We start from the raw sequence: 66044 nt of genomic DNA, 5'->3' as shown, positions 1-66044 counted from the left end.
CCCCTGGGGGTAGGATGGGGCCACAAGGGGGGATCAAAGTTTTACATACAAATATATAGGAAAAATCTTCAAATATCTTCTTCTCGTGAACCATTGGGCCAAAGAAGTTCACATTTACAAGAAAAATTTCTGACATAGTGTAGATTCAAGTTTGCGAAAACTATGGCCTCCAGGGGTAGATTGGGGCCATGATAAGGACTACGGATTTACATGCAAATATATTTAGAAAGTTTTCTGATATGGACCAAGGTGACTCAGGTGAGCGATGTGGCCCATGGGCCTCTTGTTTGTCTTCTTCTGTTAGTCATCGTTTTCAAAGAATTCACACACATTTCTAAAAATTCTAAAACGCCGTGTATTGATTTAAAAAAAAAAGATAATTCCTTTTCCGTTCTAATTCTCCATTATTTCCGATCATTTATCAGTCTATTCTTGTATTACAGCAGAAACGGAACTCCAGATTCACTGATTCAAAAAGGTAATTCAAATTGATATTTTGCTTCAAATATTTTTGAAGTTAATGAAAATGATAGAATCAGGTTTCTAGAAATTTGCTTAACCTATTAACCAATACATGAAGGCGGTGTACAAGTCAGTGTGACACCATTGGATGGATTCCCTCAACTCACTCCATCTTCTAGTAATGCAGCTGACAACAGTTACCCAGAATCAACATTTCATGGCAAGAAATTTGAACCGTTAGACCCTGAGATGTGTTTGCAGCAAAATGACTTTACTGATAATTTAATAAATTCACAACATAATAGTCATGCTAAGCTGTCGACTCTAGACAGTGTTTACAGCCATCTCAACATGGAAGTCGGCCATTACGACAGAATAGATCTGTCATTCGACAGTAGACAGGAAACTGATGACGACTTATACTCGCCACACAGTTCAAACAGTTGTTCCAATAATACAGACTCGGGGTGTTCATCGAGAAACTGCGAGAAGAGATCTTTATCGTCCGTAAAGCAGTGCAGCGAGACTCTAAACAACAATTCACAAACAAGAGATCTACTTGGAACCCATGGCATCCGCGAAATAGGACTTTCTAAAACTGGTATGATGAAGAAAAATGGAATTTCATCAGTAAAGGTGAAGGTAGAGGCAATACTCTTGGACGAATTGTCAAGAAAACTGCATGGCTTTAAAACGAAACCTGAAGATATCGAATAATAATAATACTAAAGTACAAACGAACCTCATACAAATACTGAGATACAGAAGAACCTCATACAATCAAATACTGAGACACAGACCTACCTCATAAATTTGGGGTTATGAAAATCTACATATAATTCAACGTGTACATTCAAAATTTCTGAAAACTATTTTTAATTTGAAAAGATCAACTCCTAATCATATGATATATGGAAAATCTGGGCGTTTTCCGATCTATATCAAGGTTTTTGCAAGAATGGTTACATACTGGGCAAAGTTGTTATACTCAGAAAATAAAATTGTTGATATTTTTAGAGATATTTTCGTACCCAGTATGATAAAGTTGGATATAAAAGCCCTTGAATTGACTGTGTTCAAAATTTTTTAGTCATGTGTGGACTTTCAAATTTTTGGAATGAGCAAGGTTATTGTGTAAATGTTAAATGGTTATCTACAGCAGTTAATCTGATTTTGAAAGATCAATTTCTTCAGAAATGGTCTTCTGATGTTGATGACTCTTCTAAGGTTCAGGTTTATAAACTTTTCAAACATTGTTATGGTTTAGAGAAATATGTACTTACTTTGACTGTAAAATTAAGAAAATCATTTATGAAAGAGGGTGTTGCACCGAAACGGGAATGTTTCCTAATCGGAGTTCCGAGCCAGCACTCGTGACGTAGAACTGACCTTCATCCATATTTATTCTCTTATTGCGTATTTGCCATTTAAATACCTGTAGGATTCCCCAGTACTAAGGACAAGCCTAATACATTCTATGTGTCAATACATTATACATGTAGTCTAAACATAATTTTTGAAATCCTGAAAATTAAATTGTCTTTCTTTTCTAAGTACCAGATACAATGTATACGGTTACATGTTACGAGTGTATCAAATATTTAATATTTTGTACTTCTACAGTTTAAAATCACGTATACTCGTATGTATTATTTTCTACAACCAACAGTTGGCAACTGTAAATAACTCTGACCACAAAACAAAACATGGGAAGTTTAATAAGCATTAATAAAGTTCAACATAATTCAAAGTACATTGATTCACCATTTTAGAAATTCGCTACTGGAATACATATAATCTTTTCCACTCAAACTGTTTAACAGTTATTTACTTTGTTTGGCCTTAAAGTTTTTCTTTCAAAACTTTGCAAAGTGCACAACGGTTTTTCGTAAAAGGCACCATGCCTTTGTCAACAACTTTCAGTCAGAAAAACATACAAGTTCTCGTTAGGCACCTTGCTTATTAAAAAACAGGTATTGCATGCTGTATTCAGCTTGTTTGTTGCGAGTCCTATTCACAAACTAAACAGTGTCCTTAAAAAAGAAAACATCGTCACCCATTAAAGTTGATTACCTTTTTTATTTATGTAAAAGTTGATGACCTTAACCACTGGACCACGCAGTAGACCTTACATTACTATGGAAAATTAACATACAGGTGAAGTTGAAAATAATATCAGTGAAATTGTTTCGATTTTTTGAAATTTACAAAAAATGCCATTGTAAAACAGAATTTCAAAGCTAAGGTTTTCAGTGGAAAACTTGAAGATCATGTTCTTACTAAGTTTATTTTGTTTCACGGAGGCAGTTTTTTTTAAATTCGGGAATACCCCTCCATTTTAACGCTAAACATCATATAAATCACTTATTGCTTGATTTCTACTCGAATTATTTTGACTAATTTTTGTCAATGCACGTCTTTTAAACTTATTTTCAAAAATGTTTGAATCAAGACATAAATTCCGATTGGTTTTATCATATATTTGAATAACTTAATTTTATCGATCTTTCATGCAAAATTAACACCGTTTCTCCAGAGACATGAAGACGGTATAGTATTCCCCAGAATGAAAGACTATGTACATTTTGTAATAAAGGAGAAACAGGAGATGATTTCCATTTTATTTTACAGTGTCCAACTTTTTCAGAATTAAGGAAAATCACATAGACAAATTCGTTTATGAAAAACAAAATATTCTGAAGTTTTCTAATCTATTGTCAACTCGAGATATCAAGCTATTAAGAAATCTCTGTGTTTTTGTTTGTCATATTTTTTATATTGTCTGTTGTTCTTCGTAATTGGTCTTCTGCTACCTCTTAAACGTATTACTATTATGTTTATTTATACATATAGTGTATATTATGTTCCCCTCTGGTATCTAAGAAAGTTGCATTGTTTCATGTATGAACCTCTGAAGATTTTTTTGGCATGTATTATATTTCTTGTACCTCATGAACCGTTTAACATGGTTTGAGCAAATTAATTGAATTGAAATGTTATATAAACAACTACCTGCTTCATTTAATTACTAAAGACCATGTGTTATGCATTGGTGTAGAAGTAGGAAATTATTGTATTACTCTTTAATCAATTTTGAATATTTAGAAAGAATAACAAGCTTTTATTTTCATCCGAGATTGACACAGTACTTTCTTTTACCAGAATAAAGTTTAAAAAATGCGAAACTTTTAAATCCGGAAACTGATTAACACTTTCTTAAAATGGAGCTTAGTAGGAATAGAGTAGAATATTCGACAAATGCTGTATTTATTAAAATGAACTATTGGATGAGGAACAAAACGTTTAAATAAATCACAGTTGGGTGCATTTGCATTTGTGTTGTCTGGTAGGTATTCCTTGTAGAACGGCCACACCCGCCGTAAGCCCTATATTTTGATTGAGGTAACGAAAAAATCCGTACTCAAAGTTAGTATATATAGAACAACTCAACAATTGGTATGAATCACGTCAGAGAGAATTCGAGCTGATGACAGGTAATTTGTAACTTAGTTCATTATAACAATTTGATGCAAGGTGAAGATAACGAACAGTGATCAATCTCATAACTCCTACAAGCAATACAAAATAGATAGTTGGGCAAACACGGACCCCTGGACACACCAGAGGTGGGATCAGATGCCTAGGAGGAGTAAGCATCCCCTGTTGACTGGTCACACCCGTCGTGAGCCCCAAATCCTGATCAGGTAAACGGAGTTATCCGCAGTCAAATCAATGTGCCAAGAACGGCTTAACAATCGGTATGAAACACGTCAGACAGCATTTGACCAATGCGAGGTTGTATTGACGAACTAGATCGTTATAACGACCATAGAATTTGCGAAATGCTGACTTCAATCGAGACTGTTGAAATCCCTGTACCATCAACTTGTTTGTCAGTAGCTTACCTAGATTTAAAAACTGACTATACCCAGAACAAGCTCTTGCATATCGAATCAGTTGATATATCTAAACACCATATGCAGGTGATAATGTAATATTGCTACATAAATGTGGGAAGTTGACGATGGAGAAGCTGAAATCATCCCGTTTGTCATACAGTTGAGTTGTCAGTTTGCCGTTAATGTCTAATTTAAATAAAATATCTAAGTATGAAGCAGAAGTGGACGACTCTGTGGTGTCCTTTATTTTGAGCTCACAGGGATATAACAAATCGAGATATGAATGAAAGCTATCATTGTTAATATACAAAACGTCATCGATATATCTAAAAGTCGAATTGAAGGTCACAGCGAGAGATTTTTTCTTCTCACGTAGAAGTTTTTGAGTAAATTCTGCTTCATATGAATATAAAAACAGGTCAGCTAACAAAGGAGCACAATTCGTGCCCATGGGAATTCCAACAGACTGTTGGAAGACCTGATCACCAAAGACCACGAAGATATTGTCAATGAGGAACTCTAGCATATTTTTTCTTTCAACTTCAGAGTATGTGTTTGAATGCAAGGTTTCAATATTTCCAAATTCAATAAAAATTTATATTGTACTGTAAAGATTTCCATTGTATGGTAAAAGATGAATGTTTTATGGCAACATCATATTTTTCTAATTGAGAGATGATTGGTGAATGTTGGTGCGTTTGTTGTTTACGTCCCATTGAAAACACGGACATTTAAACCTTTCATACGAAACAGGTGGAGGAAACGAATAATAATCATTGCTATAATTCAATTCAAAAGAGTACAACATTGAGAGCAGGGCAAACACTAAACCCTGGACTCACCGTGGTGGGATTAGGCGCCTAGGAGGAGTCAGTATCCCCTATTTACCGGTCATACCCGCCGTAAGCTCTACATCTTGATCAGTATCAATGGTGTCAATTGTAGCACACTTTCGTACGATAAGTATGTTATATATTCTGTAGTATCTAATGATGTGTCACTTCAAATGATAGGGAAGTTCAACCAGAAATCTCATCTAAGCACTTTTACGAATTCAATTGTTTATTTGGGAAGGTAAATAAATACTGGTAGAACGTTGGGAAACATTTTGTTGTTCAGAAAGCCCATGATACTGCCTTAGTAATGTGGTCTTTTATATTGTGCATGATAATGCGTTCTACATTTCATTTGGTGTGGCTGTTGAATGGTTTAGTTGTGATATCAGATGCCCAGACAGTGAATCTTGGAGTCTGTTCAAAGTATGTAAACGTTTTATTGTTCGTTACGACTTTTATGATGTTTGATATGTTTTAATTTCAAGATCTCCATTCATTGTTGAATGAAAACTTTTCCTCCAAACAGTGAAGGCGAACCTCTACAATGCTGTCGTAATTACAAACTACGTGGTGATTCATGTGAAGGTAACTATCAGAAAAGTTTCTGAGAATTCTGAACTGTTTGAACTATTTTCTATTATGGTAATTGATGTATCATAAATGATGTCTTCGAGCAGAATGTTGGCCAGGCACCTTTGGCATAGACTGTAAGGAGGACTGTCCTGACGGGTTCTATGGACGTTTATGTGCAGAAGTCTGTAATTGTTCTTCATGTGACAAGGTCTCTGGGTGTCATTCTTCAACTGAGACTGGTAAGAAAAATATTTGTGTGTAATTTTCAGTGTTATTTCTCCGAAATCGCAAACTTTCTAAGATCACATTGATAATTTCATATTTCTGACCAATAGGTTTTACAAATCCACTTTGATCTTAATCCACAAAATTTTATTTCATTTTGATACATCCAGGATCTCCCATTGTTTGTAGTTTGATATGATTTATATTCAACAAGTTGTGCGTTTTCTATCGCTGAGCCTTTATGAGGGGATAGAAAACACACGAGTTGGATATAAATCCTGTCAAACCACAAACCAAGGAAGATAATCTTCAACACATGTTAACACTCCTCCCCCCAATTATTCATTTACGTTGCTCTTTTGTCTGGAATTTAGTTTCGAGACATTTTGTAAATAAACTATGTAAAGTTGACGTTTGTTTGTGACGTGACAAACGGTGTAGGAAAACATAGTGTAATAATTAAAAATTATGTAATAGGTGAAATCCATTGCAGAAAGGAGTAAACACGTGATAAATTTTCATGTTGAATCCATCTATTGGAAGATTAAAAGTGAACGTATGGAACATTATTTCTTCTCCTATCCTTTACGGAGGGGTGTCCGGGTAGCGCAGAGGTAGCACTCTCGCTTCTCACCGCTGCGACCTGAGTTCGATCCCCGTGATCAATGTTTGTATGTGAGAGGGTATGGTGGTCGCCCACTCGGACACGTGCGTTTCCTCCCACATCAATGACCCCCTAGCGCAAACATCCGTGCATCAAAGGACCCCACTGGAAATAAGCTTTCGAGCTTTCATGGGTTATCCTTAGTATTTATGTATGTATGTTTGTATGTATGTATATAACGAATAATATTTATTTATTTTATATTGACTGCAGAAAAGGAAAGTCTAAACATTAACGTGATGGTAGAATGTCCCTATACATGTGAAGTGGGGGAAAAGGCAAATATAACAAACAGTGATCAATCCTATAGGGAATATGATGTTGAAATTTGGGGAAACGCGGACACTTAATCACCAGAGATAGGATTATGTACCTAGGAAGAGTAAGCAGCCCCTTATGAATGGTCACACCCACCGTAAGCCCTCTCCATCTTTAACAAGCATTAAAATTGGTCACATAAACTACATAAATTAAATATGTGGTAGTATCAGTTGCATGATCTTCCAATTAAATCTGGCTAGTGAGTTACTCCTTTAGCTCGATCGGTAGATCACTGGACACTTGTGCCATAGGTCCAGGGTTTGATTCCCAACAGAGGCATATACCAGTCTCTGTTACAAATAGAGTTACCGATGTCAGATAAATTTCACCAGAAACTCATTTATCTTTTATTCTTACATTTCCAGATAAGGATATCAATTTTATTTCAGAGAATTCCAATAATGAAAGCGTTATCATTGGTTCATCATTGGCAGGAAGTCTTACTTTCATAATAGTTATCGTCATTTACTGCAAAAAGAGGTAAAATGGGAAAATTTCACTTGGCATTGGATGAGAGCTTGGAAAGTCTTCAGAATCATTTGATGATTTGATAATTTTATGGTTTCTATAAAAGAAATTTATCTGGTGTTTGCAGAAATATAAATGTGTCTGGAATTTTTGAATACATAATCTGGCGATTCAAATGCCATGTGAAATGGCTTGTATCGTTTTGGCTCTATATCTACGTAGCTCAGTAGATAAGTATCGGGGTACTGGCATGCAGATCCCGAGTTCAAATCCGCCCTAGTAGATAAGTATTGAGGTACTGGCACACATATCCCGAGTTCACATCCGCCAAACCGCCGCGGTGGCCGAGAGGTTAGAGCGTTCGTCCCGCATGCAGAAGGCCGGGATTCGAATCTCGGCCGCGACAGACCTAAGTCGTTAAAATAGGTAGTGACAGTTCCATCGCCAAACGCTCGGCATCAGGTGTGAATGTCACGGGTCCTCGGATATTACTTTAAAAACGGATGTGTCGTGTCACAGTAGGTGTGGCACGCTAAAGAACCCTAACTGCTCGATGGCTATAAGCGTCAGGAATAGGCCTAAATTTGAAGCCCTTCACCGGTCTTGGTGACGTCTCCATATGAGTGAAAAATTCTCGAGCGAAACGTTAAGCAAGATACAATCAATCATTCAATCAATTAATCAAATCCACCAGCCTCTTTGTTTTTGTTAAAATAATTTTTTGAAACTCGTGACTTTTTTCTCCAAATTGCATTTTTTTTTTACCCTTTTGATATATGTACTTATTGCCTATCATCAAATTTGTCAAGACTACGGCATTTCTTGCTGATTTGATAAACGTTTTCAGAGTGTAATGAGGCAACTTGATGTTTCTTCTTCCGTTCCAATTGTCGGTTTATTTCCAATGATTTTAGTAAGAATATACCTTTCTTGTATTACAGCAGAAACAGAACCTTAATGACTCCAGATTCATTGATTCAAAAAGGTGATTCTAACACATATTTCGTATCAAAGATGTTTAAAGTAAATGAATATAATTGAAGAAGTTTAAATTGTTCTAGAAATTTGCTAAACTATACACACAGGCGGATTACAAGTCAGTACGATACCATTGAATAGATTTCCTCAACTCTGTCCATCGTCCAGTAACGCAGCTGATAATGGTGATCCAGAATCAACATTTCACGGCGGGAAGTTTGAACCGTTAGAACCTCAAATGTGTTGTCAGCAAAATGATTTTACCGATAATTCGATAAATTCAAAAGAGACTAGTCATGTTAAGCTGTCGTCTTCAGACAGTGTATACAGTCATATGAAGATGGAAGTCGATCATTACCACAAATTAGATATGTCATTCGACAATAGTCAGGAAACTGATGAAGACCTCTACTCTCCACACAGTTCAAACAGTTGTTGCAATAATACAGACTCGGGGTGTTCATCGAAAAACAACGAAAATGGATCTTTATCATCCGTAAAGCAGTGCAGCGAGACTCTAAACAAAACTTCACAAACAGCAGATATATTTGAAACCCATGACATCCGAGAAACAGGAAATTTTAAAACTGGTATGACGAAGAAAAATGGAATTTCATCAGTAAAGATGAAGATAGAAGCAATGCACTTAGAAGAATTGTCAAGAAAACTGCGTAACTTTAAACAGTACCCTGAAGAAATCGAATTCAATGATTTGGTGTAGTTTAAAGTTGCATTCATTTGCAAAGAACCTCATACAAACAGAAAAATACTAAAAAAAAACCAGATGAACCTTATCCGGACAAATACTGAGCTGCTGATGAACATCATACAGAAAATACTGAAATATCGAGATATTGACGAACATTTTACAAAAAAATACTGAGATACCGTCTTTTGTCCTTCCACGGAGATTGCAGACATAAAAAAATTAAGATATTGAAAGATTCCAATTTAGAATTTTGAATTAGCAATGACAAAATTTCACATTTTAAAATGGTTTGATTTATATTGGATCATTGCATAAAGCGCTGTTTTCGTATGTATGCAGCTAGGGACACCTGGCGCGCTGGATTTATGGGTTATGCGTTCGTGAATATACTACATAGTTTTACATTTCTCCGTATATTTCCTATTTATCTACATCGCAAACATATTGTTTTTCTTTTATTTCACAATAACACTAATAATATTATATTCCCCGACACGTCACTGCGAATCAAAGATGAAGTAAAGCACAAACTTGCAAAGCAAAATTCCTATTTAACTGCCAGTCCTAAGGTGCCGGGTGCAATGATTATGTCAAGATAGCGGCTTCCACAGTTCAAAAGAACGGTGTTGTATCAGTTCAGAGTTTTACTTTTACCGATCGTTTTGGTTCAGTGGTCAAATCGTTCGCATCGTGAAGAAAATCAGTGATTAATCGCTTGTATTCACCAAAGGTGACTTTAGAAGTGAGAGTCATGGATCTTTAAATGAGACTTTACAAACCGAGGTACCATGTTTCGCTTGGCGTTGACAAAATAAAATCAACCAATGCTAGTGGTCTGAGCACCATGTGTAGGTCTAAATTTGTGACACTTCATTTGCAGCTGATGGCATCCCAATTCTAGGGGAAAATACAAAGAAACGAACATTTAAAAAGCATATTTCTTTTATTTGTAAACTAACAGGAAACAGATGTGCAGATATATCTTCACAACACGCTTGTGCTATTAGTATATATTTTCAAATTGCATTGCTTGACATTCTTACGTTTCCTGAAAATTGTTTATACTTTCCAGTTTTTATTCATAGCACAACAATACAAAAATTAGTCTGGAAATAAAGTTCACAGTTACAGAAATGATGAACTTTGTTATATTATGCTTGTAGGTTAAGGTACATAAATTACATAAAGCAGATGCTATGATTCTTCAAATCATTCAAACACTCGACATGACATCATGATTTCTGATAAACGCTTCAAATATCCACTCCACTAATTAATTGGAATCTCATAACTTGTGGTTGAACCTCCACCTGTCACAATCTAGCTCATGGTAACTATATACTCACATAGTATCCAATGAATAACCATCTAACATATTTGGGATGACAATGAACCGTTGCGTTGGATTACCGAGGTTGCAAGTGAACAGTTATCATTTAAACTTCTTCCCCCACTAGTAAACGGCTGTAGATTGACGTTATTCTAGATCACATTGGTTGTGTAGTAAATAGGCCTATACGGATCGTGGATTTCGGCCTGGGTAGCTCAGTGGTTAGAGCACTTAACTAGTAATGCAGGGGTCCCTGGTTGGATTCTCGATCAAGCCACAAATTTTCTACTCTTTCCTTTATATACTACAGTTGTCTCGCTTACTGGTTTTATGAAATGCGAAGATAACGAACAGTGATCAATCTCATGACTCCTATAAGCAATATAAAATAGAGAGTTAGGCTAACACGGACCCCTGGATATATCTGAAGTTCTCGTTTCATTTATGAGTGAAAATCTCTATCTTAATGTTATTGTCATGCTTGCCTGTCGATAGCTCTAGACTAAACGTTTCCCTCTTGCTAACGAACAGCTCAGATTAAACTTCTTATCCTGATTACTAGTGAACAGGTCAAGATTAACTTGTAATATTACTTCCTTGTGAACAACTCTAGATACATGTATATGTAATATGTGTTAGATGCTTTTAAATGAATACTGAATTTTAAATGAGAACTTATCTTTATTTGTAATTATGGGCCAGATGTTTGTGCAAAAAATTAACAACCAATTGTCACCAGACCTGTGCCATACATTTGTTACTTTTAACCATAAGTATCATATATTGTTATAGATTTTGATTACAACCGTATTATGGTTGAAACACATGTACTGCAGGTACGGCGTCCAGCCAAAATAACTCAAGGAATCGAACAGTTTTAAATAATTTAGTCATAAATTCATAATGGTGTACTCTTCCGTCCCTTTTTCTTGGACTAAATGTGAGCTTGTATTGCTAGTAAAGAATACCTAACCCAGTAGTGAATAGTGATTATGTACAATATATCTACAATATAAAGTGAAAGTGAAAACGGTTAAGATCTTGTTTTAATTCTTAATTCTGGAAGCCATCCCGGTCAACCTCTAACACACTGAACAAACAGAAATAGTCATTATTTTTTAACAGTGCACCAAAAATGACATGCGTTAAAGACTTGTCTTGTCTAAAAATTAAGCGCTACCACACCATTGCCTGTACTTTTAGCAGTGACGTAGTCTGAGTTAATTAATGGGTACGCCTATTGTAAGGCGAGGGGTCTAATAGAGAAAAACATGCCGTAACGACAACGGCTTAGACCCGGAAAGGTGTAACACTAACAAGATATCCAAGATATCAGTACCAATAGGGAGACTAATGTACCGCAGATACTGTAGACACTTATTTTTCACCTATGTTTGTAGCATTTAATAGGGTTTTTTATGTGTACGCCCGGGCGTTTTGACGTAAACGTAGCTACGCACCTGTTTTTAGTTACTGTAACGAATAGTGATCAATCTCATCAATCCCATTAAGAATACGACATTACAAGAAAGGCAAACAGTGGAATAGACAAGGCTGTCCGATTTCAGCTATTTCATACCTCGTTGTTCTCGAAATTCTGTCAAATAAAATTAAAACGAACAACTTGATCCGCGGCTTTACATCTAAAAACCTAGAGAATGAAATTAAAAAAAATATCCAACATGCGGACGACATGACAATATCATTAAGTGATACCGAGTCCCTGAAACAAGCGATTAAAACTCTTAACAGTTTCTGTGAATAAGCAGGTTTAAAAATAAACTTCACCAAATCAGAATGCATTTTACTTGGAAACCTTAAAAACCAGTTTCAAACAGTAGAAGGAATTAAAGTAACTTAGAAAGCCGTAAAGTCTTTAGGCATTTAGTTAGGACAAGACGAAATGCATGTTACAATAAAAACTGGATGAAAATATATCGTGAAATTGAAATGTTATTTGAATCATGGAAAAGAAGAGCATTATCATTATTATAAAACTTATTTATGTTGCAAGCATCTTAGAATTACCAAATACTAAGTTTATAAAAGACATGAATACCTGTTATTTAACTTTTTTGGAATAAAACATAGAATTAAAAGGAGCACATTGAAAGGAAATATAAAGATGGCGGTATAGGTAAGTTGATCTAGAGTCTAAACTGAAAGCATTAAAAGCAATGTGGATTCCACGCCTCTTACAAGTAAACATATCATTAAAATATATAGAGAGTTTCTGCAGAGTATTGACATTATTTAGTTACTTAACACTTCTGTGTGAGTATAGGGCAATCCGAAAACATGATTTATCTTTCCTTGACCCGGGACGTAGTGCGCTTACGTAACAGTAGTTTAAGTCTTCCGGGTAGTAGATTCGAGAAGCGTCATTATCAACAGTACAGAAGGCCGCAAATATATTGCTGTATAGTTTTACAGTAATCACGACAACAAATATTTTAACATTTATTTTAAAAAATCCCAATGCATAGGTTTACTTCATACACGTGAAAATAACCAACTTTGCATGTAAAATTAATAGAAAATTAATGTTGTAAGTAGATGAGGACCCCCTCCCCCCGATAGAATGTTTTATCGTTATAGTGAAGGGCCTGTCCCGAGACGCTGTTAGATTATTCTACCCCCCCCCCTATTTTCCAAGATTGTACGTGTTTTATGACTGAAATTATCATACATGTATATCATATATTGCATACATTTCCTCAAAATCTTTAGCCCGTGTTTGAATACAGTCAGATTTATAATAGATTATCTGAAGTTACTTGTTCAATACCAATGTAGTACATTCAGCTATAAAAGTTCTGCCACGTTGTACGTCTAGGTATGTCGGCCTGACACTTCTGGATTCTGAAAATGTCCATCTCTTCGATTGGCGAGTAAAATTTATCCCAGCCTGTACTTGTAAGTGAGAGGCCACTGACAGATTTCTAGCTGTCTGCCCACAAACTTTATACAGTTTCAAATACAAGTATAACCATAAAGAAATTCGTCGTCACAAACCATCTTTAAACTGACATTTACACATACAATGTTTTGAAAATAAAATAACTTAGAATTTATAGTCGGCAAGACTGTGTACCTGTAAATACAGTCATTTTGGGTAAAATATTTGGAGTTTTACTTAAATTATTTTGTAAATTTGTGGCGAAAAGGGGGATCTAAATCTGTCATTGCAATTTCTGTTATGACACGATACGTGCCTATACATAATCAAGTACATTTCAAGAGGGCTAAAACGAATAAAAGAGGGAAGATACAGAGACGTCAAAAGCATTATATTGTGGGTTAAACTTACCTTTACCCTGAGAGTTCATTTGAGAATATGGCAGCTCCCCGCCACCCCCACCCCTCGGATCACACAGATTTTTGAAAAATAATTTATATCAATCGAGCAATATCGAACAAAATTAATTTTTAAAAAATAATTTAATTAACTATTTTTCTGCATTTAAAACATATCAGTTGATATTAACAATTCCAGCTTATGCAGATGTGTACAAATGATTTGCACACAGAATGAACACGTCCAGGTACTTTGGAGAAAGCTATCCAAACATTGCATTCTGGTTTATTTTTGAAAGAATCGATTGGTAGTGGTGGAATAATTTTAGCCCTGATAAAACAATGAGAGCGTTGATTTCCTATTTAATTGATTTTTTTTACTATTTTGAAAGGGGGGTGTTATGCAAGATCTTTGCAAGTGTCGATCCTTGTGAGATGCCATCATCTCTTGAGAATCAGAAGTTCTGTTCCGATTTCATACAAAATAATGATGCCAGTTGTATGTAAAAAAATGAATGTCTGCGTGATTTCCAATTTGATTTTTAACAACCCCCCCCCCCCCCATCAACCCCGACGCGATCAAGAAATTCGTTTTTGTTTCCATTAACATTTTCTTACTCTCTCGTACAAATTATTTCAACTGTTTTCGATTTTGAACAGCACCCATACTAATATAACTCTTATAATATATGCGAAGTATGAGTGTGTTACTACCCGGAAGTTGTCATATTCACACTAAATGTAAGAATACAAAGAGAGATAACTCACGTTTTCGGAAAGGCCTATAGGATGATACAACACATCTTTAAAAAGTTTGAATTCATGTATGAATTTTCTAACATTCCCTATATCAAAGCACAAAATAAAACCAAAACTTTGTTTTTAAAGCAAAAAGCGAAAACGTTTTACTCAACTTTGATAAAACAAATTTCAAAAGCTCTCGCTTACAAAAGTAAGCAGAGTGTTCCAAAGAACAAAGAGGACTGGGAATCAATATTTTAATGAAATGAAGACAGATTCTGAGTAGAGTTTAATTATAAACTATTAAACAACTTATTAAGTAATAATATTCTTCGTAGTAAATGGAGTAATAATGTAACTAATAAATGTAAACAGTAAAATAGAAAACACCAAACACCTCATTTTTAAATGCATCAATGTACAACATTTATAGAAATTTGCAGGCATATGTCTGAATTTCAAAATTATTTGGAAACGTATTGTTATTGGATTCTTTTCATAACATACTAATTGGCACAGGGGTTTCAACAGTCTAAGTTGAAGTCAATATTTCGCAAATTCTATGGTCGTTATAACGATCTAGTTTGCCAATACAACCTAACATTGGGTCAAATGCTGTCTGACGTGTTTCATACCGATTGTTAGGCAGTTCTTGACATACTGATTTTGACTACGGATAACTCCATTTACCTGGTCAGGATATGGGACTCACAGCGGATGTGACCGGTCGACAGGAGATGCTTACTCCTCATAGGCAGCTGATCCCACCTCTGGTGTGTTCATGGGTCCGTGTTTGCCCAACTATATATTTTGTATTGCTTATAGGACTTATGAGATTTATCACTGTTTGTTATCTTCACCTTTCATGTACAACTACTTTCTGTATTTTATTACTTTCAGGATTTATAAATGTAAACTGTATTGTAGAATTGTACATGTGGAGGACACAATTGATTTTTTCTATTAAGGAACACACTAAATGACATTGTCACGTTCTGTTACATAAAACCAAGGAAAAGAAATTACTCCAAAACTATGTCTCTAAACTGCAGCTGATTATGCTAATATGAACATTTATAGGTTTGTGTCAAAATCCTTTGAGGGGGACAGTCCCTCAGTTGTAGAACAAGGGGGTAAATTCTTAGACTTTTGTATCTTCTTGTGTATCCCCTTGTATAAAAAGAAAATATTCAGTTTGTAAATGTAAAAAAAAAAAAATACGATCAAAGATCTATTTGTCATTTGTTTTCCTTCGTATTGTGACGATTAATATTTATAGTAAATTAGGTCCATGTTTTCCAAACGCAGAAGTGATTTATAATAGAATAGTCCAAGGACCTGCTCGCCACTTTTGGATAGACATGGTCCAGTAGTATATAACAGCCTGCAGTAGGGAAATCAATCAGTCTGATGGGAACAGCTTCAGAAGCGCGTAGAAGAAAGAGTAGGTAGGCAAAAAATAGAAATAAGTAATAGGTTAGGGTGAAAAAACTAAGCATTAGTGAAAATAGCTTAAGGAATTGCAGTGGGGTACTGGGTGCAACTATCCTGAATAAGGGTGAGGCACCCTGTACTATCACTAAGCAATAGGAATTTAGCTCAGAAACGCGGTGAAAGTAGTCCAGCCAGCGAACTACCCTCTGTATATGATTAGAAACTTGAGATAAGTAACTCGGTACCAATCAACGCTCATACAGAGAAATAGAAACATTTATGTTAATGATAAATCAATAGCTCAAGTAGAGTAAGAGGAAAATTATAAATATATGATCCCATCTCTTGTAAAGAACCCGGTAACGCGTTAGAGTATTTATATAAAGATTTGTTACTCGCTATACCATCATAATATTCTTCCAGTTGGTTACATATGTATGTACGACTGCCTAATGTTCCTTAATATTTTATGCAGCATTACATAAACTATCAATGTTTTATACAGTTTTTGGATAATACATGTGCCTAATCCAGGAGGACCCTAGTACCCCTGGTGAGGACGATGAACGGGGATTTCTGAGGAGATTTTATCCTGATTATAGTATGACAAATGCAATTTGGAAAACAATATTTATTCTATCAAACGATAGAAAGAAAGGAAAATATGAACTCCTGGACACACCAGTGGTTGGATCTGGTGTCTGGGAGGAGTATGTCCGGTCATACCCACCGTGGAAGTCTATGTGTTCAAAAGGTATAAAGCTGATGAATTATAGCACACTTTCGTGCGATTATTCGTAGGTATATTTCGAGGTATTCAAATGATACACAATGAATATTCATCAAACATTTTACGTGTCACTTCAAATGATACACAATGAATATTCATCAAAATTTTACGTGTCACTTCAAATCAGAAGGAGGCTGAACCAGTCTGAATCCCATTTCCTATTTGTGAAAGTAAATAAATAATTAACATTAGGAAATATTTCATTTTTCAGGAGAGTTTGTAATACTTGTATTGGTAATGTAATTTTTATATTGTGTATAATAATGCGTTGTACGTACAATTTGGTGTGGCTGTTGAATGGTTTACTTGTGATATCAGATGCTCAGACAGTGAATATTGGAATCTGTTCAAAGTATGTAAACATTTTATTGTATGATACTACCTTTATGACTTTTCTTTTTATACATTTAAGTTTAAAAGATTTCCATTCATTGCTTTATGAAAACTTTTCCTCCAAACAGTGAAGGTGAACCTCTACAATGTTGTCGAAATTACAAACTACGTGGTGATTCATGTGAAGGTAATTATCAGAATAATATCGGAGAATTCTGAACTTATTGGACTACTTTCAATCATACTAATATGCATTATCAATCTTATTAAATTCAGATCTTTGATCCGCTCCGTTATTGTAATGTCGCTACACTAACATTACAATAACGAAGCGGATCAAAGATTGATTTTAATCACAGATTGATATATTATATAAGTAATATCTTCTGACAGAATGCTCGCCAGGCACGTTTGGCATAGATTGTAATGAGGACTGTCCTGACGTGTTCTATGGACGTTTTTGTATAGAAGTCTGTAATTGTTCTTCATGTGACAAGGTCTCGGGGTGTCAGCCGATTTCAACTCAGACTGGTAAGAAAATATCTGCATAAGTTTCAGCGGATAGTGTATAGACATTAACAATAAACAATTATGAGATATATTTCAACAAAGATACTCACTTAAATAAATAAATGCTTATTCGGTATACATGCACATACAAATATACATACATAAATACTAAGGATATTCCATGAAAGCTTAAAAGCTTTTTTCCAATGGGGTCCTTTGATGCACGGATGTTCGCACCAGGGGCATTATGTAGGTGGGAACCGGAGTACCCATAGGAAACCTACGTATCCATACCCTATGGACAGGACTTGCACCTCACCCCGCCCTAGATTAATTTTTTTTATGATCACAAAGTTCATCTGTTATCGCAATTCACCTTTGAATGGCTATTGGTACTTTGCGGAACATAGTTTATACATTAACTACAGATATCAACGCAGAAGTAAAGCTCAGATAATTGAACACAATTGTATATTTAAAAAATAAAAACTTTAAAGCCCGGTATTCTCCTTTACAACTCCCTACTTTTCATAGGCCAGCATCAGTGGACACAATTATGTATATAACTAGAAGTTTAAAGTCCAGTATTTTATTTTTACAACCAACTTCTTTTTACAGTGGATTCCCCCTTAGGGCACCCCACAATCGGTTCCGTTCCGTATCGTTCCGTTCCGCAAAGTACCAATAGCCCTTTGAATTAGAACGCTTTGGCCGATATAGTATTGCGTTGTGTGACGACACAATTGAATTTGTTTGTAATACAATTGCGAAATGCAACAGACACTCTCATTGGTCCATATGTATAAGTCCGCCCAAATTCCCTTATACGGGAGTAGTCAGCATTTGAAAACATGACGGCCAGATGCTAGATGGAAAAAACTTCAAAGGAAGAAAGAGAAAAAGTTGTATTCTTGTGTTGTTGTCTCATAACTTTAATATTTCCTACTATACTTGTGTCCAAACATACCTTCAAATATTTATTAAAGCCCCAAAAACTCGATCACAGCTTTTGATGATTTCGTTCGTAGACGTAGCCATGTTAGGTAGCCAGTCAATTCGAATCCCGGTTCATTTCCATACTGGCACAATAGCGTCTAGATGTGTACTAATACCCCACAAATATTTTAGCTAAATAGTTTAGATAATATACCACCCCAGTCCCATTAAATGATAATTATTCAAATAGCTAAACTCAAGGCAATGCGGCTTTCATTAGTCATGAGCGGCCGCGCCGGCCGGTCTCTATCTAATGGGCTTATGTAGCATTTTCGTTAATCAAGAGCTTATTTTACCTTTACAAAAACTGGTACAAAAATGTTTTAATTTCTATTAATTATTCTGTTGAATAGGTCCCTGGTGTTGATAATAGATGAAGAGCGAATACATAACTTACAACCGATTTTATGAATAGATACCAATAGCAAGAGTTCGAATTGACCGGCTACCTAACATGGCTACGTCAACAAACGAAATCATTTGAAGCTGCGAGTTTTCGGGCCGTGTGTGGCTTTAATGAAAATTTGAAGGTATGTTTGGACACAAGTATATAGTAGGAAAATATGTTAAGGTTTTTTTATATTGAGTTTATTGGACAGCAACACAAGAATAAACCGATTTCAGGCCTCAATCGTCTGAAGCTTTTTGTGACCCGTAAATCGAAGGTTTTTATAAGGGGTGGATCTTTTCAGAGAGCTATGTACATTTCTCCAGCTACACTGACTCCGCTCAAGAAAGTGGGCGGGCTCTAATTGGCCAATGAAAACTCTTGTTGTATTACATCAAACATGTCATTCAAATTGTTCAATCGTCTTATTCAATTGTGTCGTCACACAACGCAATACTATATCGGGTAAAGCGTTTTAATTCAAAGGTGAATTGCGATAAAATCAATGCACTTGGCAATCAATAAAATAGGTTTCTGTGTGGGATTTGTTTATTTCATTGAAATAACAATAGGCCCATGGGCCACATCGCTCACCTAGATACCATTGCCCTGCTCTTGTTCAGCTATTGTGATTTTTAAAGTGTTTTTTCCAATGTTCACTCCCATGAAAAATTGTTAACCCATTCTAGCCTTAAAGGAAAACCGAACTTGAATTCATACAACATGGATATGCCTCAATACCCATATTACTAACATTACGTTGCTGTTCTGAAAAAGTTTTTCATTCATGTATACAATATGTCAAATTTTATACATCCTAACCCTAGAGTTAACAACACGAATAAAAAACTCCACAAAACTTTGGAACGTTTGTATTTTGATATGATTTAGTGCGGTCCTCTTACTGTTGAAATTGACAAGAATTTTCCTGATAAATTTCCTGTATATTCCTATATAAGAATCTTATCTTCTACTGTGGCCCAACCTCTGGGCTCCTGAACTGAAAACAAATTCCATTTCAACTACCTGATGAAGTTTGCATAGTAATATTGTAAATCATGCCCCTGCTGTTGTTAATAAGAAGAACTTTAAAGATGCTATCCCTATATACTTTTATTTGAAGTTTTGAGCCCATATTGTGGCTCCAACTTACTCACAGGACTATAATGTGAGGAAACTTGAATCTGCACTAACTGGGGATGCTTGTGTATCTTTATGATTAATCATGGTCCTATTGTTCTTAGGGCAAAGATTTAAAGATTAAAATTTAAAGATGCCTTTTTATCTGCATGTGATCCCTATTGTGGACCCACCTCGCCCCCGTGGTCATGGCTTGGACAAATTCTACACTATGTCAGGAAGCCTTGTATTTTCTGTACCCAAGGGTGATTTGTACCAACGTTGAAATGGCGCAGTGGTTCTGGCGAAGAGTTTACGGACAGACGCCTGACAACATGTGATCGGAAAAGCTCATCTGAAAGCTGTTTTAGCTGAAGTGGGATAAAACACTGGCTCTTAAGTTGAAAATGTAAAAAGGTTATGGACAGACGCCTGACAACACGTGATCGGAAAAGCTAGTGAGATCAACCACTAGCTCTTTAGGTGAATATTTTGTGAAAAATATACGCGAAATACCCAAGGTATTGAACATTTAAAAGTAATGGGAAAAGGGTAGGGTTTTGGGAGGCAGTCCTTTATGGGTTTTAGAGTGATTCGACCATTTCTTTAAGGCAGGACAAAATGTAAAGTTTCTTGTTTACTTTGTTTACTTCCTTTGCATTGAGTTGTTTTAATTTTCCAAGTTTAAAAAAATATATTAATCAATATTTTCAACTTTATAGCTTACGTAACTTTAAATAAAACACCTCCTTCCAATTCTATTTTTGTTAAAAGTTAATCGCTAACCTTGCAAGCATGTCACATTTGACAAAATTGTTATCTGCATCAATTCATACACTATGAATGAACCAAATTTGTCTCAATTTAACCGGAAATATCATTTAAGCATATATGCAAATAAAATTTCCTGTTTGTGAAGGTAGATCAATACCAATAAAATGTTCGGAAACATTTAATTTTTAAAAAGTGCCTATGATTCTTGACATGGTACATTTTCACAAGTCAAGGGTTATTGATTTATGTACTTATAGTGAGAGGTAACGAATGGACAACCCTTGACTTGTGAAAATGGTCTTGGGAATGTAATTTTTATGTTATGTACAATAATGCGTTGTACGTATATAATTTGGTGGGTCTGTTGAATGGTTCAGTTGTGACGTCAGATAATCAGACAGAGAACCCTGGAGTCTGCTCAAAGTATGTAAACATTTTATTGCATGATACTCCCCTTGAATTTTTTATATTTTCCAATGTTAAGATCTCCAATCATTGTTATATGAAAACTTTCTCCCAAGCAGTAAAAGTTAACCTCTACAATGTTGTAAAAGTTACAACGGACGTGGTGATTCATGTGAGGTTAATTATCAAACTTTTTTCTGAGAATACTGGACTATTTTCAACTATGGTAATAAATATGTAATGAGTAAAATCTTCTGACAGAATGCTCGTCAGGCACCTTTGGCATAGATTGTAATGAGGACTGTCTTGACGGGTTGTATGGACGTTTATAATTGTTATTTGTGTGACAAGGTCTCTGGATGTCAGGTGATTGGTAAGAAAAATGTTTGTGCATAAGTTTAAGTTTTATTCCTCGAATGGTTCAAGTTATTTACTATATAAATGTGTTTACATTAACAATAAATAGTTACGAGAGATATTTCAAAAAGATACTTAAATAAATAAATGTTTATTCGGTATATGCATACATACACACATTTCAACAAGCTCTGTACTCAAGGATGATTTCTACCAAGTTTGAAATTGGCGCAGTGCTTCGGCAGAAGATAAAAATGTGAAAAGTTTATGTACAGACGGACGGGCGCCTGACAACCTGTGATCGGAAAAGCTCACCTGATCTGAAAGCTCAAATCATAAGAGGTAAAACACTACTCTTAAGTTGAATATTTTGTGAAAAATGTACGCGAAATACCAAAGGCATTTAACATTTAAGAGTACAGGAAAAGGGGCGGGGGTGGGCTGTGAAAGTCCTTTATCCACAAACACCTGTGTTCTCAAACCAAGGGGTCTCCATGGCGTAGTGGTTAGAGCATCACGCTCAAAATCACATGGCCTTTCACTTCTGCTCGGTGCGGGTTCGAAGTTTCCCAGTTCACCTGCGGAAGCTCGGTAGTCTTGTATCTGGATTCTCTTCTTCCAAGAAAAACTGGGCGCATCCATATAACTGAAAAATTGTTGAGTGTGGCGGAAAACATCAATCAGTCAATCAATCAATCTCAAACCAAAATTAAGGGTTGTACATAATATGATTCGAGCACTTCTCTAAGGCAGGACAAACTATAAAATTTATTTGTTTAATTTGTTTTCTTCCGTTGTTTTGAGTTCTTTGAATTCCGCAAGTTTAAAAAACATGAATTAGTTAATACATGTACATGAAAGGTGAAAATAACGAACATTGATCAATTTCATAACTCCTATAAGCAATACAAAATAGAGAGTTGGGCAAACAAGGACCCCTGGTTATACCACAGGTGGGATGAGGTTCCTAGGAGGAGTAAACATCCCTTGTCGACCGGTCACAATCGCCGTGAACCTATATCTTGATCAGGTAAACGGAATTATCGTAGTCAAAATCAGTGTGCCAAGAACAACCTAACAGTCGGTATGAAACATGTATCTTCAACTTCATAGCTTATAATCACAGATTGACTGAGTTCTTGTCAATATATATATTAATGACAAACTTCACAACACTTTACAATATACATTTTTTCTCCACTTTTACATATTACATTTTGTTTACTACGGTACATTAAATTAATGAAATTAATGTTGGTTTCTGCTTCCACATCATATGTTCTTGTTCCCAAACTTTGGCGTGAAGATGTGTAACTAGCGAATGGCAATGTTTCCTATATTTGATCTACTTGTACACTGGACATCAGAAGTGAAGTGAAGACAATCTGGTTTATTGAGAAATTAGTAAGTGAAGTTTTCAATATACAAAACACTGGGTGCCAACTATATCTCTGTGCACGCTTTGCCTGTTACGCCCAAACCAACTCGCAACTGGTATTTCAAGTGAATATATACACAGGTATCTAAATTTAGACCTGGTGAACATCATTAACTTTACCTGTATGGAAGCAAGTTAGGAATAAAATTATATACATTTAACTCTTTTGTACAAGGTTAAAACTAGGGAAAGTAGTTTGGACATAAAATGTGAAATTTATAGAACTTTAAATAAGACACCTCATTCCAGTTCTGTGTTTGTTACTTTTATTCTGTTTTGGGAAAAGTTTATCGTTAACCTTGCAAGCGTGTCACATTTGAAATGATTGTGTTCTGAATCCATTGATGGATATTGAACGAAATTTGTCTTAATTATTGATAACTCTTCAATCACATGTTTATTTTAAAAGAAATGAATTTCATGTTTGTATAGACAGGGAATAAATCTGACGCTTCACTCTCGGATACTTGATGAACAGCATCAGCTCGAACAAGACAAATACTAACCCCTGGATATACCAGTGGTGGGATTAGGTGCCTAGGAGGAGTACGCATCCCCTGTCGACCGGTCACACCCGCCGTAAATCTATCTTTATCAAGTATAAATGTTATGAATTATTACACACTTTCGTATGATGATTATGGTGCATATTTCGTAGTAATTAAAAATGAAATTTATACAAAACAAATATATATTCCTCAATATTTTTAATTGTCACTTCAAATAGGAAGGAAGTTGTACCGGATATTTCATTTCAGCACATATCCAAATCAACTTTCCTGTTTGGGAAGGTAAATCAGTACTATTAGAATGGTAGGGAACGTTTCCATATTCAGAATAGCCTATGATACTGGTTTTGGTAATGTAATGTTATGATGTGCATAATAATCCGCTTTTATTTGGTGGTGCTGTTGAAAAGTTTATTTGTGATATCACTTGCTCAGATATATAATCCTGGGGTCTGCTCAAAGTATGTAAACATTTTATTGTAGATTGATGATTTTTATACATTCTGATTTTAAATTCTCCATTCATTGCTTTATAAAACTGTTCCTCCAAACAGTGAAGACGAACCTCTACAATGTTGCCAAAATTACAAAAGACGTGGAGATTCATGTGAAGGTAATTATCAAAATAATATCTGAGAATTCTAAACTGATTGAACTGTTTTCAAATATATAAATATGTATTATCAATCTGATTAAAATCAGATCTTTGATCCGCTCCGTTTTTGTAATGTCGCTACACAAACATTACAATAATGGAGCGGATCAAAGATCTGATTTTTACCTGATCAGGATATGGGGCTCACGGCGGGTGTGACCGGTCAACAGGGGATGCTTACTCCTCCTAGGCACATGATGCCACCTCTGGTGTGTCCAGGGGTCCGTGTTTGCCCAACTATTTATTTTGTATTGCTTGTAGGAGTTATGAGATTGATCACTGTTCGTTATCTTCACCTTGCATTTAAGTAATATCTTCTGACAGAATGCGCTCCAGGCACGTTTGACATAGATTGAAAGAACTGTCCTGACGGGTTCTATGGACGTTTTTGTATAGAAGTCTGTAATTGTTCTTCGTGTGACAAGGTCTCTGGGTGTCAGCCGAATTCAACTCAGACTGGTAAGAAAAATATTTGTGTGTAATTTTAAGCCTTATTTCTCTGAAATCGCACACTCTGTAGTCTCACATTGATAATTTCATATTTCTGACCAATAGGCCTTACACCAATCCATTTTTATTTCAAACCCCGAGCTTGATACTTTTTTCGCTGATTTATTTCATTTTGATATATTCCCATTTTGAATCCAACAAAGGTGAAGATAACGAACAGTGATCAATCTCATAACTCCCATAAAGGTGAAGACAAAGAACGTTGATCAATCTCATAACTCATATTAAGGTGAAGATAACGAACGTTGATCAATCGCATAACTCATATTAAGGTTTTATTCTCCAGTTTGGAGAATAAAACTGAAGAAAAAACGTATTTACTCTTTGTCAGCAATATACGGTAACCTTATTTTAAATGGCCTAATTTCCCTAGATTTGAAATTGGGAAAAACATATATATATAATTGGGAAACAATGGCTAATTTTAGTGAGGGGAAACAGCCGAATATCGGTGGCATTTTAGCCCAAAAAAAATCACTGCGAGTGATTCACTTGTCACTTATTACATCATCACTGAATAGCACATAAGTAAAATGTATGTATGAGAATGCAGATACAATATGCTATATTAAAGCTTATATAATTCGTATTTGTAGTGGAGATTTGATGTTATTTTTAGGAATCGCTAATGTGGATGAGTATAATTCGTATTTGTAGTAGAGATTTGTTGTTACTTTTAGGAATCACTAATGTGGATGAGTATAATTCGTATTTGTAGTAGAGATTTGTTGTTACTTTTAGGAATCACTAATGTGGATGAGTATAATTCGTATTTGTAGCGGAGATTTGATGTTATTTTTAGGAATCGCTAATGTGGATGAGTATAATTCGTATTTGTAGTGGAGATTTGATGTTATTTTTAGGAATCACTAATGTGGATGAGTATAATTCGTATTTGTAGTGGATATTTGATGTTATTTTTAGGAACCACTAATGTGGATGAGTATAATTCGTATTTGTAGTGGAGATTTGATGTTATTTTTAGGAATCACTAATGTGGATGAGTATAATTCGTATTTGTAGCGGAGATTTGTTGTTACTTTTAGGAATCACTAACGTGGATGAGAAACAGATGTGTCTGCAGTTAGCGGAGGAGGTGAATCTGGACATCCCTCTGATCACGAAGACGGTGGTGGAAAACATCCGCAACAAAAGTGGAGGGGGTCTGCCGGCCACGACTGACGTTAGTCTGGATGTCACTGTCACAGAGGTAATGATACTGTGGAGGACTTAGGATTGCTTATAATTTAGGGGAACGTCTATTTTAGTCACTTTCCGTATGTGTGGCGACGCCTTATCAAATCTCGACAGTTTTAACGGAAACTACATTGCCCAGAGCTTTGCTAATGTGTTTAACTTCTTATCTGGGTAGTATTTTTACTATGACTGTTTAATTGATGAACTGATGCCCGAAAGAAATACAAGCTAAAATAAATACTGAAAACTGCATGTTGAAAGTGAATCAATCTGAATTCCCCATCCGTCAATTCATAAAAAATATCCCGGTCAATCACGACACTTTTTCTGAAAGGTGCACTTCCACTCCAAGTTGTCAGTAGTGGTATCACTGGCAAATTTCCAGAACAATCAAATCCTTTTTTGGAAAATTAAAACAGTAGAACCATTTCTTAGATTGGTATCTTGAATTTGAAACTCTTTTTATGTAATGTGTCTGTAGGCCAGGTGAAACTGGGGGGGGGGGGGGGTAATGTACTCACAGAAATAAACACTAATGTATATACATTGCATGTGTATATATTGATAAAGGGTTTACTGTATATGTGTACAGAATAGTGTATATATTGATAAAGAATTTACTGTACAGTGTATGTATGCATATTGATAAAGACAATTCTAAGTGCAGGCTACGGTTATCTCTTTTATATCCATGCTAGATTTTATACTTTATACAGACAAACTGTTATCATTTTCCCCTGTAACATTTTCAGGAGGACAAGAAGAGAATAACAGCCATTGACTGGCTCGTCTTTGACTCGGCCCAGAGGGCGGAGGCCATTAAGCAGGCCAATGCTGTGATGAGGGCTTTTATAGGTTAGTGTAGCAGCCATTGACTGGCTCATCTTTGACTCGGCCCAGAGGGTGGAGGCCATTAAACAGGCCAATGCTGTGATGATGGCTTTTATAGGTTAGTGTAGCATCCATGAAGTGTTGTTTACTTATTCAGGTCAACAGGGGATGCTTACTCCTATATACAGATATATACATGTAAATCTTAACCTATTCCTGATAGACATTTGATAGATAACAGATATACACATGTAAATCTAACACATTATGTTTTTTTTTTTCATTTTGAATTCTTTTTGCAGCTGTTCAGAAGCTTACTGCAGCCAGAGAAGTGTTTGACAAATTACCCATGGATTCTATAGACATTATATACAGGAACTGGCACGTACAGGTATAGAACAGATGTTGTACATGTTAATAAAAATGGTTTTTAGAGTCTATCAATTCTAATATACAATAATATATTGTCAAATATAATTTGACCAAAATACCTGTACATATATAATTATGCAGATTGATTTTTTGTAGACTGGAAATGATGACCTGCCAGTAGATGATGAGAATGCCATCCGAGAATATCTGTGTATAAAGTCCTGTATGGTAAGGTTGTTATCTCATTATCTGTGTATAAAGTCCTATATGGTAAGGTTGTTATCTGTATAAAGTCCTATATGGTAAGGTTGTTATCTGTATAAAGTCCTATATGGTAAGGTTGTTATCTGTATAAAGTCCTATATGGTAAGGTTGTTATCTGTATAAAGTCCTATTTGGTATGGTTGTTTTTAGTTATTTAAGGACGAATAAAACATTCTTCTTTAACAATATTTGTACAGGAAGTCTGTCGTAAGTGCATGAATAAACATCATTAAAAATACCGCCACGGTGGTCTAGAGGTAGAGCGTTCACCCTGCATGCGGAAGGTCGGGGTTTGAATCCCGGCCGCGACAGGCCTAAGTCGATAAAACAGGTAGTGACAGTTCCATCGCCAAACACTCAACATCAGGTGTGAATGTCACGGGTCCTCGGAGATGATCTTAAAAACGGAAGTCCCGTGTCACAGTAGGTGTGGCACGCTAAAGAACCCTCACTGCTCAATGACCATAAGCACCGAGCATAGGCCTAGATTTGAAGCCCTTCACCGATCTTGGTGACGTCTCCAAATGAGTGTACAATTCTCGAGAGAGACGTTAAACAAGATACAATCAATCAATCATAATGAATCCCCTAACCCTTTAGTTTTATTGCATATCTAGTTAGCACAATGAATAGCAGTATCTAGTTTACAATCTGTAGATCATGAGTTCAAGTTCTTCAGGAGCTTTTGATTTATTTTTTTATTTCATGATGAAACTGCAAATTTTTTTGCTGTAATTAGGGAAACGATTATATATAGGATAAGAACTGTATTTGCCCACTAAAATCAACAGTCGTGATTTTGTTTCAAATTTAAATGTATGTTGTTTAGAGGATGAATTTAAATACAACTAGGTTATTATTCTCAGTGGGATGAAAATGATGAATTGGAATTTTGACATCACAAACACGCTGTTTTTTCACCATTTTTAGTATTTTCATGTAAAACCACTAATTTCATTGAAACTTTTCTTCTAGAACACATTAGGTGCAGGCTTGGGCAAAATTCATGATTATAAATCATAGGTACATCTTTCCAGTAATCGTGCAGTGTACATGATAGTAAAATGTTCTTTGTCCAGAGCTATACTCTATGTTTCCGGAAAGAAAAATGTTCACCAAAAATAGCTTTTTATTTGAATTTGAGTGAGTTTGTGTCACTTTGGATGCTACATTTGAGTGAGTTTGTCATTTTGGATGCTACATTTGAGTGAAATTGTGTCTCTTTGGATGCTACATTTGAGTGAGTTTGTCACTTTGGATGCTACATTTGAGTGAGTTTGTGTCACTTTGGATGCTACATTTGAGTGAGTTTGTCACTTTGGATGCTACATTTGAGTGAGTTTGTCATGTTGTATGCTACATTTGAGTGAGTTTGTCACTTTGGATGCTACATTTGAGTGAGTTTGTCACTTTGGATGCTACATTTGAGTGAGTTTGTGACTGTGGATGCTACATTTGAGTGAATTTGTGTCATTTTGGATGCTACATTTGAGTGAGTTTGTGTCATTTTGGATGCTACATTTGAGTGAATTTGTGTCATTTTGGATACTACATTTGAGTGAATTTGTCAAGTTGGATGCTACATTTGAGTGAGTTTGTCACTTTGGATGCTACATTTGAGTGAGTTTGTGTCACTTTGGATGCTACATTTGAGTGAGTTTGTGTCATTTTGGATGCTACATTTGAGTGAGTTTGTGTGTCTTTGGATGCTACATTTGAGTGAGTTTGTCACTTTGGATGCTACATTTGAGTGAGTTTGTGTCACTTTGGATGCTACATTTGAGTGAATTTGTGTCATTTTGGATGCTACATTTGAGTGAATTTGTGTCATTTTGGATGCTACATTTGAGTGAGTTTGTCACGTTGGATGCTACATTTGAGTGAGTTTATCACTTTGGATGCTACATTTGAGTGAGTTTGTAACGTTGGATGCTACATATATGACTGTAAATACTGAACATGAGTTTGACAAGGGCCAGAAAGGCGGTCATCTTCTATAGTCCTTTAATATTTTTCATTTCCCCATATACCCATTATACATGTAATTTTGTGAAATGTGTTAAATCTCCTTTTAAGTTTGCTTGACATTTTTAAATTAATGTTGATTGATTCAAGAATTCAATGATTGGTTTATTTCATTCTAAATGTTGTGTACATTAAATACACTAGGATGCCATGGATAGTTTCAATGATTGGTTTAACAAGTTCCACCACACAAAGCCAGCGAAACCCACGGCGCCGCATGCAGCCTCGTTCACAGAAAAAGTGGCATTTGAACACCGACTCAAGCAGTATGAACAGGAACTGGATCGCTGGCAGAGGGCGCTTCTAGCTCAGACGGAGGTCAGTGTTCTCAGTGGGAACTTGTCGTAAAGCTTCTCTTTTAAAGACTTGTGAAACTTGTTACTGCTATTCAGGTTTATGAATGGCTGATATAGGATGGGAAAGCTCTCTCATGAAAACTGAAGTGGTGACATTCCTTTTTCAGAGCACTACAAAACTGATTTATAATGTTCTGTTGTTTGCTAATGGTGGCTGGATGGTGGACCAAAAGGAGGTATGTAGTGTCAGATTTTAAATCTACATTATACTTTTTAGGGAGGTATGTAATTGTGTCGCCTGCGTTACGCAGTGACGACATATAGGGATCACTATCCGTCGTCCTGCATCGTCGTCTGGCGGCGTCGTCTGGCGTCGACGTCGTCACAAAAAATTTCTGTCACAGTTTTCTCAAGAACCACATGGGGCAACTCCCTGATATTTGGCACAGAGCATCACTGTGGCCAATTGTATTGTGTAAGACATTTTCGAATCTGTCGCTTATCAACTTTCTGTTTGACGGGACTTAGAATTTTTTACAGCAAAAAAATTTCTGTCACAGTTTTCTCAATAACCACATGGGGCAACTTCCTGATATTTGGCACAGAGCATCACTGTGGCCAACTGTATTGTGTAAGACATTTTCGAATCTGTCGCTTATCAACTTCCTGTTTGCCGGGACTTAGAATTTTTTACAGCAAAAAAAATTCTGTCACAGTTTTCTCAAGAACCACATGGGGCAACTTCCTGATATTTGGCACAGAGCATCACTGTGGCCAACTGTATTGTGTAAGACATTTTCGAATCTGTCGCTTATCAACTTCCTGTTTGCCGGGACTTAGAATTTTTTACAGCAAAAAAATTTCTGTCACAGTTTTCTCAAGAACCACATGGGGCAACTCCCTGATATTTGGCACAGAGCATCACTGTGGCCAACTGTATTGTGTAAGACATTTTCGAATCTGTCGCTTATCAACTTCCTGTTTAGTGACAAAAACCATTTCAATAATTTACTTTTTCAACATTATACGTGATATATTACATATAGAATGAACTAGCAGGCGACACATGTCTTCCGGGGAAGACTTAATACTGCGTGTTAGATTTGAAATCTTCATTGTACTTTTTCTACAGAGGTAAGTAATGTCAGATTTTAAATCTACATTATACAGTAAAATATATGTATCTCGAATATGGTTTAGCTCGAATACCCCGCTTGAGTCGAAGTCGACCGCCGGTCCTGGCCGTTTTCCCTGTATAAATGATTAAAAAAACCTTCTGATATTTCGAACACGGTAATCTCAAATACCCCCACTTATGTCGAAGTATTTTCAAGGTCCCATACCCTAAATTCACCTGGTTTATCTCGAAGTGCAGTGGATTTTCCGCTCTGCTTACCATACCTGGCGTCATTAAGTCACACATTCACACCTGCGGCTACATCAATTATAATTGATGACCGTAATCCACACTCGCCTTTTCCGGGTAGACCCAGATCGCAATAAATGGTTCAACAGCTTGGGTGATTAATTAGTGAAGCTTCCAACATTACGGCTAAAGTTCACCGCCAATTAGGAACTAACACACCCGATTCCAGGGATGGTGTTTTGAATGACACACGCTGTGGGTTAGATAAGCGCACAAAATCATCTAAGTACGCTTGAAGGGAATACTCTTAGTAACGATAATGCATTTGATAAAACACGCTTCATCATTAAATCTAGTACAGAGAAAACACGAAAATTTATTTAATAAACATTTAGTTTTTTTTTAATCCGTCTTTTTAGCTCTTCTGAGCCGAAGGCTCAAAGAGCTAATGCTATGGCCATTTGTGCGGTGTGCGTAAACTTTTTAGAAAAAGGGCTATAACTCAAGAACCCCTTGGCCAATTTTTTTCAAATTTGTTACAGGGTATCATTGGCCCAAGGGCTTTCATACATACTAAATAGAGGGATGTGACCCTTTAACAAGGGGAGATAATCAGGAAAATACAAACAAAAGTAGTGGTTGCTAAAAAATCTTCTTCTCAAGAATCACTGGGCAGATTATCACCAAACTTACACATAAGGATGAGGATATGTTGTAGATTAAAAATTGTTCATGGCATTACCCTGGGGCAAAGGGCGTGGTCTCAAGGTCACTTGAAAGTTGACCTAAATTTATATTTCCTTAAATCTTTGATATTTTAGTCATTATAAGGACTAGGATCATCAAATTTTGACAGTTGATGCATCTTAGGACCTTGTGTCAAGTTGTCTCAAAAGTAGGTCACGATGACCTACTTTTTGAATTTTGCAGGTATTTATTTTAAAATTAATTTTGATGCATATCTTGGACACTTTGAAGCCGATGATCATCAAAACTTATCAGTTGGTGGATCATGGGACCTTGAAATGCGTCAACTGAAAAATAGTTCACCGTGACCTACTTTCTGAATTTTATGGCTTATCATTTATAGATATATTTTAAGTTGTTATTTCAAATACCGAGAGGTTTAGAATCATCAAATCTTTTAAGTTGATGCATCTTGAGGCCTTGAAACATATTTATAAAAAAGTAGGTCACAGTGACCTACTTTTTGAATTTTGCAGATATTCAAATTTCACATTTTCAATTTTAGATGCATATTTTGGGCACTGTAAAACCTAATATCATCAAACTTTGTCAGTTGATGAGTCTTCAGTCTTCGGTTTGTGTCGATCAAAAAGTAGGTCACCGTGACCTACTTTTGGTATTTGACAACTAAATTACTATATTTCAGACACTATTTGACCTACAATCATCAAACTTTGTCAGTTGATGCATCTTGAGTCTTCGGAGTGTATCGACCAAAAAGTAGGTCACTGTGACCTACTTTGGCATTTGACAGTTATATTTATATATTTCAGTCACTAATTGACCTACAATCATCAAACTTTGACAGTTGATGCATCTTGAGTCTACAGAGTGTGTCGACCAAAAAGTAGGTCACCTTGACCTACTTTTGGAATTGGACGGCTATATTTATATATTTCAGATACTATTTGACCTACAGTCATCAAACTTTGTCAGTTGATGGGTCTTGCATGTTCGAAGGTTTTCGACCAAAAAGTAGGTCACCGTGACCTACGTTTGGAATTGGACGGCTATATTTATATATTTCAGATACTATTTGACCTACAGTTATCAAACTTTGTCAGTTGATGCGTCTTGCATGTTCAAAGGGTGTCGACCAAAAAGTAGGTCACCTTGACCTACTTTTGGAATTGGACGGCTATATTTATATAATTCAGATACTATTTGACCTACAGTCATCAAACTTTGTCAGTTGTTGGATCTTGCATGTTTGAAGGGTGTTGACGAAAAAGTAGGTCACCTTGACCTACTTTTGAAATTTGACGGCTATATTTATATATTTAAGATACTATTTGACCTACAGTCATCAAACTTTGTCAGTTGATGGGTCTTGCATATTCGGAGTTCGCTGACCAAAACGTAGGTGACCATGACCTACGATTGGAATTTGACAGCTATATTTCAATATTCAGATAGAAATTGGCTTAAAATCATCAAACTTTGTCAGTTGATATTTTTGGGTTCTCAAAATGTGTAGACCAAAAAGTAGGTCACATTGACCTACTTTTTTTGAATTCTTAGGATTTAACTAAAGATTTAGAATACTAAGAGGCTAAGAATAGAAATAGTGGGGTTGTACAATTTATCAGAAGAGCGATTCTAGGCCCTTGGGCCTCTTGTTTGTTTCTTACATGATAGGTTCTTTCATTACAATGCAATAACTACATCCCAGTCGAGCCTGGCCATCAGTAAACTTAAAGTAAGCATACAGGCACGGTCATCTTAATTTTGAAACACATTGTGAATTCAATTGGGTGTTTATATACAGTATATTAAAAAACCGAAATGCTTGTCTTTGAAATTCCACAATATTAATTAATCAACTTGTATTAAACTATATGAAACGGCAACGGGGTTGCTGTTTATATTGCAAATCCCATACTATGCATCAAATATCCTCCTTCAAAAAATATCCAAGATCGATTTTGGATATCTCGAACCCCCGGATATCTCGAAATTTGTTCAAGGTCCCTCGGACTTCGAGATAGAGATATTTTACTGTACTTTTTTAGGGAGGTATGTAATGTCAGATTTTAAATCTGCATTATACTTTTTTAGGGAGGTATGTAATGTTAGATTTGAAGTCTACCTTGTACTTTTTATATGCCCATCTTTAGACGGGACGTATTATGGTACAACAATGTTGGTATGTCCATCCGTCTGTTCGTCCGTTGAGGATTTTCTGTTTCTAATTTCATTTCTCTGTCACAAATCAAGCTGAAGCTTTTTATATAGCTTCTTTGTGGATCATTTCAGATCATATTAGAATTTTGACCTCTCGCAGGAGTTGTGCCCCTTTATTTGAAAATTATTGTTATATGGAGGGTACATAATTTGTCTGGCAAACTCCTCCCACAATTTTTAAGTGAGGACCATCTTGTTTGATGGATATAGAAGATGTGTATGTGGCAAGAATTTTGATTTTCTTCAATTTTTGAGAAAAATACAGGTTGTTGAATTTAGTCCATTTTGAGGAAATACAGGTATTAAAAAGAGAGTTCATGATTTGTACGGTGAACTCCTCCCACAGTTTTCAAGTTAGAACCTTTTTATTGTAGAGAGTGTTTATATGGGTATTGAAGGTGTGCATGTGGCAAGGATTTTGATTTTCTTTAATTTTTGAGAAAATTACAGGTTATTGAACTTAGTTAGTTTTGAGGAATTATTGCAGAGAGAGAACGTGATTTGTCTGTTTTTCCTTCTGCAATTTTCACATAAGGACTTTCATTTTACACAGTATTATGTGGGTATGGAAAATGTGTGTGTGTGGCAAGGATTCTGATTTTCTTAATTTTTTAAAAAAATTACAGGTTGTTGAACTTACTTAATTGTGTCGCCTGCGTTACACGCAGTGGCGACATATAGGGATCACTATCCGTCGTCTTGCGTCGTCGTCTGGCGTCGTCGTCTGGCATCGTCGTCGTCACAAAAAAATTCTGTCACAGTTTTCTCAAGAACCACATGGGGCAACTCCCTGATATTTGGCAAAGAGCATCAGTGTGGCCAACTGTATTGTGTAAGACATTTTCGAATCTGTCGCTTATCAACTTCCTGTTTGCCGGGACTTAGATTTTTTTACAGCAAAAAAATTTCTGTCACAGTTTTCTCAAGAACCACATGGGGCAACTCCCTGATATTTGGCACAGAGCATCAGTGTGGCCAACTGTATTGTGTAAGACATTTTCGAATCTGTCGCTTATCAACTTCCTGTTTGCCGGGACTTAGAATTTTTTACAGCAAAAAAATTTCTGTCACAGTTTTCTCAAGAACCACATGGGGCAACTCCCTGATATTTGGCACAGAGCATCACTGTGGCCAACTGTATTGTGTAAGACATTTTCGAATCTGTCGCTTATCAACTTCCTGTTTGCCGGGACTTAGAATTTTTTACAGCAAAAAATTTTTTTGCTGAACATTTTATTTTATGATTAACTGAAGGACAGTATTTTTATGTACAAAAGGACAGTATTTGTAATTCCCATACTGAAGGACAGTATATGTGATTTCAGAACAGCACTATTTATGATTTTTCTTGAGAAACAGTAAATTGGATATATAAAAAAGACAACAAGACTAAGCAGTTAACCCAACAGATAATTACTTATGGTTATTACCATTGTCTTGAAGAGCACAGTAACAGGTTGATACATATTTTCAAACATATGTTTTCATGCAGTCTACATTTAATAAATGTCTTAATTTCAAACAGATTCTCCCACAAATTCCATTGCATAATAATGTCTCATCTTTCAATTTCAATTAAGTTATCGTTAAAGAATGTTTAGTAATTCTCAAAACCTTTAAAAGGAGTATTAAACTGACAAAAACCATTTGAATAATTTACTTTTTCAACATTATACGTGATATATTACATATAGAATGAACTAGCAGGCGACACATGTCTTCCGGGGAAGACTTAATTTTTAGGAAATATTATATTAAATAAATGACATGCTTTATCTTCATAATTGCTCTCACAGTGTAGAAGCTAGAGTATTTATAAATAATTTGAAGAAGTGCATAGTGCAAGGATCTTGATTTTCTTTGATGTTTTCAATATTGAGAGGTTGATATTGAGAGGTTGTTGAACTTGGTCAGATTTGGGGAAATATTTTACACACGGAACTCTTGGTTTGTCTGTTAGTTTTAAACTAAGACCCTTTATTCATATTATGCAAAGAAAGTATGTCACAGCCTGATACTAAATGAAGCAAATTTCTACAAATTAAGGCTGGTGAAAAACACCCTATGTAAGCATTTTCACGGGCGTGTTACGTACTGTTTGCGGTACTCGTGTTCTTTGACTTAATCCTCTGGGTTCCCTGGGGAACATAGGGCTGCAAAAAGTAGAAAATGCTACTGTGTAATTTGATTCATCACGTGTTAATAACGCCTTTATCCATTGGATATCAACCATTACATACAGTTTGGATATTGCACTGATTTCCTATGCTGTGTGTGACGTCATCACATGTACGTAGATTTCACATAGGCAACTTTGTTTACAAGCATGTCAGAGAGCGAAATTCCCAATAATACTGTAGTAAAGATCCACTGCTTAGTGTTGAAGGTTCTTGGGGACAAAATATTAACAAAATTTATCACAGTGCTTGCAAACATCTTGTTAAAACATTAAGGGAAAATAACATGCCTGCCAACCAAATTATGCAGCTATATCCAATCAAATCATGAACTACAGCAGTTTAAAGGAAATCCAATCGAGAAATGTTTCTACAATTCTTTTAAATTCAGAAGGTGGGATCAGATACCTAGGAAGAAAAATTATCCCCTGTTGACTGATCACACCCGCCGTGAGTCTTGTATCTTGATCAGGTAAACGGAGTGATCCGTAGTCAAAATCAGTGTGCCAAGAACGACCTCAATCGGTATGAAACATGTCAGACAGCATTTGACCCAAGGGTGGCGGATTATCCCACTTCTGGTATGTTCAGGGGTCCGTGTAACTTGTCCGTCTGATAGCATTTGACCCAATGATAGGTTGTACTGGTAAAGTAGATCGCTATAACAACCATAAAATTAGCGAAATGCTGACTGTAAACGAGACTGTTGAAACTCCTGTAACATCAACTTATTTGTCAGTAGCTTGCCTCGATTTAAAAACTGACCATACACAGTACAAGCTCTTACGTATCGATTCAGTTGTGAGATGCAGATTATAATGGAAATATTGCTACATAAATATGGGAAGTAGACTGGAAAAGCTGAAGTCATCCCGTTTGTCATAAAGTTTAGTGGTAAGTTTGCTATTAACATGCATGTTCAATGAAATATATAATTAGTATGAAGCATACGAGGAAAACTGCATGGTCTTTTATTTCGAAATCGCTGGCATATATCAAATCTACATGTACATATGAATGGAAATTATAATTGTTCATAGATGAAACGTCGATATAACTAAATGTCGAGTTGAAAGCCACAGCAAGAGATTTCTCGTGTAGAAGTTTTTTGATTTTCTGTCTCGTAGGAATATAAGAACATGGTAGTTAATAAAAGAGCACAATTCATGCTCTTGGGGAATTTTAAATTGACTGTTGGAAGACCTGATCAGTGATCACCAAAGACTACGAAGATACTGTCATCTAGGAACCTCAACATCTTTCTAATAAAAGGTGAAGATAACGAACAGTGACCAATCTCATAATCCCTATCAGCAATAGAACATAGATAGTTGGGCAAACACGGACCCCTGAACATATCAGTGGTGGGATCAGGTGCCTAGGAGGAGTAAGCATCCCTTGTCGACCGGTCACACCCGCCGTGAGCCCTATATCTACATGTATTTTGTATTGCTTATGAGATTTATGAGATTGATCACTGTTCATTATCTTCACCTTTCATGTATAAGATAATCTAAATATCCATATATAAAATTTTGTTACATGATTTCTCATTTTCTCCCTCCCTCTTGCAAGGTTTTCAATGTGAGTTTTGAATGACATGTGTTCATCGGAAACGACCCATAGAAAAGTAGTCTTTGATTCTTCTTCGATGGATTGGTTTCTAGGGTAGACTTTTAAGTTGGGATTTGTGTTTTGGATTAAGAATGACCAGGATTTCCAAGGAAGATGGCGACGGTTTTTGGTCATGACAACTGGAAATTTTAATCGATGCACCAATTAGAAATATAGTTGACAGTGATTCGATCATTTTGACAGATTTACAAGTATGATGGATTTGTGTGTCATCTGCAAACTGAAAGTGAGCAGCAACTTGGCGCGGTTGTTTGTTGTGGAGAAATGTGGATCATGAGATTGAAGAGTGTTGTACTGATAACAGAAGCTTGAGGTGTGCCACTGCCCAAGGTGTGCAAACCAGAAAGTGAATGATTTACAGTCAGTAACTGAATATAATCTTGTGGCTGTATTTTTTTTGGCCTCAGGTTGATTGGCTAATACATTTAGTCCTGATTGGTTAAGATACTGTATTATGATTGGTTAATGATTGGAGGTATTTCAATCCAATTACATTACACAAGCACTATTTTCAAGTGAACAAAAGTACCGTTATTCTGTCCTTTTTCAGAATATACCAGTATGAGCCACGATCCGATTTAGATTTGCTAATTGTTATCCCTGATGAAACTGTTTTTGTATATTTTGAGTACTTCGTGGTTAATTCATATGGAGGAAGAGGTCATAATTTAAATGTATATTGATGAATTGAAATTAGAATTAAAAGTTGAACCAGAAATGTCATTTAGGCACTTATCCAGATCAAACTTCCTGTTTGTGAAGGTCAATAAATACTGATAGAACGTTCAGAAATATTTTTCAGGAGAGCTTATGATACTTGCCTTGATAATGTAATTTTTATATTGTGTATAATAATGCGTTGTACGTATAATTTGGTGTGGCTGTTGAATGGTTTATTTGTGATATCAGATGCTCAGACAGTGAATTTTGGAGTCTGCTCACTGTGTGTAAACATTTTATTGTATGATACTACCATTATGATTTTTCTTTTTATACATTTAAGTTTAAAAGATTTCCATTCATTGTTTAATTAAAACTTTTCCTCCAAACAGTGAAGGCGAACCTCTACAATGTTGTCGAAATTACAAAAGACGTGGTGATCCATGTGAAGGTAATTATCAAAATAATATCTGAGAATTCTGAACTTATTGGACTACTTTCAATCATACTAATATGTATTATCAATCTTATTAAATTCAGATCTTTGATCCGCTCCGTTATTGTAATGTCGCTACACTAACATTACAATAACGAAGCGGATCAAAGATCTGATTTTCATCACAGATTGATATATTATATAAGTAATATCTTCTGACAGAATGCTCGCCAGGCACGTTTGGTATAGGTTGTAAGAAGAACTGTCCTGACGGGTTCTATGGACGTTTGTGTGCAGAAGTCTGTAATTGTTCTTCATGTGACAAGGTCTCTGGATGTCAACCGATTTCAACTCAGACTGGTAAGAAAATATTTGTGCATAAGTTTCAGCGCCTAGTGTATAGACATTAACAATAAACAATTATGAGATATATTTCAACAAAGATACTCACTTAAATAAATAAATGCTTATTCAGTATATATGCACATACAAATATACATACATAAATACTAAGGATATCCCATGAAAGCTTAAAAGCTTATTTCCAATGGGGTCCTTTGATGCACGGATGTTCGCACCAGGGGCATTATGTAGGTGGGAACCGGAGTACCCATAGGGAACCTACGTATCCATACCCTATGGACAGGACTTGCACCTCACCCCGCCCTAGATTAATTTTTTTTTATGATCACAAAGTTCATCTGTTATCGCAATTAACCTTTGAATTAGAACGCTTTGGCCGATATACTATTGCGTTGTGTGACGACACAATTGAATCTGCTTGTAATACAATTGCGAAATGCAACAGGCACTCTCATTGGTCCATATGTATAAGTCCGCCCAAATTCCCTTATACGGGAGTAGTCAGCATTTGAAAACATGACGAGCAGATGCTAGATGGAAAAAAACTTCAAAGGAAGAAAGAGAAAAAGTTGTATTCTTGTGTTGTTGTCTCATAACTTTAATATAAAAAAAAATTCCTAACATATTTTCCTACTATACTTGTGTCCAAACATACCTTCAAATATTTATTAAAGCGTCAAAAACTCGATCACAGCTTTTGATGATTTCGTTCGTAGACGTAGCCATGTTAGGTAGCCAGTCAATTCGAATCCCGGTTCATTTCCATACTGGCACAATAGCGTCTAGATGTGTACTAATACCCCACAAATATTTTAGCTAAATAGTTTAGATAATATACCACCCCAGTCCCATTAAATGATAATTATTCAAATAGCTAAACTCAAGGCAATGCGGCTTTCATTAGTCATGAGCGGCCGCGCCGGCCGGTCTCTATCTAATGGGCTTATGTAGCATTTTCGTTAATCAAGAGTTTATTTTACCTTTACAAAAACTGGTACAAAAATGTTTTAATTTCTATTAATTATTCGTGTTGAATAGGTCCCTGGTGTTGATAATAAATGAAGAGCGAATACATAACTTACAACCGATTTTATGAATAGATACCAATAGCAAGAGTTCGAATTGACCGGCTACCTAACATGGCTACGTCAACAAACGAAATCATTTGAAGCTGCGAGTTTTCGGGCCGTGTGTGGCTTTAATGAAAATTTGAAGGTATGTTTGGACACAAGTATATAGTAGGAAAATATGTTAAGATTTTTTTATATTGAGTTTATGAGACAACAACACAAGAATACACCAATTTCAGGCCTCAATCGTCCGAAGCTTTTTGTGACCCGTAAATCGAAGGTTTTTATAAGGGGTGGATCTTTTCAGAGAGCTATGTACATTTCTCCAGCTACACTGACTCCGCTCGAGAAAGTGGGCGGACTGTAATCGGCCAATGAAAACTCTTGTTGTATTACATCAAACATGCCATTCAAATTGTTCAATCGTCTCATTCAATTGTGTCGTCACACAACGCAATACTATATCGGGTAAAGCGTTCTAATTCAAAGGTGAATTGCGATAAAATCACTGCACATGACAATCAATAAAATAGGTTTCTGTGTGGGATTTGTTTATTTCATTGAAATAACAATAGGCCCATGGGCCACATCGCTCACCTAGATACCATTGCACTGCTCTTGTTCAGCTATTGTGATTTTTAAAGTGTTTTTTCCAATGTTCACTCCCATGAAAAATTGTTAACACAATCTAGCCTCAAAGGAAAACCGAACTTGAATTCACACAACATGGATATGCCTTAATACCCATATTACTAACATTACGTTGCTGTTCTGAAAAAGTTTTTCATTCATGTATACAATATGTCAAATTTTATACATCCTAACCCTAGAGTTAACAACACGAATAAAAAACTCCACAAAACGTTGGAACGTTTGTATTTTGATATGATTTAGTGCGGTCCTCTTACTGTTGAAATTGACAAGAATTTTCCTGATAAATTTCCTGTGTATTCCTATATAAGAATCTTATCTTCTACTGTGGCCCAACCTCTAGGCTCCTGAACTGAAAACAAATTCCATTTCAACTACCTGAATAAGTTTGCATAGTAATATTGTAAATCATGCCCCTGATGTTTTTGATATGAAGAACTTTAAAGATGCTATCTTTATTTGAAGTTTTGAGCCCATATTGTGGCTCCAACTTACTCACAGGACCATAATGTGAGGAAACTTGAATCTGCACTAACTGGGGATGCTTGTGTATCTTTATGATTAATCATGGTCCTATTGTTCTTAGGGCAAAGATTTAAAGATTAAAATTTAAAGATGCCCTTTTATCTGCATGTGATCCCTATTGTGGACCCACCTCGCCCCCGTGGTCATGGCTTGGTTATTGACCCACCTCGCCCCCGTGGTCATGGCTTGGACAAATTCTACACTATGTCAGGAAGCCTTGTATTCTCTGTACCCAAGGGTGATTTGTACCAACGTTGAGATGGCGCAGTGGTTCTGGCGAAGAGTTTACGGACAGACGCCTGACAACATGTGATCGGAAAAGCTCATCTGAAAGCTGTTTTAGCTGAAGTGGGATAAAACACTGGCTCTTAAGTTGAAAATGTAAAAAGGTTATGGACAGACGCCTGACAACACGTGATCGGAAAAGCTAGTGAGATCAACCACTAGCTCTTTAGGTGAATATTTTGTGAAAAATATACGCGAAATACCCAAGGTATTGAACATTTAAAAGTAATGGGAAAAGGGTAGGGTTTTGGGAGGCAGTCCTTTATGGGTTTTAGAGTGATTCGACCATTTCTTTAAGGCAGGACAAAATGTAAAGTTTCTTGTTTACTTTGTTTACTTCCTTTGCATTGAGTTGTTTTAATTTTCCAAGTTTAAAAAAATATATTAATCAGTATTTTCAACTTTATAGCTTACGTAACTTTAAATAAAACACCTCCTTCCAATTCTATTTTTGTTAAAAGTTAATCGCTAACCTTGCAAGCATGTCACATTTGACAAAATTGTTATCTGCATCAATTTATGCACTATGAATGAACCAAATTTGTCTCAATTTAACCGGAAATATCATTTAAGCACATATGCAAATAAAAGTTCCTGTTTGTGAAGGTAGATCAATACCAATAAAATGTTCGGAAACATTTAATTTTTAAAAAGTGCCTATGATTCTTGGCATGGTACATGTTCCCAAGTCAAGGGTTATTGATTTATGCACTTATAGTGAGAGGTAACGAATGGATAACCCTTGACTTGTGAAGATGGTCTTGGTAATGTAATCTTTATGTTATGTACAATAATGCGTTGTACATATAATTTGGTGTTGCTGTTGAATGGCTCAGTTGTGACGTCAGATAATCAGACAGAGAATCCTGAAGTCTGCACAAAGTATGTAAACATTTTATTGTATGATACTCCCCTTGAATTTTTTTTTATATTTTCCAATGTTAAGATCTCCAATCATTGTTATATGAAAACTTTCTCCCAAACAGTAAAAGTTAACCTCTACAATGTTGTAAAAGTTACAACGGACGTGGTGATTCATGTGAGGTTAATTATCAAACTTTTTTCTGAGAATACTGGACTATTTTCAACTATGGTAATAAATATGTAATGAGTAAAATCTTCTGACAGAATGCTCGTCAGGCACCTTTGGCATAGATTGTAATGAGGACTGTCTTGACGGGTTGTATGGACGTTTATAATTGTTATTTGTGTGACAAGGTCTCTGGATGTCAGGTGATTGGTAAGAAAAATGTTTGTGCATAAGTTTAAGTTTTATTCCTCGAATGGTTCAAGTTATTTACTATATAAATGTGTTTACATTAACAATAAATAGTTACGAGAGATATTTCAAAAAGATACTTAAATAAATAAATGTTTATTCGGTATATGCATACATACACACATTTCAACAAGCTCTGTACCCAAGGATGATTTCTACCAAGTTTGAAATTGGCGCAGTGCTTCGGCAGAAGATAAAAATGTGAAAAGTTTATGTACAGACGGACGGGCGCCTGACAACCTGTGATCGGAAAAGCTCACCTGATCTGAAAGCTCAAATCATAAGAGGTAAAACACTACTCTTAAGTTGAATATTTTGTGAAAAATGTACGCGAAATACCAAAGGCATTTAACATTTAAGAGTACAGGAAAAGGGGCGGGGGTGGGCTGTGAAAGTCCTTTATCCACAAACACCTGTGTTCTCAAACCAAGGGGTCTCCATGGCGTAGTGGTTAGAGCATCACGCTCAAAATCACATGGCCTTTCACTTCTGCTCGGTGCGGGTTCGAAGTTTCCCAGTTCACCTGCGGAAGCTCGGTAGTCTTTTCCCAGGCTCATTGTATCTGGATTCTCTTCTTCCAAGAAAAACTGGGAGCATCCATATAACTGAAAAATTGTTGAGTGTGGCGGAAAACATCAATCAGTCAATCAATCAATCTCAAACCAAAATTAAGGGTTGTACATAATATGATTCGAGCACTTCTCTAAGGCAGGACAAACTATAAAATTTATTTGTTTAATTTGTTTTCTTCCGTTGCTTTGAGTTCTTTGAATTCCGCAAGTTTAAAAAACATGAATTAGTTAATACATGTACATGAAAGGTGAAAATAACGAATATTGATCAATTTCATAACTCCTATAAGCAATACAAAATAGAGAGTTGGGCAAACAAGGACCCCTGGTTATACCACAGGTGGGATGAGGTTCCTAGGAGGAGTAAACATCCCTTGTCGACCGGTCACACCTGCCGTGAACCTATATCTTAATCAGGTAAACGGAGTTATCGTAGTCAAAATCAGTGTGCCAAGAACAACCTAACAGTCGGTATGAAACATGTATCTTCAACTTCATAGCTTATTATCACAGATTGACTGAGTTTCTGTCAATATATATATAAATGACAAACTTCACAACACTTTACAATATACAGTTTTTCTCCACTTTTACATATTACATTTTGTTTACTACAGTTAATTAAATTAATGAAATTAATGTTGGTTTCTGCTTCCACATCATATGTTCTTGTTCCCAAACTTTGGCGTGCAGAGGTGTAACTAGCGAATGGCAATGTTTCCTATATTTGATCTACTTGTACACTGGACATCAGAAGTGAAGTGAAGACAATCTGGTTTATTGAGAAATTAGTAAGTGAAGTTTTCAATATACAAAACACTGGGTGCCAACTATATCTCTGTGCACGCTTTGCCTGCTACGCCCAAACCAACTCACAACTGGTATTTCAAGTGAATATATACACAGGTATCTAAATGTAGACCTGGTGAACATCATTAACTTTACCTGTATGGAAGCAAGTTAGGAATAAAATTATATACATTTAATTCTTTTGTACAAGGTTAAAACTAGGGAAAGTAGTTTGGACATAAAATGTGACACTTAAAGAACTTTAAATAAGACAACTCATTCCAGTTCTGTATCTGTCACTTTTATACTGTTTTGCGAAAAGTTGATCGTTAACCTTGCAAGCGTGTCACATTTGAAACTATTGTGTTCTGAATCAATTTATGCATATTGGAACGAAATTTGTCTTAATTACTGATAACTGTTCAATCACATGTTTATTTTAAAAGAAATGAATTTCATGTTTGTATAGACAGGGAATAAATGTTACGCTTCACTCTCGGATACTTCATGAACAGCATCAGCTCGAACAAGACAAATACTAACCCCTGGATATACCAGTGGTGGGATTAGGTGCCTAGGAGGAGTACGCATCCCCTGTCGACCGGTCACACCCGCCGTAAATCTATCTTTATCAAGTATAAATGTTATGAATTATTACACACTTTCGTATGATGATTATGGTGCATATTTCGTAGTAATTAAAAATGAAATTTATACAAAACAAATATATATTCCTCAATATTTTTAATTGTCACTTCAAATAGGAAGGAAGTTGTACCGGATATTTCATTTCAGCACATATCCAAATCAACGTTCCTGTTTGGAAAGGTAAATCAGTACTATTAGAATGTTAGGGAACGTTTCCATATTCAGAATAAGCTATGATACTGGTTTTGGTAATGTAATGTTATGATGTGCATAATAATCCGCTTTTATTTGGTGGTGCTGTTGAATAGTTTATTTGTGATATCACTTGCTCAGATATATAATCCTGGGGTCTACTCAAAGTATGTAAACATTTTATTGTATGATTGATGATTTTTATACATTCTGATTTTAAATTCTCCATTCATTGCTTTATAAAACTGTTCCTCCAAACAGTGAAGACGAACCTCTACAATGTTGTCCAAATTACAAAAGACGTGGTGATTCATGTGAAGGTAATTATCAGAATAATATCTGAGAATTCTAAACTGATTGGATTATTTTCAAATATATAAATATGTATTATCAATCTGATTAAAATCAGATCTTTAATCCGCTCCGTTTTTGTAATGTCGCTACACAAACATTACAATAACGGAGCGGATCAAAGATCTGATTTTCATCACAGATTGATATATTATATAAGTAATATTTTCTGACAGAATGTTGGCCAGGCACATTTGACATAGATTGTAAGGACTGTCCTGACGGGTTCTATGGACGTTTATGTGCAGAAGTCTGTAATTGTTCTTCGTGTGACAAGGTATCTGGGTGTCAGCCGAATTCAACTCAGACTGGTAAGAAAAATATTTGTGTGTAATTTTAAGCCTTATTTCTCTGAAATCGCACACTTTGTAGTATCACATTGATAATTTCATATTTCTGACCAATAGGCCATACACCAATCCATTTTTATTTCAAACCCCGAGCTTGATCCTTTTTTCGCTGATTTATTTCATTTTGATATATTCCCATTTTGAATTCAACAAAGGTGAAGATAACGAACAGTGATCAATCTCATAACTCCTATAAAGGTGAACATAAAGAACAGTGATCAATCTCATAACTCTTATAAAGGTGAAGATAACGAACGTTGATCAATCTCTCAACTCCTATAAAGGTGGAGATAACGAACGTTGATCAATCTCATAACTCTTATAAAGATGAAGATAACGAACGTTGATCAATCTCTCCTATAAAGGTGGAGATAACGAACGTTGATCAATCTGATAACTCATATTAAGGTGAAGATAACGAACGTTGATCAATATCGTACTCCTATTAAGGTGAAGATAGCGGACGTTGATCAATATCGTACTCCTATAGGGAATACAAAATAGAGTTGGATTGTATGATTGATTGTATCTTGTTTGTCCCTCTCGATAATTTCTCACTCATATGGAGAAGTCACTAAGACAGGTGAAAGGCTTCAAACTTGGGCCTTTCTTCGTCGCTTACGGCCATTGAGCAGTGAGGGTTCTTTAGCGTGCTACACTCACTGTAACACGGGACATCCGTTTTTAAGGTCATTTCCGACGACCCGTGACATTCACACCTGATGACAAGTGTTTGGCGATGGAAATGTTACTACCTGTTTTAAGGACTTGGGTCTGTTGCGGCCGGGATTCAAACCCGACCATCCGCATGCGGGGGGGGGGGGGGAGGAACGCTCTTATAATAATACAACATTAAAAGTGAACTTATGGAACATTATTTCGCTCAAAGTATCAAATACTTGCTGAAGTGATACGGGGAAAACAGAAAAAGGCAAAAATTAAAATGATCAATCTCACAACTCCTATAAGGGATGTAAAATTAAGAGTTGGGCAAACACGGACCTCTGGATATACCAGAGATTTGATAATAAACCCTCTCCATCTTCAACAAGAATTTAATTGGTCACATAAGCTACATGAAGTAGGTATAGGTACAGTAAGTATAGGTACAGATGTCGGTGATTTTTAATCAGGTTTTTATATCATTTATTTGATATTCTTATATTGCTGGATAAGGATATAAATTTTATTTCAGAGAATTCCAATAATGAGAACGTTTTCTCTCATATCTACGTATGTAAGATACAGATATTCTATGAAAGAAAGGTATGTAAGATATTTCTATCTTTCATATCACGTGACGTTTATCTTACATATCCCGTGACGTCATAATCAATAAACAACTAACTTGCAACTTACCTCGCCTCGATTGACAAACACTAGCGTCTGCAAAGCTCTTGTACAAAAAATGACAGATTGTAATGTCCCTGATAATCTCCAGGTGTATGTGACCGGACACAAAAATACACATTCCTTGAACAATTACCGCACAGTCAACAACAGTCACAAATTCCTCGTACACCTATGTCATCCTGTGCATTATGCCAGTTCACAGAAACCCAGCCCACACGGTCTATTACGTCTAGGCCTACCTCCACATTCACTCTGTCAACGTCTACTGTCCGTGTCTCAGGTGAAATAAGTGCGTTCAATGTCCATGAAACTCGAGTCCTTGCACGCGTGAAAAACGAAAGTCTAGCCATGCCCATATTCACCAACAAAAACCACTTGGAATTCCTCTTCACACACTCGTCATTAAATAACTGCTCAATTAATATCAATATCAATGCTCCTCTAAGAAAAAGAAGAAAAAAACCGTGCAGTTGTGAATGCATATTCTGATTAGGTCTGTCAAAATGTTTCGCGCTGATGACTGTCGAGTTACGTCACGCACCCTGATTATTGATTTATTCAAAGAGGAATAACTCTAATACAATTCACTTATACACTCGTCGGCCGATTTTTTGTCAGCAACATAGTTGCCAAAATGAAGGTCGTAGAATTCGATTCTGATGTTATTTTTAATGTAGAGCGAAAAATTAATTGATTGAAAAATTCTCAAAATGGCGTCGCTAGGCACAAGGAAAACGGAAAACTCTAGAAATATGAGAGAAAAATACTCTCTTATGAGTTGCCATGAAATATTAAGGTGATTCCACCCTCGGGGTTGCAAAAAAGCGGTAAAACCCTCGGCAAAGCCTCGGGTTTCACAGCTTTTTTGCAACCCTCGGGTGGAATCACCTTATATTTCATGGCTACTCATAAGAGAGTCTTATAATCATTGGTTCATCATTGGCTGTTTTGTCGGGAATTTAGTTTCGAGACATTTTGTAAATAAACTACGCAAAATTGACGTTTGTTTGTAACGTGACAAACGGTGTAGGAAAACATAGTGTAATAATTAAAACTTATGTAATAGGTTATATTCACTGCAGAAAGGAGTAAACACGTGATAAATTTTCATGTTGAATCCATATATTGGAAGATTAAAAGTGAACGTATGGAACATTATTCCTATCCTTTACGGAGGGGTGTCCGGGTAGCGCAGAGGTAGCACTCTCACTTCTCACCGCTGCGATCTGAGTTCGATCCCCATGATCAGCAGTGGTTGTATGTGAGAGGGTATGGCGGTCGCCCGCTCGGACACGTGGGTTTCCTCCCACATCAATGACCCCCTAGCGCCAACATCCGTGCATCAAAGGACCCCATTGGAAATAAGCTTTCGAGCTTTCATGGGTTATCCTTAGTATGTATGTATGTATGTTTGTATGTATGTATATAACGAATAATATTTATTTATTTTTATTGACTTCAGAAAAGGAAAGTCTAAACATTAACGTGATGGTAGAATGTCCCTATACATGTGAAGTGGGGGAAAAGGGAAATATAACAAACAGTGATCAATCCTATAGGGAATACGATGTTGAAATTTGGGGAAACGCGGACACTTAATCACCAGAGATAGGATAATGTACCTAGGAAGAGTAAGCATCCCCTTATGAATGATCACACCCACCGTAAGCCCTCTCCATCTTTAACAAGAATTAAAATTGGTCACATAAACTACATAAATTAAATATGTGGTAGTATCAGTTGCATGATCTTCCTATTAGATTCCCAACAGAGGCATATACCAGGTTCTGTTACAAATAGAGTTACTGATGTCAGATAATTTTCACCAGAAACTCATTTATCTCTTATTCTTATATTTCCAGGTAAGGATATCAATTTTATTTCAGAGAATTTCAATAATGAGAGCGTTATCATTGGTTCATCATTGGCAGGAAGTCTTACTCTCATAATAGTTATCGTCATCAACTGCAAAAAGAGGTAAAATGGGAAAATTTCACTTGGCATTGGATGAGAGCTTGAGAAGTCTTCAGAATCATTTGATGATTTGATAATTTTATGGTTTCTATAAAAGAAATTGATCTCGTGTTTGAGGAAATATAAATGTTTCTAGAATTTTTGAATACATAATATGGCGATTCAAATGTCATGTGAAATGGCTTGTATCGTTTTGGTTCTATATCTACGTAGTTCAGTAGACAAGTATAGGGGTACTGACACGCAGATCCCGTGTTCAAATCCGCCAAACCGCCGCAGTGGCCGAGAGGTTAGAACGGTCGCTCACATGCTGAAGGCCGGTGTTCGAATCCCGGCCGCGACAGACCTATGTCGTTAAAATAGGTAGTGACAGTTCCATCGCCAAACGCTCGGTATCAGGTGTGAATGTCACGGGTCATCGGAGATGACCTTAAAAACGGAAGTCCCGTGTCACAGTAGGTGTGGCACGCTAAATAACCCATATTGCTCAATGACCGTAAGCGCCGAGCATAGGCCTAAATTTTAAGTCCTTTACCGGTCGTGGTGATGTCTCTATATGAGTGAAAAATTATCGAGCGTTAAGCAAGATACAATCAATCAATTAATCAAATCGACCAGCGTCTTTCTTTTTTGTTAAAATAAATTTTTGAAACTCGTGGCTTTTTTCTCCAAATTGCATTTTAAAAACCTTTGACATATGTACTTATTGCCTATCATCAAATCTTTCAAGACTACGGCGTTTTGTGCTGATTTAATAAACTTTTTCAAAGTGTAAAGAGGCAACTTGCTGTTTCTTCTTCCGTGCGAATTGCCTGTTTATTTCCAACGATTTTGATTAAGTATATACTTTTCTTGTATTACAGCAGAAACAGAACCTTAATGACTCCAGATTCATTTATTCAAAAAGGTGATTCTAACTGATATTTCGTATCAAAGATGTTTAAAGTAAATGAATATAATTGGAGAAGTATAATTTTTTCTAGAAATTTGCTAAACTATACACACAGGCGGATTACAAGTCAGTACGATACCATTGAATCGATTCCCTCAACTCAGTCCATCTTCCAGTAATGAAGCTAATAGTGGTGATCCAGAATCAACATTTCACGGCGGGAAGTTTGAACCGTTAGAACCTCAAATGTGTTGTCAGCAAAATGATTTTACTGATAATTCGATAAGTTCAAAAGAGAATAGTCATGCTAAGCTGTTATCTTCAGACAGTGTGTACTGTCATATGAACATGGAAGTCGGCCATTACGACATAATAGATCTGCCATTCGATAGTAGTCAGGAAACTGATGAAGACTTCTACTCTTCACACAGTTCAAACAGTTGTTGCAATAATACAGACTCGGGGTGTTCATCGAAAAACAACGAGAATGAATCTTTATCATCCGTAAAGCAGTGCAGCGAGACTCTAAACAAAAAATCACCAACAGCAGATATATTTGGAACCCATGACATCCGCGAAATAGAACATTTTAAAACTGGTATGATGAAGAAAAATGGAATTTCATCAGTAAAGGTGAAGATAGAAGCAATGCACTTAGAAGAATTGTCAAGAAAATTGCGTAACTTTAAACAATACCCTGAAGATACCGAATTCAATGATTTGGTGTAGTTTAAAGTTGCATTCATATGCAAAGAACCTCATACAAACAGAAAAATACTAAAAAAAAACCAGATGAACCTTATCCGGACAAATACTGATATGCTGATGAACATCATACAGAAAATACTGAGATACCGAGATATTAACAAAGAAATACTTTTTTCCTTCCACGGAGATTGCAGACATCAAGAAATTAAGATATTGAAAGATTCCAATTTAGAATTTTGAATTAGCTATGACAGAATTTTACATTTTAAAATGGTTTGATTTATATTGGATCATTGCATAAAGCGCTGTTTTCGTATGTATGCAGCTAGGGACACCTGGCGCACTGGATTTATAGGTTACGAGTTTGTGAATATACTACATAGTTTTACATTCCTCTGTATATTTCCTATTTATCTACATCGCCAACGTATTGTTTTTCTTTTATTTCACAATAACACTGAGAGCGTAGCACAAACTTGCAAAGCAAAATTCCTGTTTAACTTTCCAGTCCTAATGTGACAGGGTGTAATGATAATGTCAACATAGCGGCTTGCACAGTTGAAAGGGTCGGTGTTGTATCAGTTCAGAGTTTTACTTTACCGATCGTTATGAATCAGTGGTCAACTCGTCTGCATCATAACATTGGCGGTGTCAAACTCAAGACGTAAAGAATGGCACTGATTCATTATTCAACAAAGGTGGATTTTAGAAATGAGAGTAAGGGATCTTTCAAATGATACCTTGAAAACCGAGGTACTGTGTTTTCTTTGTTAACACATTACACCACCCACTGCTACCGCACTTAGCGCAATGCATTGGTCTAAATTTGTGGCATTTCATTTGGAGCTGATGCCATCTGAATACAAGGGGAAAAAAATCAAGGTACATAGAAACGGATACAAATAAAGCATGTTACGTTAGACGTAAAGAAAGGCAATGATTGACTACCTGTATTCACCAAGGGGGGGGGGTGTGTAGAAGTGAGAGTCCAGGATCTTTTACACGAGACCTTGCAAACCGAGGTACAGTGTTCCGGTGGGTGTTGGCAGATTAAAACCTACACTGTTTGCACGCTGCGGGACACGCATAGGCAGAAAATGAAGGGACTTGGTTTGCAGCTGTTGGCATCTCAATACAAGCGAAACAAAATTCAAACATACATGCAAACAGAAACCAACAAAGCATGTTTCTTTCATTGGTCAAATAACAGGAAACAGATGTGCAAATATATTTTCACAACACGCTTGCGCTACTAGCATATTTTTTTAAAAAAATTTAACGCTTGATATCCTTGCGTTTCCTAAAAAATGTTTATCCTTTCCAATCTTTATTCATAGCACAACAATACCAGAATTGGTTTTGAAATAACGTTCCCAGTTACAGGATTGATGAACTTTGTCACATTATACTTCTAGGTTAAGGTACATAGATTACATAAAGCAGATGAAATGGTTCTTCAACTCATTCAAACACTCGACATTATTTGTAATAAACACTCCACTAATTAATTGGAATCTCGTGACTTGTAATTGAACCTTCACCTGTCACATTCTAGCTGGTAGTAACTGTAAATTCAAATTGTAACCAATGAATATCCATCTAACATGTTTTGGATGACAAAGAACCCTTGCGGCTGATTTCCGAGGTTACTATTAGACAGTTATCATTCAAACGTATTCCCCTCATTTGTAAACGGCTGTAGATTAAAGTTTTCTACATTACAATGTTTGTCTCCGTTATTGGTTAACCGCTATTATGAAATGCAAAGTCACGAACAGCGATCAATCTCATGATTCCTGTAAAGGTGAAGATAGCGAACAGTGAACAATCTCATAACTCCTACAAGCAATATAAAATAGAGAGTTAGACAAACACCGACCCCTGGATAGATCTGAAGTTGTCGTTTTATTTATGAGAGAAAATCTCTATCTTAAATTTATTGTCACGCTTGCTTGTCGACAGGCCTAGACAAAACTTTATGCACTTCCTAGTGAACAGTTCTAGGTAGAACTTCTCGTCCTACTAGCTACTGAACAGCTCAAGATTAAATTTCTTATCCTGCGTACTAGTGAACAACTCAGGTTATAATTCTTATCCCGCTTACTAGTGAACAGTTTAGATTAAATTTCTTATCCCGCTCACTAGTGAACAGCTCAGATTGAACTTCTTATCCCGCTTACTAGTGAACACCTCAGATTATACTTCTTAACCCGCTTACTAACGAACAGCTCAGATTAAATTTCTTATCCTGCTTACTAGTGAGCAGCTCAGATTGAACTTCTTATCCTGCTTATTAGTGACCAGCTCAGATTATACTTCTTATCCCGCTTACTAGTGAACAGCTCAGATTAAACTTCTTATCCCGCTTACTAGTGAACAGTTCATATTAAACTTCTTATCCCACTTACTAGTGAACAGCTCAGATTATACTTCTTATCCCGCTTACTAGTGAACAGCTCAAGATTAACTTGTAATATCGCTTGCTTGTGAACAGCTCTAGATACATGTACATGTAATATGTGTTAGATGCTTTTAAATGAATACTTACTTTTAAATGAGAACTTATCTTTATTTGTAATATTAGGCTAAATGTTTGTGCCAAAAAATCCAAACAATTGTCACCAGACTGTGTCATACAATGACCACTATTAACGCATCATTATTATATATTATTATAGATTCTGATTACAAGCGTATAATGGTTGAAACACGTATACTGCGGGTACAACGCCCACTCAAAATAACCCAAGGAATCGAACAGTTTTAAATAATTAAATCATAAATTCATAATTATGTGTTCCTCCGTCTCTTATTCTTCATAATGACATATATGCAAATCAAAGGTCCTATTACACAGTCCACCCTGAGGTGCCCGGATGTAATAAATAGTAATAATATCCTTTATTTATACAGGATTGCACAATTAGTTGTATCAACTAGTTTACATTGTGGTCCTGTCAAAATTTAATTAAATATCATCATTAAAATGTAATAATGATATTGACACCTTGCACCGTGCAAAGGGTCAATATTGTAGTTTAGAGTTTTACTTTTTTACCGATCGTTTTTTATCAGTGGTCAAATCTTTCGCATCATGACATTGGCCGTGTCAAACTCAAGACGTGAAGAAAGGCACTGATTGATTACTTGTATTCATGGAATTTTCTAAACCAATTCAGCTTCATTGCTAATATTTTTTTATGCTTTGGAAAATAAATAATGAACCATAATGCTTTGAAAGTTTATTTCATAATTGATGAAACAAGTCCTAGCAGAGTGTCCTCATTTAAACTCTCCCCATTCTCCGTTCCCAAGCAGAAATAAAAACGAACGATGTGATGTAAATTATTACGATCTCGACATGTTATAGAGTACTTGTAATTTCTATAAGACGGTTAGCTGTGGTGTTTATTTTTTTGTCATGTGTGTGTTTCTCCTCCACATCAACACAGAAAATTTATGAAAGGTGAAGATAACGAACAGTGATCAATCTCACAACTCCCACAAGCAAGAGACATCAATACGAAAGGATCAGGGATCTCCTTTAATATTTCTTCGGGTTCGTTCATTCGTGTGTCCTGTAAAAAAAACTCTTCATGTTTGAAGATACCGACATTGCTTAAAATCAGAATTTAATTCAACATACCTATACAACGGGTCTGTTCTAACCGAATCGTAGGACTTACATTGTACCACGACATACCCACACAATAAATCTGTTCTAACACAGCCATAGGACTTATCACGACATACCTACACAATGGCTATGTTCTAACACAGCTATATGACTTATCACAACATACCTACATAATAGCTATGCTCTAACACAGCTGTTGAACTTATGGCAGCTTACCTAGACAATTGGACTGTTGTAACACAGTCGTAGGACTTATCACGTAATACCCACACAATGAATCTGTTACATTATAGTAGTCAAGTACCAATTACAGAATCAGAAGAAATGAAATGAGTATGAATAAAAATTAGATGTAATCGGAATATATCGAATAAAGACAGGCTTTAGTAGATAATAACCACTCACATGACAGGCTTTAGTAGATAGTAAACACTCACATGACAGGCTTTAGTAGATAGTAAACACATGGCAGGCTTTAGTAGATAGTAAACACTCACATGACAGACGTTAGCAGATAGTAAAGACTCACATGACAAGCATTAGTAGATAGTAAACACTCAATAGACAGGCTTTAGTAGATAGTAAACACTCACATGACAAGCTTTAGTAGATAGTAAACACTCACATGACAGGCTTTAGTAGATAGTAAACACTCACATGACAGACTTTAGTAGATAGTAAATACTCGCATGACAAGGTTTAGTAGATAGTAACCACTCACATGACAGGCTTTAGTAGATAGTAAACACTCACATGACAGACTTTAGTAGATAGTAAACACTCACATGACAAGCTTTAGTAAATAGTAACCACTCACATGACATACGTTAGTAGATAGTAAACACTCACGTGACAGGCTTTAGTAGATAGAAAACACTCAATAAACAGGCTTTAGTAGATAGTAAACACTCACGTGACAGGCTTTAGTAGATAGTAAACACTCACATGACAGGCTTTAGTAGATAGTAAACACTCACATGACAAGCTTTAGTAGATAGTAACCACTCACATGACATGCTTTAATAGATAGTAAACACTCACATGACAGACTTTAGTAGATAGTAACCACTCACATGACAGGCTTTAGTAGATAGTAACCACTCACATGACAGACTTAAATAGATAGTAAACACTCACATGACAGACTTTAGTAGATAGTAAACACTCACATGACAGGCTTTAGCAGATAGTAAACATTCACATGACAGACTTTAGTAAATAGTAAACACTCACATGACAAGCTTTAGTAGATAGTAAACACTCACATGACAGACTTTAGTAGATAGTAACCACTCACATGACAGGCTTTAGTACATAGTAAACACTCACATGACAGGCTTTAGTACATAGTAAACACTCACATGACAGGCTTTAGTACATAGTAAACACTCACATGGCATACTTTAGAAGATAGTAACCACTCACATGACAGCCTTTAGTAGATAGTAAACACTCACATGGCAGACTTTAGTAGATAGTAAACACTCACATGACAGGCTTTAGTAGATAGTAAACACTCACATGACAGGCTTTAGTAGATAGTAAACACTCACATGACAAGCTTTAGTAGATAGTAACCACTCACATGACATGCTTTAATAGATAGTAAACACTCACGTGACAGACTTTAGTAGATAGTAAACACTCACATGACAGACTTTAATAGATAGTAAACACTCACATGACAGACTTTAGTAGATAGTAAACACTCACATGACAGACTTTAGTAGATAGTAACCACTCACATGACAGGCTTTAGTAAATAGTAACCACTCACATGACAGACTTTAATAGATAGTAAACACTCACATGACAGACTTTAGTAGATAGTAAACACTCACATGACAGACTTTAGTAGATAGTAAACACTCACATGACGTGTGCAAATGTCATGGAATTTATCCATGTTTTTAAAATGTTTATACTCGTTCGTCATTCACTTTGTAAGAGTTGTCCTAGAGATACTTCTATTACACATTCAGTCTCCATTAAGACAAAGGTATGGAACTAAGATACGAGACCTTTCCTGTAAGACTTCACGAAAGGTGAAGACAACAAACAGTGATTAATCTCATCTTTTGCAATAGAGTTTTCTTAAATAGTGATTTGGGAAAGTCAAGATACTTTTCGACATCATACTTATAAGTACTGATGCTTAAGAAATTTTGATTTTGGAGCCAAATTCATCAATCCATTTTAAAAGACACTGCTAATACAATTAGATACAAACTCGAAATGTCATTACCACTTACTGAGACACTGTTATAATCTCTATACAAATTTGAGAACTTCTCGTCCTACTAGCTCAGGATTTAAGATTTGAGATTCTATGGATTTTTTTTAGTACAGGGACAACATTGTCTTTGTCAACAACTTTCAGTCAGAAAAACACAGAAATTCTCGTTAGCCACCTTGCTTATTAAAAACAGGTATTGCATGCTGTATTCAGCTTGTTTGTTGCGAGTCCTATTCACAAACTAAACAGTGTCCTTAAAAAAGAAAACATCGTTACCCATTAAAGTTGATGACCTTTTTTTATTTATGTAAAAGTCGATGACCTTAACCACTGAACCACGCAGTAGACCTTACATTACTATTAACATACAGGTGAAGTTGAAAATAATATGAGTGAAATTGTTTCGATTTTTTGAAATTTACAAAAAATGCCCCTGTAAAACAAAATTTCAAAGATAAGGTTTTCAGTGGAAAACTTGAAGATCATGTTCTTACTAAGTTTATTTTGTTTCACGGAGGCAGTTTTTCTTAAATTCGGGAATACCCCTTCATTTTAACGCTAAACATCATCAATCGCTTATTGCTTGATTTAAACTCGAATTATTTTGACTAATGTTTGTCAATACACGTCTTTAAAACTTATTTTCAAAAATATTTGAATCAAGACATCAATTCCGATTGGTTTTATCATATATTTGAATAACTTAATTTTATCGATCGTTCATCCAAAATTAAAATGAGACGTGCAACACCTTCTTTCGCACTTCAAATCACCGTTTACCCAGAGACAGGAAGATGGTATAGTATTCCCCAGAATGAAAAGCTATGTACATTTTGTAATAAAGGAGAAACAGGAGATGATTTCCATTTTATTTTACAGTGTCCAACTTTTTCAGAATTAAGGAAAATCACATAGACAAATTCGTTTATGAAAAACAAAATATTCTGAAGTTTTCTAATCTATTGTCAACTCGAGATATCAAGCTATTAAGAAATTTCTGTGTTTTTGTTTGTCATATTTTTGAGATGGTCTGTTGTTCTTCGTAATTGGTCTTCTGCTACCTCTTAAACGTATTACTATTATGTTTATTTATACATATAGTGTATATTATGTTCCCCTCTGGTATCTAAGAAAGTTACATTGTTCGACGGATGAACCCCTGACGATTTTTCTTGCATGTATTATATTTCTTGTACCTCATGAACCGTTTAACATGGTTTGAGCAAATGTAGTAAATTGACTTGAATTTTTATATAAACAAGTACCTGCTTCATTTAATTACTTAAGACTATGTGTTATGTATTGGTGTAGAAGTAGGAAATTATCGTATTACTCTTTAATCAATTTTTAATATGTAGAAAGAATAACAAGATTTTATTTTCATCCAAGAGTGACACAGTACTTTCTTTTACCAGAATAAAGTTTAAAAAATGCGAAACTTTTAAATCCGGAAACTGATTAACACTTTCTTGAAATGGAGTTTGGTAGGAATAGAGTAGAATATTCGACAAATGCTGTATGAATTAAAATGAACTATTGGATGAGGAACAAAACGTTTAAATGAATCGCAGTTAGGTGCATTGCATTTGTGTTGTCTGGTAGGTATTCCCTGTAGAACAGCCACACCCGCCGTAAGCCCTATATTTTGATTGAGGTAACGAAAAAATCCGTACTCAAAGTTAGTATATATAGAACAACTCAACAATTGGTATGAATCACGTCAGAGAGAATTCGAGCTGATGACAGGTAATTTGTAACTTAGTTCATTATAACGATTTGATGTGGATAGATATGTGTTTGAATGCAAGGTTTCAATATTTCCAAATTCAATACAAATTTATATTGTACTGTAAAGATTTCCATTGCATGGTAAAAGCTGAGTGTTTTATGGCAACATCATATGTTTCTAATTGAGAGATGATTGGTGAATGTTTGTTGGTGCGTTTGTTGTTTACGTCCCATTGAAAACACGGACATTTAAACCTTTCACACGAAACAGGTGGAGGAAACGAATAATAATCATTCCTATAATTCAATTCAAAAGAGTACAACATTGAGAGCAGGACAAACACTAAACCCTGGACTCACCGGTGGTGGGATTAGGTGCCTAGGAGGAGTCAGTATCCCTAATGACCGGTCATACCCGCCGTAAGCTCTACATCTTGATCAGTATCAATGGTGTCAATTGTAGCACACTTTCGTACGATACTTATGTTGTATATTCTGTAGTATCTAATGATGGGTCACTTCAAATGAGAGGTAAGTTCAACCAGAAATCTCATCTAAGCACTTTTCCAAATCCAATTCCTTGTTTGTGAAGGTAAATGAATACTGGGAGAACGTTCGGAAACATTTTGTTGTTCAGAAAGCCTATGATACTGCCTTAGTAATGTGATCTTTATAATGTGCATAATAATGCGTTCTACTTTTGATTTGGTGATGCTGTTGAATGGTTTATTTGTGATAGCAAATGCCCAGACAGAGATTCCTGGAGTCTGCTCAACGTATGTAAACATTTTATTGTATAATACTCCCTTTATGATGTTTTATATATTTTAACATTCTGTTTTGGATTTTTCCATTCATTGCTTCATGAAAACTTTCCTCCGAACAGAAATGGTAAACCTCTACAATGTTGTCGTAATTACAAAAGACGTGGTGATTCATGTGAAGGTAATTATCAAAATATTTGATATATTACTGAACTCGTTTTATTATCGTAATAGATGTATTATATAAGTAATGTCTTCTAACAGAATGTTGGCCAGGCACGTTTGGCATAGCTTGTAAGGAGAACTGTCCTGACGGGTTCTATGGACGTTTGTGTGCAGAAGTCTGTGATTGTCCTTCGTGTGACAAGGTCTCTGGGTGTAATTTTTCAACTCAGACTGGTAAGAAAAATATTTGTGTGCAATTTTAAGTCTTATTTCTCTGAAATCGCAAACTTTCTAGTCTCTCATTGATAATTTCATATTCCTAACCAATAGCTCTTACAAATCCACTTTTATCTTAAACCACGAAATTGTTTGTTTGGTGCTGATTTATTTCATTTTGATACATCCAGGATCTCCCTTTGTTGATAGTGTGATATGGTTTATATTCAACGAGTTGTGCGTTTTCTATCGCTGAGCCTTGATGAGGGGATAGAAAACACAACGAGTTGGATATAGATCATATTAGACCACAAACCATGGAAGATAATTTTTATCACATGTTAACTCTCCTTCCCCGAATATTCATTTACGTTGCTGTTTTGTCGGGAGTTTTGTTTCAAGATATTTTGTAAACAAACTACGTAAAATTGACGTTTGTTTGTGACGTGACAAACGGCGTAGGAAAACATAGTGTAATTATTACAAATTATGTAATAGGTGATATCCACTGGATAAAGGAGTAAACACGTGATAAAATTTCATGTTGAATCCATCTATTGAAAGATTAAAAATGAGCGTATGGAACTTATTTCTTCTCCCATCCTTTTATATTGACTGCAGAAAAGAAAAATCTAAACATTAATGTTATAGTAGAATGTCATATACATGTGAAGTGATATGGGGGGGATGCAAAGATAACAAACAGTGATCAATCCTATAGGGAATACGATGTTGAAATTTGGGGAAACGCGAACACTAAATCACCAGAGATGGGATAATGTACCTAGGAAGAGTAAGCATCCCCTGACGATTGGTCACACCCACCATAAGCCCTCTCCATCTTTAACCAGAATTAAATTTGGTCACATAAACACCATAAATTAAATATGTAATAGTATCAGTTACATGGCCTTCCCATTAGCTCTGGCTAGTGCGTTGACCCTTTAGCTCGATCTTGTGCCATAGGTCCAGGGCTTGATTCCCAGCAGCGGCATATACCAGTCTCTGTTACATATAGAGTTACCGATGTAAGATAATTTTCATCAGAAACTCATTTATCTCTTATTATTATATTCCCAGGTAAGGATATCAATTTTATTTCAGACAATTCCAATAATGAGAGCGTTATCATTGGTTCATCATTGGCAGGAAGTCTTACTTTCATAATAGTTATCGTCATCTACTGCAAAAAGAGGTAAAATGGGAAAATTTCAATTGGCATTGGATGAGAGCTTGGGAAGTCTTCAGAATCATTTGATGATTTGATAATTTTATGGTTTCTATAAAAGAAATTTATCCCGTGTTTGTGGAAATATAAATGTTTCTAGAATTTTTGAATACATAATATGGCGATTCAAATGCCATGTGAAATGGTTTGTATCGTTTTGGTTCTATATCTACGAAGCTCAGTAGATAAGTATCGGGGTACTGGCATGCAGATCCCGAGTTCAAATTCATCCCAGTAGATAAGTATCGGGGTACTGGTACGCAGATCCCGAGTTCACATCCGCCAAACCGCCGCGGTGACCGAGAGGTTAGAGCGTTCGTCCCGCATGCGGAAGGCCGGGATTCGAATACCGGCCGCGACATACCTAAGTCGTTAAAATAGGTAGTGACAGTTCCATCGTAAAACGCTCGGCATAAGGTGTGAATGTCACGGGTCCTCGGAGATGACCTTAAAAACGGATGTACCGTGTCACAGTAGGTGTGGCACGCTAAAGAACCCTAACTGCTCAATGGCTATAAGCGTCAGGAATAGGCCTAAATTTAAAGCCCTTCTCCGGTCTTGGTGACGTCTCCATATGAGTGAAAAATTCTCGAGCGAAACGTTAAGCAAGATACAATCAATCAATCAATCAATTAATCAAATCCACCAGCGTCTTTGTTTTTGTTAAAATAAATTTTTGAAACTCGTGGCTTTTTTCTCCAAATTGCTTTTTTTTTTTTTTTTACCCTTTTGATATATGTACTTATTGCCTATCATCAAATTTTTCAAGACTACGGCATTTGTTGCTGATTTGATAAACGTTTTCAGAGTGTAATGAGGCAACTTGATGTTTCTTCTACCGTTCCAATTGTCGGTTTATTTCCAATGATTTTAGTAAGAATATACCTTTCTTGTATTACAGCAGAAACAGAACCTTAATGACTCCAGATTCATTGATTCAAAAAGGTGATTCTAACACATATTTCGTATCAAAGATGTTTAAAGTAAATGAATATAATTGAAGAGGTTTAAATTTTTCTAGAAATTTGCTAAACTATACACACAGGCGGATTACAAGTCAGTAAGATACCATTGAATAAATTTCCTCAACTCAGTCCATCTTCCAGTAACGCAGCTGATAATGGTGATCCAGAGTCAACATTTCACGGCGGGAAGTTTGAACCGTTAGAACCTCAAATGTGTTGTCAGCAAAATGATTTTACTGATAATTCGATAAATTCAAAAGAGACTAATCATGTTAAGCTGTCGTCTTCAGACAGTGTGTACAGTCATATGAAGATGGATGTCGATCATTATCACAAATTAGATATGTCATTCGACAATAGTCAGGAAACTGATGAAGACCTCTACTCTCCACACAGTTCAAACAGTTGTTGCAATAATACAGACTCGGGGTGTTCATCGAAAAACAACGAGAATGGATCTTTATCATCCGTAAAGCAGTGCAGCGAAACTCTAAACAAAAATTCACAAACAGCAGATATATTTGAAACCCATGACATCCGAGAAACAGGAAATTTTAAAACTGGTATGACGAATAAAAATGGAATTTCATCAGTAAAGATGAAGATAGAAGCAATGCACTTAGAAGAATTGTCAAGAAAACTGCGTAACTTTAAACAGTACCCTGAAGATATCGAATTCAATGATTTGGTGTAGTTTCAAGTTGCATTCATTTACAAAAAAACTCATACAAACAGAAAAATACTAAAAAAAAAAAAAACCCAGATGAACCTTATCCGGACAAATACTGAGATGTTGATGAACATCATACAGAAAATACTGAGATATCGAGATATTGACGAACATTTTACAAAAAAATACTGAGATACCGTCTTTTTTCCTTCCACGGAGATTGCAGACATCAAAAAATTAAGATATTGAAAGATTCCAATTTAGAATTTTGAATTAGCAATGACAAAATTTCACATTTTAAAATGGTTTGATTTATATTGGATCATTGCATAAACGCTGTTTTCGTATGTATGCAGTTAAGGACACCTGACGGACTGGATTTATGGGTTATGCGTTCGTGAATATACTACATAGTTTTACATTTCTCTGTATATTTCCTATTTATCTACATCGCAAACATATTGTTTTTCTTTTATTTCACAATAACACTAATAATATTATATTCCACGACATGTCACTGCGAATCAAAGATGAAGCAAAGCACAAACTTGCAAAGCAAAATTCCTATTTAACTGCCAGTCCTAAGGTGCCGGGGTGCAATGATGATGTCAAGATAGCGGCTTCCACAGTTCAAAAGGACGGTGTTGTATCAGTTCAGAGTTTTACTTTTATCGATCGTTTTGGATCAGTGGTCAAATCGTTCGCATCGTGAAGAAAGTCAGTTATTAATCGCTTGTATTCACCAAAGTTGACTTTAGAAGTGAGAGTCATGGGTCTTTTAAATGAGACTTTGCAAACCGAGGTACCATGTTTCGCTTGGCGTTGACAAAATAAAATCAACCAATGCTAACGTACGGAGCACCATGCGTAGGTCTAAATTTGTGACACTTCATTTGCAGCTGGTGGCATCCCAATTCTAGGGGGAAAAATACAAAGAAACAAACATTTAAAAAGCATATTTCTTTCATTTGTAAAATAACAGGAAACAGATGTGTAGATATATTTTCACAACACGCTTGTGCTATTAGTATATATTTTTAAATTGCATTGCTTGACATTCTTACGTTTCCTGAAAATTGTTTATCCTTTCCAGTTTTATATTCATAGCACGACAATACAAAACGTAGTCTGGAAATAAAGTTCACAGTTACAGAAATGATGAACTTTGTCATATTATGCTTGTAGGTTAAGGTACATAAATTACATAAAGCAGATGATATGATTCTTCAAATCATTCAAACACTCGACATGACACCATGATTTCTGATAAACACTTCAAATATCCACTCCACTAATTAATTGGAATTTTATAACTTGTGGTTGAATCTCCACCTGTCACGATCTAACTCATGGTAACTATATACTCTCATAGTATCCAATGAATAACCATCTAACATATTTGGGATGACAAAGAACCGTTGCGTTGGATTACCGAGGTTGCAAGTGAACAGTTATCATTTAAACTGCTTCCCCCACTAGTAAACGGCTGTAGATTAACGTTATTCTAGATGACATTGGTTGTGTAGTAAATAGGGCTATACGGACCGTGGATTTCGGACTGGGTAGCTCTGTGGTTAGAGCACCTAACTAGTAATGCAGGGGTCCCGGGTTGGATTCCCGATCAAGCCACAAATTTTCTACTCTTTCCTTTATATACTACAGTTGTCTCGTGACTGGTTTTATGAAATGCGAAGATAGCGAACAGTGATCAATCTCACGACTCCTATAAGCAATTTAAAATAGAGAGTTAGGCTAACACGGACCCCTGGATATATCTAAAGTTCTCGTTTCATTTATGAGTGAAACTCTCTATCTTAAAGTTATTGTCATGCTTGCCTGTCGATAGTTCTAGACTAAACTTTTCCCCCTTGCTAATGAACAGCTCAGATTAAACTTCTTATCCTGATTACTAGTGAACAGGTCAAGATTAACGTGTAATATCGCTTCCTTGTGAACAACTCTAGATACATGTATATGTAATATGTGTTAGATGCTTTTAAATGAATACTGAATTTTAAATGATAACTTATCTTTATTTGTAATTATGGCCCAGATGTTTCTGCAAAAAATCAACAAGCAATTGTCACCAGACCCGTGCCATACATTTGTCACTTTTAACGCATAGTTATCATATATTGTTATAGATTTTGATTACAATCGTATAATGGTTGAAACACATGTACTGCAGGTACGGCGTCCAGCCAAAATAACTCAAGGAATCGAACAGTTTTAAATAATTTAGTCATAAATTCATAATGGTGTACTCTTCCGTCCCTTTTTCTTGGAGTAAATGTGAGCTTGTATTGCTAGTAAAGAATACCTAACCCAGTAGTGAATAGTGATTATGTACAATATATCTACAATATATAAAGTGAAAGTGAAAACGGTTAAGATCTTGTTTTAATTCTTAATTCTGGAAGCCATCCCGGTCAACCTGTAACACACTGAACGAACAGAAATAGTCATTATTTTTAAGAGTGCACCAAAAATGACATGCGTTAAAGACTTGTCTTGTCTAAAATTTCAGCCCTACCACAACATTCCTGTACTTTTAGCAGTGGCGTAGCCTGAGTTAATTAATGGGTACGCCTATTGTAAGGTGAAGTGTCTAATAGAGAAAACATGCCGTAACGACAACGGCTTAGACCCGGAAAGATGTAACACTAACAAGATATCCAATATATCAGTACCAATAGGGAGACTAATGTACCGCAGATACTGCAGACACTTATTTTTCACCTCTGTTTGTAGCATTTAATAGGGTTTTTTATGTGTACGCCCGGGCGTTTTGACGTAATCGTAGCTACGCGCCTGCTTTTAGTGACGGTAACGAACATTGATCAATCTTATCAATCCCATTAAGAATACGACATTACAATAAAGGCAAACAGGGGAATCAGACAAGGCTGTCCGATTTCAGCTATTCTATACCTCATTCTTGTCGAAATTCTGTCAAATAAAATTAAAACGAACAACTCAATCCGCGGCTTTACATCTAAAAACCTAGAGAATGAAATTTAAAAAATCCAACATGCGGACGACATGACAATAGCATTAAGTGATACCGAGTCCCTGAAACAAGCGATTAAAACTCTTAACAGTTTCTGTGAATAAGCAGGTTTAAAAATAAACTTCACCAAATCAGAATACATTTTACTTGGAAACCTTAAAAACCAGTTTGAAACAGTAGAAGGAATTAAAGTAACTTAGAAAGCCGTAAAGTCTTTAGGCATTTATATAGGACAAGACGAAATGAAGGTTACAGTAAAAACTGGATGAAAATATATCGCGAAATTGAAATGTTATTTGAATCATGGAAAAGAAGAGCTTTATCTTTATTATAAAACTTATTTATGTTGCAAGCATCTTAGAATTACCAAATACTAAGTTTATAAAAGACATGAATACCTGTCATTTAACTTTTTTGGAATAAAACATAGAATTAAAAGGAACACATTGAAAGGAGATATAAAGATGGTGTTATAGGTAAGTTGATCTAGAGTCTAAACTGAAAGCATTTTA

The 66044-nt window shown here is 35.8% G+C and overlaps 3 protein-coding genes and 1 long non-coding RNA gene across 10 annotated transcripts; all 4 read left to right on the top strand.

Annotated features, from left to right (window-relative positions):
- Window positions 1–5484: 5484 nt before the first annotated feature.
- LOC125660449 (uncharacterized) lies at window positions 5485–10273 on the top strand. Its single transcript, XM_056150343.1, has 6 exons — window positions 5485–5620; window positions 5724–5782; window positions 5875–6009; window positions 7346–7460; window positions 8390–8433; window positions 8534–10273. The coding sequence occupies exons 1-6, from the start codon at window positions 5505–5507 to the stop codon at window positions 9145–9147; spliced, it is 1083 nt and encodes a 360-aa protein (XP_056006318.1). The 5' UTR covers window positions 5485–5504; the 3' UTR covers window positions 9148–10273.
- An 11553-nt stretch (window positions 10274–21826) lies between these two features.
- LOC125660452 (nuclear pore complex protein Nup107-like) lies at window positions 21827–34662 on the top strand. Of its 3 annotated transcripts, none has more exons than XM_056150339.1 (10): window positions 21827–21951; window positions 23480–24017; window positions 24111–24169; window positions 25768–25931; window positions 26671–26773; window positions 27052–27140; window positions 27278–27349; window positions 29555–29728; window positions 29874–29942; window positions 34630–34662. In XM_056150339.1, the coding sequence occupies exons 2-10, from the start codon at window positions 23920–23922 to the stop codon at window positions 34645–34647; spliced, it is 846 nt and encodes a 281-aa protein (XP_056006314.1). In that variant the 5' UTR covers window positions 21827–21951; window positions 23480–23919; the 3' UTR covers window positions 34648–34662. The 3 variants fall into 3 exon arrangements, with proteins under 3 accessions (XP_056006314.1, XP_056006316.1, XP_056006315.1); XM_056150340.1 differs by lacking the exons at window positions 21827–21951; window positions 34630–34662 and adding an exon at window positions 32721–32769 and having other exon boundaries at window positions 23493–23645; window positions 23775–23838; XM_056150341.1 differs by lacking the exons at window positions 21827–21951; window positions 34630–34662 and adding an exon at window positions 32721–32769 and having other exon boundaries at window positions 23490–23645.
- A 4504-nt stretch (window positions 34663–39166) lies between these two features.
- On the top strand, window positions 39167–45916 carry LOC130050376 (uncharacterized). 5 transcript variants are annotated; one of them, XR_008798808.1, is made up of 6 exons: window positions 39167–42849; window positions 42934–43371; window positions 44350–44562; window positions 44915–45080; window positions 45210–45605; window positions 45813–45916. It is a non-coding gene; the product is annotated as an uncharacterized LOC130050376 (long non-coding RNA). The 5 variants fall into 5 exon arrangements; XR_008798806.1 differs by having other exon boundaries at window positions 39167–42844; window positions 44350–45080; XR_008798807.1 differs by lacking the exon at window positions 44350–44562.
- Window positions 45917–59169: 13253 nt separating this feature from the next.
- On the top strand, window positions 59170–62614 carry LOC130050375 (uncharacterized). Its single transcript, XM_056150338.1, has 2 exons — window positions 59170–61832; window positions 61933–62614. The coding sequence occupies exons 1-2, from the start codon at window positions 61805–61807 to the stop codon at window positions 62544–62546; spliced, it is 642 nt and encodes a 213-aa protein (XP_056006313.1). The 5' UTR covers window positions 59170–61804; the 3' UTR covers window positions 62547–62614.
- Window positions 62615–66044: the final 3430 nt, after the last annotated feature.

Source organism: Ostrea edulis, chromosome 9 (assembly GCF_947568905.1).
Source record: "Ostrea edulis chromosome 9, xbOstEdul1.1, whole genome shotgun sequence".
NCBI lineage: Eukaryota > Metazoa > Mollusca > Bivalvia > Ostreida > Ostreidae > Ostrea > Ostrea edulis.
Note: the sequence above shows the minus strand (reverse complement) of the source record. Positions and strands in the feature narration are given on the sequence as shown.

Coding starts and splice junctions, on each gene's coding strand:
- LOC125660449 (XM_056150343.1), top strand. CDS start 5,505: ATGTGGTCTTTTATATTGTGCATGATAATGCGTTCTACATTTCATTTG. Junction 5,621..5,723: donor AATCTTGGAGTCTGTTCAAA/GTATGTAAACGT, acceptor TCCTCCAAACAG/TGAAGGCGAACCTCTACAAT. Junction 6,010..7,345: donor TCATTCTTCAACTGAGACTG/GTAAGAAAAATA, acceptor TTACATTTCCAG/ATAAGGATATCAATTTTATT.
- LOC125660452 (XM_056150339.1), top strand. CDS start 23,920: ATGATGTGCATAATAATCCGCTTTTATTTGGTGGTGCTGTTGAAAAGT. Junction 24,170..25,767: donor ACGTGGAGATTCATGTGAAG/GTAATTATCAAA, acceptor TGTTACTTTTAG/GAATCACTAACGTGGATGAG. Junction 26,774..27,051: donor TGTGATGAGGGCTTTTATAG/GTTAGTGTAGCA, acceptor TTCTTTTTGCAG/CTGTTCAGAAGCTTACTGCA.
- LOC130050375 (XM_056150338.1), top strand. CDS start 61,805: ATGACTCCAGATTCATTGATTCAAAAAG. Junction 61,833..61,932: donor AGATTCATTGATTCAAAAAG/GTGATTCTAACA, acceptor CTATACACACAG/GCGGATTACAAGTCAGTAAG.